Raw genomic sequence first — 70,152 nt, forward strand, 5'->3', positions numbered from 1 at the left:
ACTGCAGGATCTATCTGTGTGAGAGGCTGGGACAGAGCCTGAAAGACAGATGTGACAATCAGAGTTCTCTCACCTCCGGGGGAGAACAGAGATTCCGAACCCCAAAAAATAAGCAATTGAATCAACTGATTCAATGAAGAATTATTGTGCCGTACAGGTACATCATTAGGTCCTCTCATGGATTGGTAACTGGTTAAACACCACTCTGCACTGACTGCCCTGACCACGGGTGGCCCAATGGCCCACTGCACCCCAACTTAGCAGCTCCAGCTACCAAGAGAGCAAGAACCAGAGGCCTTCCTGCTCCTGGGACAGAGGGGTAGGTTGATGATCTACCTGGAGGTGAGTGTTGTCCTTCCCCATGCCATGGTCTAGACTCCATTCAGGCCAGCGCACAGGAACTGCTATTCCTACTCTGGATCTAGGGGCGATTTCAGTTTGCTGGCAGGAGACTGTACATGAGACCTTGCAGTTGTGGGGCGACCCAGGCACTAACATGGGCATGGAAGTTTGAGGAACAGGGTGGAGGCCTGTGTGGGGCAAGGAGGGCAGGGATTTGGGAAGCAAGAGAAGAGGATCAAACTTTCTTCATGTGGGACAGGATGATCCCCATTGCAAAGATAGAGAAAGTGAGGCACCAGGTGGGAGAGTGACCTGGCCAGGATCACGTTACCACTCAGTGGCAGGGCTTCAGGATAATCTGTTCCCTGCTCTCATCACTGGACCCTACTGCCCCTTCTGTATGACCACTCCAGCCACCCTCTCCCATAGGCCATCTCCATCCCTCTTCAATACCAGGCTGTTTCCATAATGGAAGCAGGCTTGTAACAGAGTTCACTCACCGATAGGTGCCCCTTCCTGGCAAGGCCTGGGGTCACAGCTTTCTTGAAGGGCTAGCACCCCTGCCAAGAGTCACTAGGGCACCCTGACAGTTTTTTGCTGGGAACTCAGCCCTTCAGCCAGGTGATTGTCTTTTAGTACACTCCTTCCTGGGTCGCGCTCATCCCAAACGAAAAGTCCAAACATGTCTTTAACTGATGGCCTGGGTGAACAGAACCTCAGGCTGGCAATGGGCTCAGCGGCAGCCAGGACCTGCAGCCTGCCATTAAAAAAAAAAAATTGGCTCGTGTGCCACCTTTGGCACATGTGCCATAGGTTGAGGACTCCTGTTCTAGTGTATATGGTGTGTATTGTACTTTATAGTAATTTTCACTATACGCATGTAAGCAGAGTCAGGATGAGCTCTACCCTGACATCTGATGGTGAATTGTGGCAAGTTGTGGAAAAGAACTTCAGGGGCTGATCTTGTTTTCATAGGCACACCCACCCCACCTAGCATGAGCCCACAGCAGCTCAAATGGTCACTTGGGCTGCTGTGGGATCCCCAGTTTCTCTGTTATTGGGGCAGGAAGAATAAAGTGTTGTTACCCTGATTATGCGAATCAAGGACAATGGAACTGTTTTATGACAAAGGGACTCGCCATCAACTAAGTAGCACTCGCTAGACAAGGGACATGGGTTCCAAAACCCAGTGAATTGAGAGAGGCTGGGGAGAGGTGTTTGTATGGATGCTTTTTTTGAAGGCCTGAAGTATGAATGGCATGCTCTACTGTGGAATATCAGAGCTAATTTTAATTCTATTAGGAGTCCAATTACAAGCTGCTGAGTTGAATTTGCTTTGAGTCAGTGGTACACCTGCACTGAGAATCCCTTACTACAACCTGAAGTCACTAAAGAGCTAAAATTACTAAGAGCTGAAATCACTGATTGCTGTGGGGGGTCCTGAAGCTATGTTGTTGAGCTTCTGGCAGAGGAGTTTGTGGGATGACTGGAGTGGCTTGTGGGACAGCTCGTGGAATGGTGGAGCAGAGCAGCTGCTGGAGTGGCTTGTGGTGAAGGCTGCAGCAGAACCCCATGCAGATGTGGGGCAGTCAGCCTCGGACCACGTAAGGTGCCCCTTAACACCACTGCGTGCCCCCACCCCCTCCAAGCAGGGAGGTAAAACTCTGCAGATAAACTTTTGAACTCTGGGGCTGCACTGATCAGGAACAGAGACTTTTGGGGTGTTGGACTTTTGGGACTTTGAGTGATTTTTGGGGGTTGCTGGACTTAAGACCCTGAGGGGAAAAGGACTCTGCCAAACTTACTTGGGGTGGGTCTTTTGCTCATGGTTTGTGTTATGAATCCTGTTTGTGATGTTTCCCCAACATAATGCCACATTGTTTCCCTCCTTTATTAAAAGGATTTTGCTACACTCAGACTCCGTGCTTGCGAGAGGGGAAGTATTGCCTCTTAGAGACGCCCGGGGGGTGGTATATAATTGTCCCAGGTCACTGGGTGGGGGCTTGAGCTGGTTTTGCATTGTGTTTTGAAATGAAACCCCAGATACTGAACCCGGCCCTTGTTGCTGCCAACTCAGATGGGCAGAAGGGTTACACACCATTTTCCTCTTATGCGCTGACCTTAGTACCTAACCCCCATGTAATATGTGACTCCACTGTATTCATTTTTGAAAGTTTACAATAAGCGATGCTCTGGCGGGAGGGGGCCTCTCCTTTTGCCTCTCAGTTAGGGCTCATTCTATAATCAGCTTGGCTAGGCCCCAGGCTGTGCAGCCCAGGGGAAAGCACCTTGGTACAGGCCTGCTCTTCCCACTCCCACTGTTACTGGGCTGGGGTCCTTGCTCCCCATTTCAGACCTTGTTTCCAGAGGGTCTGACTATACACAGGCCCCACTGCCCAGAACTGGAGTTTGCTTGTTCTGGTGACTCTGACATTCAGGCTCTTCATCATTCAGAGGCTGACAGGTGTGGTGAGGGGGCTGGTAAAACCCCACTGCTGAGCGGAAGGAAGTCAAAAAGTTGGGATTCTGGAAGCTGATGGGTTCATTTGCCCTGCTGTGGGAAGTGGAGATGGAGACCGGAGATGCCATGTGATCAAGACTACCTGATGTTCTCTTCATGCCCGAGAGGCTAGAGCCTTCTGCCAGAAACGCTCTCAGGAGTCCAGGTTTGAGGACATCTCTGGGGACCCCCTTCCTAGGAACAAAACCAGGGTGGTACGATGATGGAGACGTCTCTGTCCCAGAGGCGGGAGCCAGGGACAGGGGAAGCTCCCTGCCAGGCTATGCATCAGGGTTGCCATTTCTCCCCCAAGAGACCCACATGCCCCAAGGAGTAAATGGCTCTTACCTCTATGAGGGAGCGGGGTCTTCCATCTAAGCCTCTTTGAGAGCCAGCGATGCTCACTTGGATGGGACGAGGTGACCTGTCCCCACTACTCCCTGACGTGGCTTATCTACAGGATGCGCCCGTCTGAGAGGCTGTGCCAGATCCCAGGGCCTGGAAGACAGAGGGGAAGGAGGCTCCTATTCCTTTCACACCTAGAGACCCCATAGAAGGGCCAAGGGGAGAATAAAGGGCAGGAGATGAAGCTAGCCCTCAGCCCCTGTCGCGCCCCCACCTCCTCAAAATTGGAGCTTCCAAGTTTCAGTGGGGCTGGGGCCCTGACACAAGGGCCTTTCTGCACCATATAGGGCAGGGAGAGCTCTGCCTGGGTGCAGGGGGAATGGAATCGGGGTAAACCAAGGAAAGGGAGTAGGAGATTGGGTGTGAGGGAAAGAACTCCTGCCCTAGATGAAGGAATTTGGGGGGCAGAGGGAAGGACCCTGCTCCACAGAGAGAGGGAGAGAGTTTCTGTGAGTGCCAGGGGGCTCCATTTCCCCTTCCATAGCTCCCTGCAGGGGCACCTCACTCTCCCGCTCGGAGGGAGGCCACTCCGACTGGCCCAGTCAGGTCTGGATCAGAGTCTGCAGGGTAGCCGGGGGTGCACAATAGGGCTGGGTGATTGTGACGGGGTTGGGACTCACCACCGCGGCGCCTCCTGCTGGTCGCTCCGGGAATTAGCTCAGTCCATGGGGAGCGACCTCTGATGGCAGTGTCCAGTCCCTCTCTTGTCCTCTGTTGGCATCTGGACCCATGTTGTTCCCCGCTTGACAATGTCCTTCTTCAGGCCACTGCCCTCCAGCACAATTCCCCCTAGTCCAGCCTCACCCCATTCCAGCGGTCAGAGAGGGGTGTTAGCAACAGTCCTTGCACCTGCCTCAGTGACCAACCATAACCCCTAAAGTCTAGCCCCTTGTCTCAAGGGCTGGTTGCAATTTGTCTCAGCCACTGCATGGCCAGGTGCAGTACTGCTCAGCACTGCTCTGTCCAAGGTGCTGGTCTTCGGCCTCATGGATTGTCAGGTCTGGGAAAGAGACACACACATTTGTCATTCTGTCTGCAGGGCTTGTGTCCTTGCAATCCCACTGGTGGCTGCACAGTGGGCAGAGCCCTCACTGTGTGCCCGGCCCAACAGAATGGCAGGGGGTGGTGTAGAACACAGAAAGAGAGAGAGAGAGACGCATCCTCCAGCGGGGTCAGTCTGAGAGAAATTGGCTGAGGGCCCAGTCTCACTGGTCTATCGGGTGCCATTTCCCAGCTGGGTTCCTTACCCCTCTGGTGTAGCAGCAGCTGGTAGAGCCGGTAAACCCCCTCCCTGGCCTGCCGGCTGATGTCCTTGGCTGGATCACCGACGAACAGAGCCAGCTGTGCCACGTGGTGACCCATTCTGGGGAATTTGGCTGAGTTCTAATGGAAGGGAGAGGGAGAGGGGACTCCATCAGCATTTTCCTGTCAGCTCCCAGTCCCTGCCTGGGCCAGGACTCTCCTTCCCCTCGGCCCCTCTGCAGGAGATGTTAGAGGATAGGAGCTAGAGCTAGATCCATAATTATCTCTGCCCGCAAGGGAGCCTGGAGCACAGGGATGCGGGCAGGGCCCTCCACGAGGATTTGCTTCCTCAGCTGCTCCAGGATGATAGGAAGGGATGAATCTGGAGCACGGTCCCCTTAAAAGCAAGAGTCACCACTTAACCTGGACAAGAAGACCTTGACTCAAGACAGGCTCATTCTCTGCTCTGACTCTGCATCCCCGAGAGGAACACTTCTAACCCACAGACCCTGCAGCAGCAGATCCTACAGCCCATAGGAGCCAGCCCACTCCCGCCTGGAGCCAGGAAACTGGGGTCAGAGGCTACTTATGTGGAACTCAGGGAGGGTGATGACGGATAGGAGGAGGGCCGTGCTGCTCCTGATGGCCCTGGCTCTCTCTCGTGACACCCTGGGGATCAGTTCCTGGACACTATTTCAGCCCCACATTTTTGGGTGGACCTCCCGCAGTGGGAGCTGCAGAGCACTCCCCCGCGACAAACCCACCCACACACACACACCCCTCCTGGTGTTGGGAGGGGAACAGGAGAAAGAACAAAAGAAGCAAGAGAAGAAAAGAAAGGAGGGAGAGATGGAGGAAAAGGTGAAACAAAAAGGACAAACCCTAATGTCCCCAGTGATTCTAAGTGACAAAATTCTAAGTGCGGAATAAAATTCTGCCTCCTTAAGCTCATGGTTTCCATGCCTAGAATTCAACTGTCACCAGATAGATCAGACTGAATAGGTTTCAAACCTCGAGGAGGCTCTTACCTTCCAAACAGGAATGGCTGTTTTCTTGTAAAATCAGGCAAAGGGAAGGAGAAAACTCGAAAGAGGTTCCTCCTGGCGCTCACGTGCGCGAACCCTAATACTCTCTCAGTCCTCAAAGAGAGACCTCGAGAAGGAGACTTGCTGAAGCAAAGCCACAGAGGTCTCTGAGGTTTCCCTGGCCCCTCGCCCCTGTCCTGCCTGGCTGATGTCAGCATCTCTGTGAGGTCACCACCTCCCCACCACCTTTGACCAATAGTCTGAGGTCCTGCAAAAGGCCTTTGTGATGTCACTGCCACACCCCTCCCTTGCTGTGCCAATATCCTGCCCCTGGCCAGGCACTTTGGAGGTTTGAGCTACTCCCTGTGGATCACCCCACTCAAGGAGCGTTCGTTCTAGGCAGCAAGCCAGCTAGACAATAAAACATCAGACACTGCTCCCAATGCTACACTCAGTTTTTCAGAAATTAGTAGACTTTATGGCCAGAAGAGACCCTCAGAGCATCTAATCTGACCCCCTGCATATCACAGGCCTACTTTATGACACAATAGCTACTTTTGGGGCAAACACATTCCAGAAAGGCATCTAGTCTTCATTAAAGGACATCAAGAGATGGAGAATCCACCACTTTCCTTGGTAGCTTGTTCCTGTGGTGGATTCTCCATCCTCGCTGTTGAATATTTGTGCCTTAGTTGTAATACGAATTTGTCTCTTTTCACCTTCCAGCCACTGGGTCTTGTTATGCCTTTCTCTGCTAGATTAAAGAGCCGTTTAATAGCCAATATTTTCTCTCCATTAAGGCACTTCAACACTTCAATGAAGTCACCTTTCAATCGTCTTTTGATAAGCTAAGCAGGTTGAGCTCTTTCAATAGCCCACCAGGAGGCATTTTTCTCCAGCCCTGGACATTTGGTGGCTCTTTGCTGCCCCAGCTCCAATTTCACAACATCTTTTTCAAATGAGAACACCAAAGCTGGAGGCAGTATTCCAATATCAGTCTCACTGATGCCGTGTCACCTCCTGTGACGTTATTGACAATCTGTAACTGTATAGATCACCGTTGCGACCACTCTTCTATATTTGCAGCCAATATTGTAGAAAGGTTGTGGTGTAAGGGGTCAAAGGAGAGATTCTGATTGGCTGATTATAATTATGCTATCTCTAGATGTGTATCATTTTTGTAGTTGATGTTATGAATATTGGATCTATACTGTCTGTATTTCAAACTTGTGCTCTGCTTCTGGGGACATCCCAGACAAGTAGAAGAAGGCTCTGCCTAGCCTGCTTGATGGCCCATTAAGGACCATCAGCTATACGATTGACCCATTGAGAGAAGGCAGATCCACCTTGTGACTCAGCAACGTATGCAGGGACCTGCCTACGGACAGAACTCTAAGGTTTTTCTATGCCACGTGCTGGATAGAGTGTCCTTGAGACAATGAAAGCAAAGACCACATGGCAAGAGACTATAAAAGGCTGATGCCTTGTCTCCCTCTTGTCTTCAGTCCTGCTTCATAACTCTGGAGAGACTTTGCTACAAACTGAAGCTCTATACAAAGAATTGAATGACCCATCCCAGCTGTGGATGGACTCCAGAGACTTGATTTGAACCTGCAGTTTATTCCATCACTGCTACAAGCCTGAACTAAGAACTTTGCCATTACTGTATGTAATTGATTCCTTTAACAATTTTAACTCTCATCTATATTTCTTTCTTTTTATGAATAAACCTTTAGATTTTAGATGCTAAAAGATTTGCAACAGTGTGATTTGTGGGTAAAATCTGACTTGTCTATTGACCTGGATGTGGGGCTTGGTCCTGTGGGAGAACCTTTCTTCTTCTACTGGGGTATTGGGTTTTGTACCCATTCATCCTCATAAGGAGTGGTGCTGGTGGTGATACAAGGGAACTGGAATATCTGAGGGAATTGCTTGTATGACTCCCGATTAGCCAGTGGAGTAAAACCAACATCCTCTCTGTATGGCTGGTTTGGCGTGCTTTAATAGTAAAGGACACCCAGCCTTGGGCTGTGACTGCCCTGCTCCAAGCAATTGGTCCTGAATTGATACTCTCAGTAATGTCCCACCAGAGGCCGCATTGTTACAGGGGTTGTCTGGGATTACAACTGGGAATTCTCTGAAACTCAGGACGTGCTTCCTCAGCTAGGGGAAGTATGTAACCCACACACCTTCTGGGTGTGGTGGTCTGTCCCAGCCAGTGGCACCAAGATCACTTAGAGGGAGAGCTAAAATTAGTCTTCTCTATAGCTTTAGCTAACAGCCAGATAGCTTTTAGTTCACGCTGTAGAGGCCCACACACTAAGCTCCAGATGTCCCCTGTTCGATCCCGCCCACCGACGAGTCGGCGACCGGGATCTGTCAGCATTACAGAGGCAGCTGCCACCCCAAGACGGAGAGAGCTGCCATGCCATGCCTAGCTGCAAAAAGGTACCAAGCAGTGAGGTGACACTCTTCAGCGCTTCCTGTGATAAACTACAAACTTTGGACAATAGCGGGTGGTAGGCAGTGTCACCCCCTTGTGTTGCCCTCAGAGTGGCCTGGGTCAGAGCCCATGGGAGGCCCTGGGTTCCCCCACCATCTGCCGCACCCTTCCCCCCACAAAGGGCCGAAACCCTGACCACTGGGCAACATCCCCATGAGTGAAGGCCATCACGAGGCATCTGTCTTCGAAAGTTTGCAGAGGATGTGGGAGCAGAAAGAGGAGAGACAATGAGGGTGGCTCTTGGGAAGAGGGAGGGAGGGAACCTTATGGGAATTTCTTGTTTACCACCAGCAACCCAATGATCAGATCATTGATGCCTAGAATCTTCCCTGAAGTGTTGTATTTGACTAGATCTAGATTTTGAAATGGGTACCACATTTGCAGACAGAGAAATGTCAGCCAGTTGAGTGGAAGGCCATTGCGAGCTCAGCTAATTATGCAATGTGCTTTATGCACCATTTAACACGCTGATTAAACAATAGCTCCCAATTTTCAGTTACATTGTTCTGTTTAGTGTTTTTCTCCAAAACACTTTCACTAATCATTTTGGGCAGCTTTGGAAAGTTAGCACATTCAGTGCACCAAGTATAAATATTGCTTGTTGGGACTGCCCTCTATTGGTAATAAGAACAGCTATACTGGATCAGACCAATGGTCCAGCCAGCCCAGAATCCTATCCTAATAGCCAATGATGGACTTGTCCTCCAGGAACTTATCTAGTTCTTTATTGGACCCTCTTATAGTTTTGGCCCTCACAAGATCCTCTGGCAGAGTTTCCCCAGGTTGACTGCGTGTTGGGTGAAGAAATACTTCCTCTTGTTTGTTTTAAAACTGGTGCCTTTCCATTTCATTGGGTGACCCCTAGTTCTTGTGTTATGAGGAGGAGTAAATTACACGTCCTTATTTACTTTCTCCACACACGTCATCATTTTATAGAGCTCTATCCTAGCCCCCCTTAGTCGTCTCTTTTCCAAGCTGGAAACTCCCCATAGTCTTATTAATCTCACCTCATACGGAAGCTGTTCCATACCCCTAATCATTCTGGTTGCCCTTTTCTGTACCTTTTCCAATGCCAATATATCTTTTTGAGGTGGGGGGGACCAGCTCCAGTATTCAAGGTGTGGGCATACCATGGATTTATAGAGAGGCAATATTACATTTCTGTCTTGCTATTGTGACAAAGTTCCTCTTCTACCTTGGTGGGTCCTGTGTATATTGGCGGATTTGCTCACCTCACAGATTCACCTTGTGGGTCAGGAAACAGCCCAGAGACCTTCCCCTCTGGTAGAAGCCACAGTCCAGGGCAAGTCCTCCTGTGTCTGATCAGGAGTTGGGAGGTTTGGGGGGAACCCGGGCCTGCCCCCTACTCCGGGTTCCAGCACAGGGTCCTGTGGATTGCAGCTGTCTATAGTTCCTTCTGTAACAGCTGCGTGACAGCTACAATTCCCTGGGCTACTTCCCCATGGCCTCCTCCAAACACCTTCTTTATCCTCACCACAGGACCTTCCTCTTGGTGTCTGATAACACTTGTACTCCTTAGTCCTCCAGCAGTATACCTACTCACTCTCAGCTCCTTGCACGCCTCTTGCTCCCAGTTCCTCGCACGCACACACTTCCTCTCCTCTGGGTCCCTGGCTCCCTCTGGCCTGACTGGAGTGAGCCCTTTTATAGCATCAGAGGGGCCTTAATTAGAGTCAGGTGCTTAACAGCCTCACTTGACTCTTAGCAGATTAATTGGAGTCAGAGGTTCTCATTAGCCTGGAGCAGCCCTTGCTCTGGTCACTCAAGGAACAGAAAACTGCTTATCCAGTGGCCAGTATATCTCCCTTCGACCACTCTGCTGTTCCCAACTGGACTGGGTCTATCCCACTATCTATCCCAGGGGTAGGCAACCTATGGCACGTGTGCCGAAGGCGGCATGCAAGTTGATTTTCAGTGGCACTCACACTGCCCAGGTCCTGGCCACCAGTCTGGGGGCTCTGCATTTTAACTTAATTTTAAATGAAGCTTCATAAACATTTTAAAAATGTTATTTACTTTACATACAACAATAGTTTAGTTCTATAGTATAGACATAGAAAAAGACCTTCTAAAAACGTAAAAATGTATTAGTGGCACGCAAAACCTTAAATTAGAGTGATTAAATGAAGACTCAGCACAGCACTTCTGAAAGTTTGCCGACCTCTGATCTATCCCTTTCCTAATGACTTCCCAACATTTTGTTCGCTTTTTTGACTGCCGATGCACACTGAGTGGATATTTTCAGAGAACTATTCACAATGACTCCAAGATCTCTTTCTTATGTTGTAAGAGCTAATTTAGACTTTGAATGACAGAGATTGGTCCTAAGCTGGGAAAAAAAATCCAGCCTGTGTATTGAGGAGTGTGAGCTGCCTGTAACATCTATGAGAGACAGACAGGCTGCTTGTTTCAAATCGTGTTTAGTCTGTAAAATTTAGACTGAATTTTTTTTCTACATAACTACCCCGATCTCTATGCCTGCTACTTATAATCTCTTAACATCTGTCTCAGTTAATAAATCTGTCTTGGTTGAAGTGCTCAGGGCATCTTAGCTCAGTTTACAAAGGCTGGTGCATGTCCATTTTCCTTGCTAAAATGGTGATCCACTCAACAAGTTTGTGCTGTCCAAGAGAAGCTTGGGTTGTGTAAGATGGTATAGTGCAGAGGTGCAAGGCTGGGAGCTGGGGTGATTGGCTGGTGCCTCTTGCCGTAAGCTTCGTGAGTGGCTCATGGATCAGTCATGCTGATGGCTGAGTGATCACAGCGTCTGGAAGGGTTTGCTGCCTCTCACTGGCATAGCAGTGTGAGAAACAGCCCAGGCTGGAGAGTTAGGGGGGCACAGCCGTCTATCAGTTCCAGGTTGTACCCTGGGGATCATGGGGCTCTGGCTGTCCCCTTTATCCCCATCTCCGGGGTGTGCATGGCCCTTCTGCACAAGTACCAGCCACCCAGGGCTGACAGCCAGAGCTCTTAAAAAAAAAGCATCTAACTCACACCTCCCTTGACACATTCCTGCACCTCCGTTGAGAGGCCTGCCCCATAGTTTGAGAACGAGTGGAGTTGCCACTTGCAACAGTCCCTTCTGCCTTAGACTCTATGAACTGCAGAGTGACACAATCTAACGCTACTTTGCATACCATGTCTAATACGCACTCTATCCCCTGCAAGAACAGCAGGCGAAATCGTATAGTCCAGAGGTTTTCAACAGTTTTCCATTGACAGACCCCTAAAAATTTCAAAGGGAGGAGGGGAGCCCTTTGGAAATCTTAAACATAGTCTGTGGCTCCCCAAGGGCCCACGGACCACAGGTTGAAAACCACTGGTATAGTCACTGATTGACCAATCTTTGGTTTGTTATTTCGTTATGAAATATGCTCAAGAGACAAAATAACCAGCGTCAGTCAGGTTTATTAATATGCTACAGGAGAGGGGATACCAGTTGCCAAAGAGCCGTCCTGTGCAATCCCTTTAAAGTCGCCCTATGCAGAAGATTTGATCCCCTAGTTACACATTTCGGCAGGTATCGGTGATATGATTTTACAAGTTGCGAATTTCTTCCCACGTCACTGGAACCCAACCCCTCACTTTGTCCCCATTCTCTAACCTGTTCTGTTCCTCCCTTACTTGTGGGTTGAGACCAGCCTTCCAGGGCCTGCGCTGTGAAGATCCTTCCCAGCTTGTACTAGGCCATGGAACGACTGTATCTTGCCTTTGACACGTTTCCCTGTTGGCTTCTGCCAAATCCTTATTTCAGCAAAGGCAAGGAGTTCTGGGATACTTGGCATCAGGGAACAGGGTTCTGGTCCAGGCCAGCTTAGCCTACAGCAAAGTTACAGCATTTGTGCTTCGTGCTAGTGGTGCTTAATGCTTACTAGCATATAGAAACGGTGCCGCTAATGCACGCTATTAATACGACACAGGCTGGCTAAATGTATTAATCAACACAGGCCATCGTGTGTGTGTTCTGTAGCCTGTTGTGGTAAATGTCTTAGCTTGTGTTCATAATTATAGTGTCCACTCCTCTCCCAGGCCCTTTTTGTAGTCAGGGGCAGACTATTGATCCGGCTGGTCAAATATTTCTGTACTAGCTGTTTTATTGTGGCGGGAAATGGAGACAACTGGAGCTCGTGAGAACAGCCGGCCAGTTCTTGCTGCTCATAAATTCTGGGCGGTTTTTGAAACCAAAGAGAAGGTGAGAAACCAGTCGGGATTTCAGCTGTTTGTTTTTTTCTGGGGGTTCCACTTCACTGTGTGTTGAGGTTTTTTTTCTTCCCTGTATGGCCCATGAGATTGTATCGCGCTGTCCCAGGGGAGAAGCAGGAGGAAGTTGAGGTGTCAGGGGCAGGAGGGGGATGGGGTGAGTCCAGGGCAGAGGGGATGGGACAGGAAGGTTTTACGCACTTGATCACTCTGGTTCCTAACGGCACCTCGGCAGGCGCTCCGGTCCTACTCTCTTCTGCGCCCCCGGCAGCTGGGGAGGGGGTTGTGGAGCGGAGCCCCCTGTGTAGTAAGGGGAATTCTGAGGTATTTTCATTCCACCCCCAAACCCTTCCCTGCCGCCCTGCATCAGATTCATGGGCCCAGCCAGCCTGATATTCTGTTCCCTCCCTGCTGCCCTGGATCAGACCCACGGGCCCAGCTGGCCCGGTATCCCTATCGCGCTCTGCGTCAGACCAGGATGTTTCCACTCTCAAAAATCTCCTTCCCAGGGCCATGTTGATAGACCAGAATCAAGTTGCCTCTTTGCTGAGCTAAAAAGGGCAATCTCCTTACATTCCTGCATGACACATGTTCATGAACTTAAGGACATCTTTGGAAGGACAGATTTAATAATACAAATAATAAATAACAAACACTCACTTAAAACAACAGCAACTCTCACGGCATGTTACAAAGAACAGCAGTAGTGTTATCCCCATTTTATAGATGGGAAACTGACGCACAGGCAGGGATGGCAGCAGGGCGATGGGCCCAGGCGGAAAGCCTCCTCAGCTGCCATGAGCACATCCCACCTCTGCTCCGCTCCCTACGCTGGCTTCCCGCAGGATAGTGACCGGTCATTATCTTCACAGCGCTTCATGGCCTAGGCCCAGCCTATTCAACAGCCCATGTAAAGCTCGAGGGAACAGACTGTGATTGACAGCTCTCTGGCCAGTGAAATTCTCAACCATAGGAGTCAAGCTCATCGGTGCAGGAGCAAGAACCTTCTCCAAGCATGGTTGAAGACTGCGGAACTACCTGCCACAGGAGCCAAGGCTCATTAGAAATCTCACAGCTGTCTGCTCCAAAGGCTCTTGGGCCTGCCTTCTCCAACATAAACATATAGCAACAGGTCTATTTCTAGTAACCAAAAAGGACATCCAACCAAAACAAGAGCCTCCAGTGCACTCACTTCTCCGTCTGGGGAGAGGCTGAGAGAACAAACAGCACCTGACAGATGCACAATCGTGGTGCTTAGTGCCCGACTTGGCAGGTGCTCAGCTATGCAGCGATGAGGACAGTATAAGAACTGCACATGATGCAGACAAGAGGACTGCGGGCTGATCCCATCTCAGGATGAGAATGCAGCACGGGGTAGGACAGCTGATGAAGAAGGCACAGTCTGAGCAGGGGAGGGGGCCAAAGAGGGACAGCTGGAGAAGAGAGTGCACCGGTGCTGGCTGCAGCTAGCCTGGAGATTAACACCCAGTGTCAGGGGCAAGACATGGGCCATCTGACTTAGTGGTTAGAGCCAGGTCCAAGCCAGAGCCATAGGCCAAAGCTGCAACTAGGAATCCACCAACATTAAAAGCCAAAGCCAAGCCAATAACTGGAGACAGGGATCAGAAGCCGGGCATGAGAGCAGGGCGGAAGCTGGACAGGACCAAGGCAAGCAGAGGAGAGATCACAGCTGAAGGCACAAGCATTGGGCAGCCAGGGACCTGCCACTGGGCTGACATGCAGAACCCTGGCCCCTTTGTGCCAACCCGCGGGCTGCCTAGTCCAGCAGTTCTGCCGATCACATCGGGGGCCCTGGATGGAAAACAAAGGCCGTGGATGGAGTGTGATTCTTAGGGTGGAAGGTGAAGGCCGGAGACTCTGCGGTGATGCCGCTAGGGGATGATGTGGGTCTCCCAGATCTTGGCCAAGGGCACCAGGCGGAGGGGCATGGCCGGATGGTAGAGCGGGGGCAGTGGGGTTGTCCTTGCTCCCCTGGGGCTCGGTTGCCGGGAGATGATGGAGCCCGAGTGATGCTAGATCTTGCCCATGGTGGTTCCAGCTCTGCCCCAGCCGATCCCTAGGACTTGTCCCCGGCTGGCTGCTCGTGGCCAGTGGGGCTGGCTGGGATTGGGCAGGAGATCTCTTTCTGCTCCTCCTCCTCCTCAACCTTCCTCCCGGAGCGGGATCCAGCCGGGGCCTGGCGGAGATGGTAGAGAAACGCAACAGCCAGCAGGACAATGAAGAGGCAGGCGGCACAGATGACAGCCAGACGGACCCCAAGGCAGGAGGCTGGGGGACCCAGGAGTCCTACAACAGAGAGAGAGGAAGGGGCTGTGATTGAGTGCAGGGGTCATGCCCTGACGACAGCTGTGGTGAAAGCTCAGAGAAAGGGACGGGAGCCCAATCGCATCAGCAGGGCGGATTTATCATTGGGGGGAATAGACTGGGGGGGAATAGATGGGGATCCCCCACCCCCATTGGGCTTCCTGCCCCCACTCTCTCTCAGGGTTCCCAGGGCTGAGCTGCCCCTGGGGGCTGAAATCCAGATCTCCCCTCCCTGCCTCACCTGGGCTCAGCTCCAGCCTCAGTGGTCGGGTGATTGGTGCCCCCAGCACACGAGGGGTTAATATGAAGGTCAGCCTGGCGCTGTGGGTCGCAGCTGGCACCGTGACCCAGCTGGTGACGTGGTAAAGCCCCTGTTCATCCACCTGCTGCTCCGTGGCACCTTCTGCTGTGACATCCCTGCCCGCCTTGTCCAGCCACTGCACCGTGGCCGCGGGGTACCCACCCCCTGTGTGGACGGTCAGCGTGACCCCGGCGCTGGAGAGGCTGAAGGTCAGCTGGGGTTCGCTGAACGGGGCTGGAGGGAAGAAACATGGGAGCAGATTTAGGGAGGGGGCTCAGAATTGGGCCACATAAGCTGGGTCCTGCCCTGAGTTGTGAATCTGGATTGAGTCTGCTCTGGAGCAGGGCTCACACTGGGGTCACCGAAGGAGCTCTCAGCAATTCACAGCTGGGACATACAGGGCAGCCTCAGCGCAGAGATATTCCAGCCAGGCTCTGAGGGCTCCAGCTCCAGGATTCACCCTCCTAGCACGTAGGATTAACCCGACACTGCAGTGGTTCTCAAACTGTGGGTCGGGACCCCAAAGTGGGTTGTGACCCTGTTTTAATGGGGTCGCCAGGGCTGGCTTAGACTTGCTGGGGCCAAAGCTGAAGCCCTAGGGGTGGGGATCAGGTTACAGGCCCCTTACCTGGGGCTGAAGCCCTTGGGCTTCGGTTTTGGCCCCCACACTGGGAGCAGTGGGGCTCGAGCGGGCTCAGGATTGGGTCCCCGCTCCTGGGGTCATGTGGCAATTTTTGTTGTCAGAAGGGGGTCGCGGTGCAATGAAGTGTGAGAACCCCTGCGATAGAGTCAGCTGCAGGAAATAACAGATTAGCACCAAGGAAGACATTTTAAAGAGAACAACGTCAGGTTGTCTCTGGGGCTTGAACCAATGACCTAACCAACGTCTCACCCCCTGAGCGGCAGCTGCCTGAGCTAAAGAACCAGCCACAGTAACACAACAGTGTGCGTGTAGCTGAGACCTGACCTGACGTAAGGCCTCCTCCTTTGGAAGACAGGATTGGGGGGCAAATGACTCAGCAGGCTGGAAGCACGACATTTGTGCTACAGAATATGAGTCAAGAGGTCAGCAGGCTGAAAAGACAGAATGTCTGAGCCAGCTAAGAGAAGAGGGAGAACACTTCAGGACCTATTTACTGTGAGCCAGCTAACAAGGGACAGGATACGTTAGGAATAGAGAGATGAGGGAAAGAGGAAGTCGAAAGGGGGACAGAGCGTGTGGCTCAGGGACTGGTTCCTGCTAAGTAACCAGCCAATCGTAAAATGTCAGATGCTGTGTAGAGTAAATGTGATGTGATGTGTAAATGTGCATAACGAGAATGAGTTTCTGTGGGACTCTGGAGCTGTGATGGACCCATGCCCACCCCCCTGCATTTGAAGCAGATCAGCTCAGCGTAGGGTTGCTGCGAGCCAGCTAAAAACACCTGAGCAACGAAGTGTGGCGTGGAACTGCGTTCTCGGGAAGCTGGGTACAAAGAGGCCTTGGAGGGAATTCTGACAGCAAGGAGGCTAATGAAGCGCCAGGTAGCCCGCAACCACTAAAGAGGGACACAGAATCATGCAGCCTGCAGCCACTAGAGGGAAAAAGGGAGCCACACAGGTGGCAGCGACTAGGGCAGGGACACAGAGCCACACAGGCTGCAGCGACTGGGGCAGGGACACGGAGCCACACAGGCTGCAGCGACTGGGGCAGGGACACGGAGCCACACAGGCTGCAGCGACTGGGGCAGGGACACGGTGCCACACAGGCTGCAGTCACTACCAGGTCCAAGGAGCCGCTGTGCATTAGTCAGGCCCATCCTGGGATGCAGCAGCCCCAGCACTCACCTCCCACTCTCAGCTCCCTGCGTTCAGACGTCTTGCCCAGCTCCGAGGTGATGTGGCAGAGGTAGACACCCTCATCCTGGGTGCGGACGCCCCTCAGTGTCAGGGACGCATCGCCCCGAGCCAGCCCCTCTGGATCCAGCCGGGTCCGGCTCCTATAAGCCTCGTCCTGTTTCTCCAGTTGCTCCCTCCCATAATAATAACTATGAACCACCAAGGCCTCTGCCCCCGCCCGCTCCTTCTGCCAGGTGAGGGTCAGACGCTGGAGGTTCATCCCAGGCTGGGATGGGAAGAGGCAGCTCAGGGTGACGTCCCCCCCGAAATGAGCTACCACGTCTGGTGCTGACTGCACTGCAGGGGGGAAAAAACACAGGGGTTAGTGAGATTTAGGGTGTGAGAGCCTCGCCTCTCCCAGCAGGGGGTGCTGTGGGCAGCCGGGTGGGACTGTCAGCCTCACGGGAGCTCCCGACTACTCCAGCCCCAGCCTGGCCCTGTGGGGGGAACTGTGGGGAAGGGGGTGGGAATGCCGGCGGGGAGAGGAGCTCACTCCGGCTGTGATGCGCAAAGATTTGCCATTATCCCAGTACGATGCCATGAGTGACATTCCCAGTTACCTTTTCCTATGAACAGAATGGGAAAGTGCAGCCAAGGGACGAGGAAAGTCTTCATGGCTGTCCCAGGCAGCAGAGAACGGTGCGTAGTGATTAATGGCTAGGACTCAGGAGTCCTGGGTTTGAATCCTTGTTCTTCCACATACCCTCTGTGCACCTCGGATGCAGCATGTCCACCTCTGTGCCTCAGTTTCCCCATCTGTAACAGGAGAACACCAAGCCATCCTGTGTCTTGGTCACTGCCAGATTCCTACTGGCCCACCCAGTGCATGAGATTTCAATACATTCCGAGAGTCATTCCTGTCAGATTGTTTCATGCCAGGGGCAAAATTTCTTAATGAGCCCCGTTTGTAAAGTCAGAAAATTGATTAGGGAATTTACAGGAGGTCGTGGAGTCAGGCCTGGGCCTTCAAACAGCCTCTTTAACCAGTATCCCCATTGCTGTGCCAGCCCTAGAGATTCTCCCCCGCAACCCTGCTGACTCAGTGCCTTCAGGACTAGGTCTTCGGGCCCCAGACATGTCCCTCCCCTCCGCCTGTTTCCTGCAGTGAGCTCCTCGAGCAAGACCCCTTAGACCGGATGCCTGGAGATCCGGAAGGGAACGATGTGAATGGGGAGGTTCTGCCAGGAATCGGGGCAGCCTCTTCAAACCACCACAGCGATTATTACTGGACTGAAATCCAGCATCTCCAGAACTTGGCCTGGGGAAGCCAACGCTCAAGCCTGAGGCCAGAGCAGGGGACACGATGGCCTCAAAAGGCCGTGCTCAGCTGAGACCCACCTTGCTCCCGATTGCTCTGTGAGAGCCCCTCTGTGGTCACAGCAGCCTCAGGCCAGCGGGGTCAGAGGGCAATGTGCCACCAAGACTGGCCTTTGGGAACAGTGCGAGTGCAGCGGATTCACCGGGGAGAAGCTGATGGAAATTCCCCAGCTCTGGCTCTGCAGCCTTGGGGAGCTGTGCCCTGTGGAGAGGGGCCTGGGTGGCTGCTGACCTGCGCCGGAGACGAGCAAGCATAGGCCCAGCCTGGGTTCTGGTTCTGTGCCGGGAGCCACAGGGAAACCCTGGCTGTGGGGTTGGAAGGACCAGGGATTTCCCTAGACAACCCTCGAAGGGGAACTGTACACACACCCCCGAATTTCCCCAGCACGCCCCCCACCCCAGTTACATGCAGTGCTGCCAATTTAGTCATTGGTTGGAAATTTGAATTGAAAGTGAAACATTAATACACGCTTTAAAAGTAAACACAGAATACGAGAAAATACTTGTTCCTGAGAAAGCAGAATGGGTTAGAAAAGTCTGACCAAAGACTGGCTTCTTCATGCAGCTGTTATTTATGGCAATGTCGGCACGTTTGTTTCGTATTGGCCTAGCGAATCATTGCAAATGATGGTTTGTAAGCAAGGGCCGACTGAGCTCTCCCCTGACAGCTAGTGCTGAGCCGGGGCGGGTGGAAAGGCTTCAGGACCAGACTGTGTTTGCATGAACTCACCTGCTCTGCCTAGGTATCCAGCAGCCAGAGCCGTGCTGCCCAAGTGATTAGTTTTGGCCAGCGTTGGGTTACAAATCACTGAAGTATTAAATGTAGGGGCATGAAATGTTGTCCTCATTGTCTGAGTAAGGGGCAGCAGAACTATTCTTAGCCTAACTGAATAAGGGGGTCTCCCTCAGGGCTTAGTTTGTGCCAGGGCTTGTCAGGACTGAGTCCTGGCATCTCTAGGCTCGGCAGTTCCTAGCCCTGGGACCTCGGGGCTTGTCATGTCAGTTATGAAAGTAACAAACTTGCTTGAGCCCCGGCACCTCTTTCATTACAAATTAAGCACCGGTCACCCGCAACTGACCCACACTCCCTACGCAGGAGGTTTGGATGCCAGATCCTGGTGCAGAGAGAGAGTGGGGCAAAGGTGTTTTGCTTAGTGGTGTGGGCTCTGCCCAAGAGTCAGAGGCACTATTTGACCTGTCCTGAGGTGAAAATAAGACAGTACAGGCCAGTACGGAGTGCTGTCAAGAGCCGGTGCACCATACCGGACCCGCTTCCCCAGGCCGGTGATTTAAAGGTCCCGGAGCTCCCGGCAGTGGCTGGAACCCCGAGCCCTTTAAATCACTGCCAGAGCCCCACTGCTGGAGCCCCGAGGTAGCAGGAGCAGCCGGGGGCCCCGATGGAGATTTTTCAGCAAGAGTCCAAAAGGACTGAACATCTTGGAAACAAATAGAAGATACACTGAGACTGAAGTTCAAATTAGTCCAACCTGGGAAAACCTGCCAGCTTTCTCATGAGCGATCCTTGGCTGTTGCCTTAAAATTACTGCAGCCGTTATTACTGGCTTTGGAAAGTGTCCACCAAGATAGGACAGATCTAAGTAGTGAGGCTGGTGGATTACTTTTGTTACTGAGTTCAGAGAAGACTATTGCCATTCTCTCTCTTGTAAGTCTACGGTTGAAACCACTTGGATCGTTAAACAATGCCATCCAGGCATCTGCTACAACAGTATTAGATCTTTGTCCAGCAATAGAAGCTACTTTTGGATCAATCAGAGAACTAGCCATTGAAAAAGTACTGGAAGAAGCAAAGACTTCATCCAGAAGTTGACTAATGAAGGTACTTATATTGACTCCTTAAGTGAGGACAAGCTGTGTTTGTTAAGCCAGCTGAAAAAGTACACAGACTTGATTCTTACAAATCTACAATAGCGATTTCTGGATTCTACTCAACCTCTACGTAGCTTTAACAGGTGCCTGTTTATAAAACACCCTCCTAATTTCAATTCCCCTCGCCCCGCAATTTCAATTCCAGAGCCCCAGGCTGGAGTGGGGCTGAGCTCCAGGGAGCTTTTCCCAAGCATGTGGGTCCGTGGGGTATTTTATGGGTTGTCAGGTTATCTCTGCACAGGGCTTACTCACAAGCAGCTGGCTGGGCACTTGGCGCTGTGGCAATTTCTCCAGCGGTAGCCTCTGGAGAGGAAGCAAAGCGTGGGCGCTGGGTCGGGGAGGCCGTCTGGGCTTAGCCCTGGTAGCCAGGGGACTGTGTAGCTGGGAGAGAGAGAGAGACGTGGCCCACAGAGAGGGAAGGCAGGTGCAGTTACCTTGAACTGCAACGCTCCCTTCCCAGGGGCTGATTCTTCTCCCCTGGCAACGTCTCCTTTGTTACCAGCTCTCGGCCGCCCCTCGGTCCACTCTCACGCTCGATGATGTGGGAGCCACTAGAAAGCAGCTATAGCAATCATGTAAGCCTGATGTGGACTCTGCATAATAGTAACTATGGTTACCTGGGCACCAGATGGCTTCTTCAGGCTAAGAGCTAACGCCAATATTGGCCCATCTGTCGCTGCTCTCAGAAATCCAGGCTCCCATGTGTTGCGAGGCAGCCGTGCTGGGGAAGCTGAGGCAGGAGCCCCCCTTAAAGACAAAGTGATACGGTGACTCAGGGACAGTTCCCTCCATCCACTCCACAGAGCTCCGCTCTGCAACACATCCCCCTAAACCAGAGAGTCAACTGCGCATTGAGGGCCAGATTCGGCAGCTGGAGACGCAAAGCAGCTATAAACCCAGCTGTATCCGGCCGGGGGGCTCTGGTGGCTTTCTGCTGTGCTGGGGCACTGGGGAACAGCCCTTTAAATGTTTAATTTTTAAAAACTGTTTGAAGTTAATCCTGCCGATCTTCAGATCAGTCGACATGTCGCCCGGGAATGGCCTCGCGCTTGGTGGGATTTTTTTAATAATGAAAAGAAAAAACCCTAGGAAATTCCCAGACAAAAAACTACGTGAAGGTTGGGAGCACGGCTCAGTGCCTGAAGGGTTAAAACACCCAACACTTCACAGACCAGTGCACAGAGGGGCTCACTTGGAGGATGGGCCCCCCGGTGATGGACCCCAGCTGGGGAGAGGATTATAATCCGAGGAAGATAGGATGGCAAAGGGGCTCTGCGGTCGCTGGCCGGGATTAGAGTGCAGGGAGGGCGTTGGCTCTGGATTGAGAGTTACATGTTGGTGGAGATTTACTGGGGGATTCCCGGCCCTGAAAGAAGTGGGAGACTCGTGAGGACGTGGGGAGAAGGGCTGAGGGCAGTTGGGTGGGAGGAAGTCCAGGGAGATCACAGCAAAAGGTCTGGTGGACTGAACTCTGCTGCCCAGCCTTAGGGTCCTTGGCCTGGTGCCCAGTGTAGCCAGCGGGTTCCCCTGCCAGCCACGGGGGAGGTGGTGTGAAACTGGAGAAGGGCCAGGACCATGGGGCCTAGAGTCGGGGCTGAAAATCTTTTCCTAAGGCCAAGGGGACTAAAGAGAGTGGGACGAAATCGTGACCTGACTAAGGGCTGGGTCACAAAAAGAGGTGGGAACGGGCTGCTTTGCCACACCCAGGTGATCCATGCCACAGAGGAGGGGGAAAACCCTTCCCAGTCGCGGCCAATCTACCCTAGAGGTGATTCGTTCCAGACCCTGAATGCTACCAATGCGGCTGGGTAAGCTGCTCACCTGCAGAAATACACCAGAGGTTTCTTCTTGGGGCTGGTCCAGGAGCTGCCAATTCTCCGGCACCAGGGCCTGGGTGGGAAGCAGAGTTGATTGTGGTGCAGCGCTCAGCCAGACAGCTGGGAACCGGGCGGGGGGAGCATGGAAATTAGCTCTTTCTTCTGAGCTGCTGGTAAAACATGGGGATGGGCGAGAACAGAAGGGAGATTCTTCCAGAAGCTGCAAGCGAGAGAGACAGAGAATGTCTGTTACTGCTGCCTTCTGCTGGAGAGAAATAATCCTGTGTCTCTGTCTGTGTCTGTCCCAATCCGGCCGTCCAGCCTTCCGCTCCTGCTGCCCCACACTGGAGAGAATCACCCCACCTGTGTGCTGCCCCCTCCTGGATCCAGTGCACCAGCCCTGCCCACGAGGGCCCCGTGTCCAAAGGGTTCATGCCCGTTAGCGCTGGCCCGGCACTAACAAACCGCAATGGGCCCCCCAGCCTGCGGGCCCGGCTGTCCCCAGAGTTCCGGGGGCCACACTGCCTTTACCCCGAGGTGTTGTTTGGATCCTGGGGACTGGTTATTTCCAGCCCTTTTCCCGGAGATTCTGAGAGGTGTTTTACTGCCCAAACCAGAAGTGCTCACATGGAAATTGTTCTCTCTTGCCACAAAGGGCAGGACGAGAGACAGTGGGGTCAAACTACAGCAGAGCAGACTTAGATTAATCCACAGGAACTGTGAGAGCATCGAGCAATGGACCAGACGCCCAGGGAGGTCGTGGAAGCTCCTTCACTGAAGGGTTTTGAGAGGAGGCTGGACAGCATCTGTCTGAGTCGGATTGGTCACAACTAATCCTGCATCTTCACATGGGGTTAGACTAGATGACCTTTACGGTCCCTTCTAACCCTTTAATCCCACTCACACCCAGTGGCAGGGAGTTCCACAGGTTAGGGCCACTCACACCCAGTAGCAGGGAGTTCCACAGGTTAGGGCCACTCACACCCAGTGGCAGGGAGTCCCATGGGTTTGTCCTATGGTTCTAGGATTCTATTCCTGCTCTGTCATAAAGGGCCAGCCTGCAGAGATGCATGTCACACCTATGCAAAGCGGGATGCAAATCCCTTCCCCCGTCAGGGTCAGAGCTGCAAACCTGTCTGCGTTCTCTATCCCTCACTTTGCATGGATGTAAATGATGATGGAAGGTGCCTGGCTCTGGGGGCTGAATCTGGCACTGTCCAGTGGCCCCTTTGCACCTGCATCTGGGAGAGGGGTCTGTGCCAGGCTCAGGGCTGGTCCTGCCAGCTGTGCGCTGCCCCCTGGAACACCCCAGTCCAGGGGTATCCTGGAGTGGGGCAGGCACACAGAGAGCAGGGATGTGAGAGTCTAGGATTAGGTGACTCCCCACTGCTGAGCCCCGTAGGCAGGGGCGACTCTAGACATTTCGCCTCCCCAAGCATGGCATCATGCTGCGGGGGGCGCTCTGCCAATCGCCGGTCCTGCGGCTCCAATGGACCTCCCGCAGGCCTGCTTCAGAGCGGGACCAGCGGACCCGCCGCAGGCATGCTGCCGAAGGCACCCTGCCTGCCACCCTCCCGGCGACCGGCAGAGCGCCCCCCACGGCATGCTGCCCCAAGCACGTGCTTGGCGTGCTGGGGCCTGGAGCCGCCCCAGCCCATAGGAGCTGGGGAGGGGGCCACAGTGAGGGAGAAAATATGCCGCTTGCCCCCTGTCCCTGCACCACCTGGGAGGATGTGCCCCTCGCAGCCCTGAATGCTGGGAGCAGAGCTCCCCTTCCGAGGCAGTGACTCGAGCCTGGCTTGCCTGGTATCCAGGCTGGGGGGGTTGCCAGAGCAGATCAGAGCCCAAGGCCCATCTGGCCAGGGACCAGCCCTCTACCTCTCCTCCATCCTCCCAGCTGCCCTGGATCAGACCCGGGGCCCACTCAGCCTGGTACCCACCGCAATGGCACGAGGGCCGATTCACACCAGCTGGGGGCCTGCCCGGCGGTGCGGACTCACGCCGGGTGGAACTGAGCATCTGGCAATGAAGTCAGTCTGGGGGCGAGGTTTTCCAGTTAGCCGACAGCTGATGAACAGCAGAGGGTAGCAGGAGCGGCGCCATGGTTTTTGGCACCCTAGGCGCAGGGCCGGCTCTAGGCATTTCGTCGCCCCAAGCACGGCGGCACGCTGCGGGGGGCGCTCTGCCACTCGCCAGTCCCACGGCTCCGGTGGACCTGCCGCAGGCATGCCTGCGGATGATCCACCGGAGCCGCGGCGGGACCAGCGGACCCTCCGCAGGCACGCCTGTGGCAGGTCCACCGGAGCAGCCTGCCGCCCTACCGGCAAAATGCCCCCCCCCAAATCCTGGCGCCCTTGGCGACGGCCTAGGTCACCTAAATGGAAGCGCCTGCCCTGGAGGGTAGCGGGGGAGGAGCTTGGGGGCTACACTGTTACCCAGCCCTGGGCTGATTTTCCCTGGACTTTTCCAGCTCTGGAGCCCCCCAGCCCTGGTATCCTCCCCCTCACCCACCAGCTTCCTGTCTCCTTCCTTCTTTCCCAGCCGCAGGGACGGGGAATAAACTTCCCACTGTTATACCGGGCTGGGGGAGCGGAGGGGGAGTCCTAACCTGACGCCAAGGGGTTAATTCTCGTACCTGCCCCGGGGCGATTCCCAACCCCACTGCATTTCACACCTGACTGTCTCTCTGCTCTGCTCGGGATGTTATTTTAATAGATTCCAAGGCCATCAGGGACCATTGTGCTCATCCGATCTGACCTCCTGCATCACACAGGCCAAAGACCCGTCCTGAAATATTTCCCAAAGCGATGGTTTGAAAAACACCCTGTCACAGTATAAATCCCCACTCTGAACCTTAGCATCCAAAAGATGGGGTACCAGCATGAATTTCTCTAAGCTCAATTACCAGATTAGAACCTGTAGCGCTGCCACCAACCAGGAATTCCAGTGCCTGGTACACTCAGGTCCCCCCAAAACCTTGCCCAGGGACCCCCAAGGCCCAGACCCTCTGGATCTTAACACAAGGAAAGTAAACCCTTTCCCTCGCCGTTGCCTCTCCCAGGCTTCTCCTCCCTGGGTTACCCTGGAAGATCACTGTGATTCAAACTCCTTGAATCTTAAAACAGAGAGGAAAATTCACCTTCCCCCCTTCTTCTCTCCCCCCCCCCCCCAGACTCTCCCTGAGAGAGACAGTAATCCTAACACAGAGAGAAATTAGCCTCTCTCTCCCCCTTCCCTCCTTTCTCCCCACCAATTCCCTGGTGGATCCAGACCCCGTCCCCTGGGGTCTCACCAGAATAAAAAACAAATAATCAGGTTCTTAAACAAGAAACTTTTAACTAAAGAGAGAAAAACAGTAAACATTATCTTTGTAAATTTAAGATGGAATAGGTACAGGGTCTCTTAGCTATAGACACTGGGAACACCCTCCCAGCCTAAGTATACAAGTACAAATTAAAATCCTTCCAGCCAAATACACATTTGCAAATAAAACAAGCATAAGCCTAACTCGCTTTATCTACCTAGTACTCACTATTTTGAATCTATAAGAGCCTGTATCAGGGAGATTGGAGAGAAACCTGGTTGCATGTCTGGTCCCTCTGAGCCCCCAGAGTGAACAAACAAAAACTAACAGCGCACACAAAAACTTCCCTCCCTCAAGATTTGAAAGTATCCTGTCCCCTGATTGGTCCTCTGAGCAAGTGACAGCCAGGCTCGCTGAACTTAACCCTTTACAGGCAAAAGAGACATGAAGTACTTCTGTTTTATTAACCTTTGACTATCTGTTTATGACACACCCAGTCTCCTTGTTGATGGGTTCGATACAGGAAGGAAGGGCTTCACCTAAACCACAGGTGAAAAAGAGGAGTTTTAAGATGCGCAGTGTAGCCATAGCCTCAGAGCTGTGGAAGCCAACAGGTGCTGAGATCCTCAGGTTTGGACAGAGACACCCCTTAAGGGAGGATCTATTCGTGGTGATTCCCTATATCCTAGTAAAGAGGAGAGGATGGAAGATTATAACATATAGGTAGGTTCTGATGAGAAACAATCAAATGATAGAGTCCCATTCAATTAGGTTACATAATCACAGACAGCTAAAAAGGGACACATTTGATAAGTGCTTAAATACAAATGCTAGATGTCTAAATACTAAAATAGGTGAACCTGAGTGCCTGGTATTACACAATAGGTATCACAGACACTTGATGGAATGGTGATAATCAGAATGGTTATACCAAAGTACGAGATATATAGGAATGACCAAGTAGGTTGTACGGGTGGGGGAGTGGCACCATATGTGAAAGAAAGCACAGAGACAAATATAGTAAAATTCTTAAATGAACCAAACTGTACCATAGAATCTCTATGGATAGTAATCCAATGCTTGAATAATAAGAATTAGGGCTGTCAGTTAATTACAGTTAACTCATGCAATTCACTAAAAAAAATTAATCTCGATTACAAAAATTAATCATGATTAATCGCACTTTTAACAATAGAATACCAATGGAAATTTATTAAATATTTTGGGGTGTTTTTCTATATTTTCAATATTGATTTCAATTACAACACAAAATACAAAGTGCACAGTGCTCATTTTATATTATTATTTATTACAAATATAGGCACTGTAAAAATGGTAAACAAAAGAAATAGTATTTTTCAATTCACCTCTTACAGGTACTGAAGTGCAATCTCTTATTGTGAGAGTGTAACTTACAAATGCAGCTTTTTTTTTTTTTGGTTACATAACTGCACTCAAAAGCAAAACAGTGTAAAACTTTAGAGCCTACAGGTCCACTCAGTCCTACTTCTTATTCTGCCAATCGCTAAGGCAAACAAGTTTGTTTACATTGATGGGAGATACTGCTGCCTGCTTCTTATTTAAAATTGTCTTATTTAAAATGTCACCTGAAATGGCACTTTTGTAGCTGGTGCTGCAAGGTATTTATGTGCCAGATATGCTAAACATTCGTATGCCCCTTCATGCTTCGGCCACCATTGGGCACCGGACTATCGAGGTGCTAAAGGAGCATTCAAGAAAGACAAAGCCATTCACAAGCTCGGAAGTGCATGAGCATCTGAATGTATTGATGAATCTCACCCCCACTATGTACTGTACACATTTCAAGCTGTTAGCAGATAATGGTTTAAAGATCTGACACACCAAAATGGGAAGAAAACAAAAATCTGTATCAGAATATGGTTCGGAACACAAAAAAATATTCAAAAGTTTAAAAAAAAACAGGAGAAAAGGATGAAATTAAGCGTATGCGCTGCAAATGGTGGGGCCCAGTTATTAAATGTAAATAATTATAGGCTCAGAGTTCTAAGTCTGCAACAGTAAACTGCTTATTTAAATGGAAAGTTTTATTTGGAGATTAGAGATATATTGTTTTCTTAAACTCAGAAGTGGCCTTGTGTTTGGAATTCTGTGCTAGTTCTCCAGTGACCAGATGGTAAGGGGAAAATATCGGGACCGCCTGGGGGGGGGGGGATTTTTACACTCGCACGTCCGGGTCTTCAGCAGAGAATCCTTGAGTCGCTGACGGTCTTTGGCAGTATTTCAGCGGCGGGTAATAAACCTTGCCACCAAAGACAGAAGCACCTGCCGCTGAAATGCCACCGAAGACCATCAGTGACTGAAGGACTCTTTGCCGAATTACTGCCGAAGACCAGGACAGGTGAGTGTAAAAAATATACAGGACAAATGGTGTCCTGGCCGTACTTCGGTCAGGATGCAGGACAAACTCCTCAAAATTGGAACAGTCCCAATTTTATTGGGACTTCTGCTCACTCTAAATTCAAAGCATTAATTTACTGGATAAACCTCAATATTTATCCCAAAAAATCATAGAATCATAGGACTGGAAGGGACCTCGAGAGATCATCTAGTTCAGTCCCCTGCACTCATGGCAAAAGTGAGTATTATCTAGACGATCCCTGACAGGTGTTTCCTTGCTCTTAAAAATCTCCAATAATGGAGATTCCACAACCTCCCTAGGCAATTTATTCCAGTGCTTAACTATTATTAACAGTTTTTGCACTGATTTTCACTTGCTTTTGTTGTTGTGGTAATAAACACTGATAAATTCCCAGGAAAAAATAAATAAAATAAAAACTGAAAATAAAGGGCCCTAACTATAGTAAAGAACAGAATTATCAGACACATAGATGGACATGATTTGTTGGGGAAGATTCAACATGCCTTTTATAAAGGGAAATCATGCCTCACCAATCTATTAGAATTCTTTGAGGGGGTCAACAAACGTGGACAAGGGTGATTCTGTTGATAGAATGTACATGGAGTTACAGAAAGACTTTGACAAGGTCCCTCACTAAAGGCTCTTATGCAAAGTAGATGTCATGGGATAAGAGAGAAGGTCCTCTCAAAGATCAGTAACTGGTTAAAAGACAGGAAGCAAAGGGTAGGGATCAGTGCTATTCAACGTAGTCATAAATGATCTGGAAAAAGGGTGAGGTGGAAAATTTGCAGATGATACAAAACTACTCAAGATAATTAAATTCAAACCAGCCTGCAAAGAGCTACAAAGAGATCTCACAAAACTGGGTGACTCGGCAACAAAGTGACAGATGAAATTCATTTGTTGATAAATGCAGAGTTGGCTCCAGGCACCAGCAAAGGAAGCAGGTGCGTGGGGCAGCCAATAGAAAGGGGCGGCACTCCGTCCATTATTGGGCTGGCATGTCCAGGTCTTCGGCGGGCAATTTGGCGGCGTGTCCTTCACTCCCTCTCTTCCTCTTCGGCGGCACTTTGCAGCAGCTCAATCGGGTTTTTCTTTCTTTTTTTTTCTTCGCCGCTTGGGGCGGCAAAAAAGCTTGAAGCAGCCCTGGGTAAATGCAAAGTAATGCACACTGGAAAACATAATCCCAACTATATATACAGAGTGACCAGGTCTGAATTAGCTGTAGCCACTCAAGAAAGAGATCTTGGAGTCATTGTGGATAGGTCTCTGAAAAATATCCAATCAACGTGCAGCAGCCGTCAAAAAAGCAAACAGAATGTTAGGAACCATGGGATAGAAAATAAGACAGAAAATACAGTAACTTCTTGCTTAACATTGTAGTTATGTTCCTGAAAAATGCTACTTTAAGAGAAACAATGTTAAGTGAATCCAATTTCCCCATAAGAATTAATGTAAAATATATATATATATATATATATATATATATATACATACCCAGGGTCGGTGCAAGGATGTTTTGCGCCCTAGGTGAAACTTACACCTTGCACCCCCAGCCCCCCTGTGGCAGCTCCCCCTCTCCACCCTGAGCCCCCCCTGGCAGTTACCCCCCTCCGCCCTGAGGTGCCCCCCTTGTGGCAGCTCCCCACTCTCTGCCCTGAGGCACCCCCACTGCCCCAGCTCACCCCTGCTCCGCGCACAAGCACCCCAAGCATGCTGTGGCCGCTTCACTTCTCCCTCCTCCCAGGCTTGCGGTGCCAATCAGCTTAGGTGCCGCAAGCCTGGGAGGCGGGAGAAGTGAAGCAGCCATGGCATGCTCGGGGAGGAGGCGGGGCAGGGGTGAGCTGGGGCAAGGAGTTCCCCTGCGTGCCGCCCCCTGCCCCACTTGCTGCAGGCAGCCCTCCCTGCGCTCCCCTGCCCCAGCTCTCTCTGCCTAAATGCCGGCGGCGACCGGGGCGGCTGAAGATCCGGCCACCGCTTTGCTGCTGAAGAAAATGGCACCCCCCAAATCCCAGCGCCCTAGGCAACTGCCTAGGTCGCCTAAATGGTTGCACTGGCCCTGTATATACCCACACACACAGTATAAGTTTTAAACAAACAATTTAATACTGTACACAGCAATGACCATCATGAAGCTTGGTTGAGGTGGTGGAATCAGAGGGTGCTAAAGGATGAACTAGCACTCGGCTGAGCCCTCAAGGGTTAACACGTTGTTAATGCAGCCTTACAGTCTACAAGGCAGCAGGAACGGAGGGAGGGGAGACAGCATGGCAGAGAGAGACAGAGACACACACCATGTGTGTGAGAGAGAGACACGCATTGCCCCTTTAAGTATGCTGAGCCCTCTCTAAGTACACTGCTTTCCCTCGAGGGTCCCCGCATAAAACTCCCTCCTGCTGTAGGCAAATACTTTAACCTGAGCTACATGGAAAAAATCAAGTATCAGAGGGGTAGCCGTGTTAGTTTGGATCTGTAAAAGCAGCAAAGAATCCTGTGGCTCCTTATAGACTAACAGACATTTTGGAGCATGAGCTTTCGTGAGTGAATACATGAATTGCATCTGACGAAGTGGGTATTCACCCATGAAAGCTCATGCTCCAAAACATCTGTTAGTCTATAAGGTGCCACAGGATTATTTGCTGCTTTTACGGAAAAAATCATTACAAGGAGCCAGTTGACTAGGAGGTGTTTCATTACCCCCACAGTCAAAACACTTTCCAAACCTTCCCACACCACATGGATTTTAGCTACTGGTACAAGGAATCTGCTTTCGCCCACCCCTACAATTTCTGCCATTTGGCCAGGCAACATACTGGCCTTTGGATCCATGCTCTGCTTAACCAGAGAGATCTGGGGCCCTGTATCCCTCTGCCCCAAGCATTCCCTGCCCTCAGTTTGGACAGCCTTAACATGCTTCATATCAGGTTCTGCAGAGGATAGCCTCACAGAACCAATGTGATAAGTTTCAATTGCTTGGGGGGGGGGGGGCGGCGGTTGTGTGCTGAGGACAGCAGAACTAACAAGAGCAATTGGTTGCCTGCTTCCTCCTACCACAGGGCATTTATGCCTCAGGCAGGGGTGACAGTAAGTCCAGTGACTTACCAGTATGCTGGGGCCAGCTCTGGCCCCCGGAAGGTGTGGGGCCTAGGATGGAAGGGGCGTGGCTGAGGGAGTCAGAGCCAGCTCCAGCCCACCCTGTCAGGTAAGTGCTCCCCCCCACCAGGGTAGCAGCAGCAGCCCGGGACTCCGGGGGCTATTGAAAGAACTGGGACAGCAGAGGCAGCTGGAGCCCCGGGCCCTTTAAATAGCCCCTGGAGCCCCCCACTACCCCAGGGCTCCGGGGGCTATTTAAAGGGCCTGGGGCTCCCCTGCTTCTACTGCCCCAGCTCTGTAAATAGCTGCCGGAGCCCTGGAGTAGTGGTGGTGGAGCTCTGGTGGCTATTTAAAGGGCCAGGGCAGTAGAAGCAGCAGGAGCCCCGAACTTTTTAAATAGCCCTCAGAGCCCCCCGCCCTACCCCAGGGCTCCAGTAGTGGGGCTCTGGTGGCAATTTAAAGGGCCTGGGGCTTTAAATTGCCCCCTGGGGAAGCTGGGCCACCCTGATACAGCACACCGGCTCTTGCTGATATGCTGAACCGGGGCATACCGGCTTACTTTCACCTCTGGCCTCAGGCGATCAGTGGAATTACACTGGTAGCATCTTTTGGGCTCTTCTGCTTTTACAGAGATTTGGGATGAGTTACCAGTAGAGGAATGTTTTGGGGTAAAGTATCAGAGGAGTAGCCGTGTTAGTCTGGATCTGTGAAAGCAGCAAAGAGTCTTGTGGCACCTTATAGACTAACAGACGTTTTGGAGCATGAGCTTCCGTGCATCCGACCCATGCATCCGACGAAGTGGGTATTCACCCACGAAAGCAATTGCTCCAAAACGTCTGTTAGTCTGTAAGGTGCCACAGGATTCTTTGCTGCTTTTACAGATCCAGACTAACACGGCTACCCTCTGATACTAAGCTACACATACACTCTGTGAGGTTCCTCTGGTGTTATCTGGACTGGTGATCTGCTAGGTTACTCCAATCCTTAACTCTGGGAGCCAGTCTTACTCTGCTCTGCTGTGAGAACCCCACTCCTGGGCTGTTCACACACAGCCTCTGCCATGTAAGCTGCTCCTTGGATTGTGCAACCAAATGACACTAGCCAATATCTCCAGTCCCAGACACAACCACAGGAACCTCCATCTTGCAGTGTCCAGTTATGCCCGCTGGACGGTGCAAGCTTATATGAGTTTGTCAATTTAACAAAGAAATTGATATGTCCCAGGTATGTTATCCCAAGGGGAGTCTCTGACATGCTTCAAACCAAACGCACTGCTTCAGGTAGAATACACAAACAAATTTATTAACTATAAAATATTTTTAAATGATTATAAGTCAAAGCATAACAAGTTGGATTTGTTCAAATGAAATAAAAGTAAAACACATTCTAAGCTGATGTTAACACTTTCAGTGCCCTTGCAAACTTAGATGCTTCTCACCACAGACTGCCTGGTTGCCCTTCAGCCAGGTTCTCCCCTTTAATCAGCACTTCAGTCACTTGGTGGTGATGTCTGTAGGTGGAGGTGGAAGAGAGAGAGCATGGCAAATGTCTCTCCCTTTTATTATGTCCTTTCTCCCCTCTTGGCTTTGCCTCCCCCCCGACTTCAGAGTCAGATGAGCATTGCCTCATCGCAGTCCCAAACTGACCAAAGGAAGGGGAATGACTCACTGGAGAGTCCAACAGATCCTTTGTTGTTGCCTAGGCCAGTGTCCTTTGTTCCGGTGAGGCTGGGCTGGGTTTGTCCCATACCTGCCCTGATGAGGTGAGAACTGCCCCTCTGCTCTTGGGGAGTTTTTGCCTGTGCTTGCTCTAAGCCATAAGGGCATACAAGGGGAGGGATAGCTCAGTGGCTTGAACAGTGGCCTGCTAAACTCAGGGTTGGGAGTTCAATCCTTGAGGGGGCCGTTTAGAGATCTGGGACAAAAATCTGTGTGGGAATTAGTCCTGCTTTGAGCATGGGGTTGGACTACATGATCTCCTGAGGTCCTTTCCAACTCTGATATTCTATGATTTTCAGCCTCATAACTATATGCATGAAATTACAACCTATAACCTCACTATAACAATGCTCAGTGCATCATGAGCCTTCTGAAGATGCCCAACCTGACGAACTTTGCATTAGATACCACATAATCATATTACAATGATGAACATGGGGGTGTAGGGTGTTCCCACAAGGTTCAGAATGTCAGAATACTTAAACTCAAAGAAAAGGCAGCAAAATACAAGCTTGCCCAGGACACCTTTTTCCCCCTAAGGCTGGCCCTGACCATTCCAACCGTGGAGACAGGTGGATGCTGTCAGAGACAAGCAGCCCGAGCCACTGACGTACTCACTGGAGCAGCCCAGCAGAACCCGGCAGACAGCACCCAGCGAGAGTCACAGTCAGGAAATGGGGGACCCGCACAGGCAGTGTGGCCTCCTGAAGCCTGCTCTGAATCTCAGTTGCTCCTTTAGACCCACACGCACAGGCAGCCTGTGAGGGAACTGCTGGCTTCTCACCATGGGCTGTCACACCCATCAACGGTAAAGATGGTGGTTAAACGGCTTGTGACCACAGCATATCCTGTGGCAATGGAACCCTTCCTCCAGGTGGAGTCAGCAGCAACAAGGGCCGGGTTCCATATCCAGGGGTCCCTCTTAACAACACAGGGCAGAGCCAGCTCAAGCCCCCACGCTGGGGCAGGTTGTGCAGAAGGTGACGTTGGTCTCTCCATAGATAATACTAGTGGTTAAAGCTGGTGGGGCTGAAAGCCAGGACTTCTGGGTTCAGTCCCCAGCTCTGGGATGGGAGTGGGATCTAGTGGTTAGAGCTGGTGGGGCTGAAAGCCAGGACTCCTGGGTTCTCTTCCTGACTGTTGGGGTGACTTTGAGTCACTCAGTTCACAGCTTTTGTGCCTCCATTTTTCCATCTGTAAAATAAATTGTGATGCTTGTTTATAACCGCAGCTAGGATCTCGGGGGTCCCAGGGGAAGGGCGGCTGCAGCCAGGAGCAGGGGCTGGGGCTGCAGCTGGGATCTCTGGGGTCACTGGGTAGCCAGGGATGAGAGCCTGGGCAGCAGCCAGGATCTGTACCCCAACTCTGTTTTCCTTTCACGACTCATCACAGCTGACTTACCCGTCACCACTCGGTTTTGGGGGGCATCACCCTGAGCTGCCTCTTCCCGTGATGTAATTTCTAAGTATCTGTCTGGTATCTCAGAAGTGAATCTGGCATTAGAGAAGGCTCACGAGAATGTTTCACTAGAGCAGTTTAAAGTTGAGGGTCCGGTTAAAGCCCTAACTGAAGGAAAGGGGTCAGTCTTGGTAAGTGATGGATTGTTAGCAAGTGAAGTTTGGGAAAGTGAGCCTGAAAAGGGGAAAAACGATTGGTTTAAAACAGCTCAGTGCAATGAGACTCTATCTGTGGAGAATAGCAGTTTATCTGTCAGGAGTGGCAACTTGCCTGTTAAAGAATCTGTCTCACTTTGCAGGTACGTGTCTGAAATCAGCTATGGGTGCTGGGACAAAGGAAAGGATATTTCCCATCATTTGTCTGTGTCACCCAGACTTGGTTCTGGATACAACTAAAGCCCAGAAAGGAAGTGGTCCTAAATTTGTGTCTGCTAGGAACAATGACATTGTAACTAGGTTGCATCCAGTTAATGTCATAAATAAATCCCAGGGACCGAGCGAGTCTGGTGCTTCTATTTTGTCTTTTGCTAGTGTGTTGCTGGGTAAAGATATGACAACTATGTCTGGTCAGCGTAATATCATAGCCAGGACACAAGGAAAGCATAAAGGTAATTTGACTGTTACCCACTGACAGTGTGGAAACGTAACCAGGAGGAGAATGCTTCTAAACTTTTGACTATGAAGTCTAACAGCTTACCTGAAAGGGGCTTGTGTAAAAATCCTCCTGATGGGCCAGATGTAATTATGGATGTAAGTGAAACTCAGGAGTTTGGTGATTTGTCTGTTGTGCCAAGGTCGGTTCTGGACATGAATAAAGCTCAGAAAGAATCAGTTGCAGTGCATGATATGGCAGAAGGAAAGGAATATCTGTGTGAAGACTTTGAAGTCTGTAAAAAGTCAATAGCTGTGCGAAGGAGGGGCAGAAAGGAGTTGTTTCCACTGGGCCACTGTTGATAGTAAACAGTCTCTCTTCTGAGGAAAGTGTGTTAGTGCTTAATGGCCCAAGTCTTTCAGATGTGTATGGATCCACTGGCCTTGCTTCAGAAAGACCCAGTGTGGGGAGCTTTGAGGAGATTTCAGATGGAATAAAAATTATTAGGGAGTTTAAACAGCCCTATAAGCTTGACCAGCTTGTTGGGGAGACAGTGTTGTTGGAACACGAATGTCTCCATGCTGATTGAGTAAACAGTCTGTATCTCAGATTCAGAGGGACGACCGGACAGCTGAATCTGCAGAGCAGGAGGACACTTGTGCAGTTAATCTCTCGAGAATACAGGGGATGGCAGGTAAACTCTCATCTCTAGATATTTTGGATATGTCTTGTAGTCTCTTAGTGGACTTGACATTTAATGATTCCATGTGGAAGAAGAGGTTGGTAAGGGGAGGACAAAAGAAACTTCAGTCTAACGTGCTAGTGAAAATGGACGATATCTCTTTAGTGGCAGAGTCCAGCCTTGGAATTGGTGAAGGCTGAGGATCTGATGGGCTAGTATCTGTGTTAATGCTAATTACCTGACTGACTGGAGGGAGAAAGATTTGCCTGTAGCTGTTCACAAAAAGGACACATCCACCCAGCTAATGGATTCTGTTAAGCAAAAGAGCTCAGACTGTGACCCTCCGGAACAGGGAGAAAGGGGAAAAGATTATTATGCTAATGGCAGCCACAGGTTAACCCTAAAATACCAAACGACCAAGGAAGAGTTTAAACTAAAAACCTACCTTAAGGAAAACCCTGGGGTCAAGAAAAAGCTACAAAGGTTCAAAAGGGGCATTGAACAAGCCGACCTACCAAAGGATTTGTCTGAACAGAAGGCTTGGCATGACACAAATAACTGTAAATGTGCACGTGATAGAACTGATGTTCATATTATTGCTAATAATTGTAACTAGCTTGTTGCTGATACCAAAAACTGTAAACGTGTACAATGATTATAACGTGGGCCAAAGCATGCATCAGTAATTTGGCCTTACAAAGAATTCAGTGTAAACACAGCTCATATCAACGTTGGAAGGTCCTTAAGGTGTATCCAGGAGCTCTAATTTTGCCCTTCCACACCAGCCTCATGTTGTGGGTGTGACACATGGCTAGAAAGGGTTAAACATCCTGCAGAATAAACGACTCAGATTTGACCCTTTAAGACATGTGGGTTGTGTTCTTGGGTATTTGCATGTATATGGGTAATGGTCAACAATGTAATCAACGGTGCCTGTCTATGCTGTATTCTGATAACTCAGAGATCAAAAAAACATCCTAGCATTTAAATGAATTGTAAACACGGGATACCTCTGTATTCATCTGTCTTTGAAATGTATAGCAAATCATCTGTGAATAGTGGAGGAACAAGCAAATGGCCTTATGATAATTTGTATAGCTAAATACAAGGACCTCCTTCAAAGTCTTCCTAATTACCTTTTGTTCTCCGAGGAACTCCAACTGACAGGAAATTGTATAAAAGATCCTTGGGTCCTGATCCCATTCATTTCAGATGTACTTGAGGCTTCATACAGGGGAAGCTTAGGCCATAAGCTTGGGGGGAAGGATAGCTCAGTGGTTTGAGCATTGGCCTGCTAAATCGGGGGTTGTGAGCTCAATCCTTGAGGAGACTGTTCAGGGAACTAGGGCAAAAAACCTATTTGGGGATTGGTCCTGCTTTGAGCAGGGGGTTGGACTAGATGACCTTCTAACCCTAATATTCTATGATAAGGACTGAAATCCCAGTTCTAAACTGGAACACCCTGCAGTGACATTGGACTATGAACTATTTCTGAAGGAACTCTTTGAACCTACAAAGCTCAGTATCTCTGCTATGAATCTGAACCTCAATGAATTCAACTCATGTCTGTAGGTATATTGATCTTTTAACTGTACTGTCTCACTTTTGCTTTTTAATAAACTTTAGTTTAGTTAAGAAGATTGACTGTAGCATGTAGTTCGGTAAGATCTGGAATATTCAGTAACCTGGGAGGTAATGTGTCTGATCCTTTGGGATTGGTAGAACCTTTTCTTTTATATGATGAAATAAGATTTTCAGAAATCATCATATTTGACTTAGGTACCTGCATGGAGGCCTGGGGTTGGGTCACTTCAAGGGAACTATGTTTGGATTTTGGAATAAGCAGTGAGGTAATGAAGCTGTTATATGCTGGCTTGGTAAATCTAAGTATTGGAATATCCACCAACTTTTGGGGGATTGTCTTCCCCATTATTTGCAGTTCACCCTAATTGAGTGACCACAGCTGGACCCCACTGGTACCCAGATCACAGCGTCCCTGACTCTGAGGGGCATCTGCATGCAGAATGAGAATGTCTATTGCTGCCATGTCACCTTAGGGCTGGGCAGGACTTTGCAGAAGAGACAACTTAGAGTGAATCAAACCAGCTAGATCCAGGTCCAGGTGGCAGGGGATTCTGGGCATTAAGGAGTACCAGCAAGTTTGAGGGAAAGGGGAGCCCGCAGTTGGCATAACAGGAGCTATGAGTCAGAATGAGGGGAATGGGTCAAGGCAGGGGTGTCTGAGGAGCACAGCACTGGGTTAGTAGGAGATCTGCAGGTGGGAACTGATGGGCACTGGCAGAGCTGTTGGGGCGCAAACACAGGGCTGGAATAACAGTGGGCTTCAGGCCAGGAGGGACCTGGCAAAGCTGGGTAGGAAATTCCTCTGGGCTGTGTAACTATATATACTAAAAAAATAACAAGAGTGCTTGTGGCACCTTAGAGACTAACAAATTTATTTCAGCATGAGCTTTCGTGAGCTACAGCCCACTTCTTCAGATGCATCTGAAGAAGTGAGCTGTAGCTCACGAAAGCTCATGCTGAAATAAATTTGTTAGTCTCTAAGGTGCCACAAGTACTCCTGTCCTTTTTGCGGATACAGACTAACACGGCTGCTACTCTGAAACCTGTTATATATACTAATTTCATGCTGCTCAGCTCCATGCTGTAACCCGCATCTGACCATCCGCCATTCATCCCTGATGGGCCACAGCCTCTTACCCTGCAGTTCTGTGGACAGATAGCCCAGGGCGTGCATGGGATGGGAAGATGGTACAGGGACAAGCATGACAGAGCTCAGCAATATGTCAGAGTCTGTGGACTCTTGGGGCCTTTACACCCTGCACAGCGAGCTGGCCGTGCCCGTGGGGCAGCGCACCAACCTCACCGTGCTCCTGGTGACAGCACCCGGGGGGGACACCCCTGTGCAGCACATCACAGTGGCAGCAGGGCCCGATGAGTGGGAGAAGGGGGATGGGAATTGTCCAGCCAGTGCAGGGCTTTGCCCCACAGCAGGACATGGGGAGGGGATTAGCGGCTGAGCACAATTTAACCCACTGTCACCCCCCAGTGGCAGAGTGGAGTATTGCTGCTCAGCAGCCCTGAGTTTGGGCTTCGTCGCATTGGCCCAGATGGGAGGGTGACACACTGAGCCTGGGGAGCTCGCTTCGGGTCTCAGGCCCTGTTCACAGGAAGCTCTGGGCTCTCCCTTGCAGGGCAGAGATGAAGCTGGAATTGGCTGCTGATGGCCTGTCTGGGCGCCGTGACCCTGTCTGTGATAGTGGCTGTGTGGATCCTTCGCCCTCCCAGCTGTGGGACTTCAAACGCTGCTCAGAGAGTCGCTTCGCTGGGATGAGGAGGATCCTTCACCTTAGGGCTCGGGGTGGTTTTTTGCACACAAAGAAATATAAGATTCTGTGTTAAATGAAAAATACGTTTATTTAAAATAAATTATTTAAAAACAATTGTATTTTGATCCTCAGCACAGTGCTCCTGCTTCATGCACAGCTCAAGACAACCTGCAAACGAGTTGCTTTAATTATCTTTTTTTCTTCCATCTGATGTGGAAAGGCCTGCAAATGGATCTCCCACCCCTCCCTGAGAAGTTAGAACTGGTTTTGATGGAGTCCTGCCAGGGGTTCTCTGGGTTGTGTATTGGCATCTAACACTTGAATTGAAGGCATTGGGATGTCAGCCCTTGACCAAAGTCTCCCCCTCTACCCACCGCCTAACCTGTTTGAATGACCCTGAGAGTGAGAGACAGAGATGGGGGTCAGAGGCAGCTGCTAGGGATCCTGACCACTCAATACCCACTATCAGGACCCAAGCTACAGGGTGCAGGTTGAGGCCGGTGTCTGGGCTGGAGGGGTTTGAGTTTAGTGCGGAAGGCCAAGGCCAGGAGCAGCCATCGGTACCAGCGTCATGCCATAGGGTGAGCACAGAGCTGACGTCGATGGGCCAGGTCAGAGCCAGGTGAGTCAGCCGAAGGGCACTCGTTGAGCAGGGGCAGGGCGAGGCCTCAGAAAATGTGCAGAGGACTAGGAGGAACCCAGAGAAAGGCTGGTTGAGGGTCTCAGGATAGGGCAGCAGGGTCTGTTTGCAGCAGCAAGCCAGTGGATCACCTAGGCCCTAGGGGCGCAGCCAGTCTCCAGCTTGGCCCAGGCCGCTATTTAAGGCTCATTGGGGATGGCAGTAGGCTCCACCAGTCAGGACATCCGTGGGCAGGACATGCAGTGGTGCTTGAAGAGACAGGGCTCCCAGACTGCTGCTCCCTTCTTCACTAGCGGTAGGAGTGTGGATACAGTAGCAGTCCAGAAGCCAGCAGGCCTGGTTCCAGGTCACAGGTAGCATAGACACATGGCGGGGGGTGGGGGGGGCAAAAGCAGGCCTCACCTGGCACATTCCAGTCTGGGAAGTGGGTGGGGGTTCCTGTCCTGCTGAAGTCAGTTTGAGTCAGCTTAAAGCAAGGTGGGGGGGGGTTGTACCTCACTCCATTAGGGAGCAGCCTGCTTTGTCTCTCGCTGGACTGGGTTCTTGCGTGTCAGGGTCCTGGAGTCTAAGCAATAAAGTCATGGGACGTGGTAGCCTCCCAGTAGGAGGATTTCCTGTTTTGATCTAACATCTCTGTGTGCACTCACTGGGAACGTAACGGGCCACAGAAGGAGCCGGATTCTCACGATGGATGTGAGGGAGATTCCCACACCTGAGCCATTCTGTTTAAGTGTCAAACCAAAGGAAATGTCCCAGATTGAGGTGTCAGTAAAAGAGGTTCTGGAACAAACTGATAAATTAAACAGTAATTAGTCACCAGGACCAGATGGGGAAGTATTCACCCAAGTTCTGAAGGAACTCAAATATGAAATTGCAGAACTATGAAGTGTGATTTGTAACCTATCATTTAAATCAAATTCTGTACCAGATGATTGGAGGAGAGCTAATAAGATACTTATTTTTAAAAAAGACTGCAGGGGTGATCCTGGCAATTACAGGCCAGTAAGCCTAACTTCAGTATAGGGCAAATTGGTTAAAACTATAGTTAAGCCCCTTTGTATTCAGTTTAAACTGATTTTTACCAAAAAAATCCCAGGTTTTACAAAAAGCATTATTCTTTTCTTTTTTTTTCTGATTTTCACCCTATTTTTGTATCATTTAAATATATAAAAATAACTTGTTTTAGTAGGAAAATACAATCCATGGCATGAGAGACGTATTACAATTATACATTAGTCTGTGTGTATATGCAAAGACAGGGCAGGAATAAATGGTCAGTTTTCAGAATGGAGAGAGGTAAATAGCAAGAGTACCCCTGGCATGGGCGGTGAGTTATATACCCATGTGGTGCCTGGGCACCAGCAATATTCAGAGTCCAGGGACCCAGCTCCACCAATGTTTGGGGCTGGGTCTCCCCTCCAGCCCCACCTGCCCCCCCGTGCCTCCCTCGAGTGTCCCCCAGCCCCATCTTGCTGGCCTCGTGCATGTCCCGGACCCCAGAGGGAGCAGAGCATCCCTGTCTCTTCTGTGCAGCTCCTCGCTGCCTCCCTGCAGAACTGCTGCTGCAGGGTCCTGGTGCCCCCCTATATCAACCGCCAGGGCAGACTGATTGAGCCTGCACTTCCCCCTCAGACCCTTCCCTTTTCCAGCGGGACTCTCCACCAGCACAGCCCCCACCCCCAGTCACTGCTCCTGCCCCATGCTGGGCAAGGAGGCAGCCCCATCCCCCACCCCCAGTGAGGCTACAGTTGGGGCAACACAGGGGAGGAGGCGCACGCAGCACCCCCTGGCACCCACCACGGGGACGGCGAGGGAGATTCCTGGACCTGAGTGGGGCCCAAGGAGCACACGCAGTGACAGTGGTGGGGGTGAGTGTGCTGCTGGGGGGGAGCTGCACCCCTCACCTCCTCCCCCACCCAAACTTCCTCCCAGTGCCTGCACCCTGCACCCCTCCTGCACCACAGACCTCCTCCCCCACCCAAACTCCCTCCCAGAGCCTTGGGCAGGAGTGGGGCTGGAGTTTGGGCAGGACGGAGTTTGGGCACCACCAAAATTTCTACAAAGCTGCTGCCCATGCCCCCTGGGTTCTGTACTGGGACCAGTGCTGTTCAAGATATTCATGAATGATTTGGATAAAGGGGTAAACAGTGAGGTGGCAAAATTTGCAGATGATATAAAATTACTCAAGATAATTAAATCCAAAGCAGACGCGAAGAGCTACAAAGGGATCTCACAAAACTGGGTGACTGGGCAACAAAGGGACAGATGAAATGCACATTGGAAAACATAATCCCAACTATATATACAAAATGATGGGATCTAAATTAGCTGTTACCTCTCAAGAAAGAGATTTTGTTATCATTGTGGCTAGGTCTCTGAAAAATATCCTCTCAACTTGCAGCGGCAGTCAAAAAAGCCGACAGAATGTTAGGAACCATTTGGAGAGAGAGAGACAATAAGACAGAAAATATCATAATGCTACTATATAAGTCCATGGTACGCCCACACCTTGAATAATGTGTGCAGACCTGGTCGCCCCCATCTCAAAAAAGTGATATTAGAATCGGAAAAGGTATGGAGAAGGGCAACAAAAATGATTAGGGGTATGGAACAGCTTCTATATGAGGAGATTAAAAAGACTGGGACTTTTCAGCTTGAAAAAGACAACCAGGGAAGGATATGATAGAGGTCTATAAAATCTTGACTAGTGGAGAAAGTGAAAAAGGAAGTGTTATTTACTCCTTCACATAACACAATAACCAGGGGTTCCCAATGAAACGAACAGACAGCAAGTTTAAAACAAACTAAAGGAAATACTTCTTCAAACAATATATAGTCAACCTGTTTCAGAGTGGTATCCGTGTTAGTCTGTATCAGCAAAAACAAGGAGGAATCCTTGTGGAACCGTGGAACCTGTGGAACTCCTTGCCAGGTGATGTTGTGTAGGCCAAATGTATAACTGGGTTCAAAAAAGAACTAGAGAACTAGATCAGTTGCTGGAAGATAAGCTCATCAATGGCTATTAGCTAAGATGGACAAGGATGCAACACCATAATCTGAGTGTCCCTAGCCTCCCTTTGCCAGAAGCTGGGACTGGATGACAGGGATGGATCACTTGATGGTTACATGTTCTGTCCATTCCCTCTGGGACACCTGGCATTGGGCTGACCCAGTACGGCCGTTCTTATGTTCTAAGGTTCTGCAGTCTAAGAAATCGAGCTGTATAATGTTGCAACTTTCCAGCTGCATATTTAAAATTTGATCTAACTTCTCCATGTGTGTGTGAGTGTGAGTGCGTGCCTGGAAGAGAGCAGGCTCAGCTGGAATTGGGACATAGGCAAAGCCCGCCCTTCTCTCAGAGGGGAGTTCACCCTCCTTGCAGACCAGATTGCCAGGTCACAGCACCCCCCATTCCCTGTCATACTGACCTCCAGCAAGACTAGCTGGATTCGGCGCCTGCTCCAGGGTCCTCTCCAGAAGCGGGGTGGGAGCCAGCTGGTGAAAGCAGCCAGAGACACAATGTGGGATTCATATAAGCAGGGGCCGCACTGCAGGCAGATAGGGAGGGGATAAAGAGAACAAAACCAACTTATCCTTGGCCTCCTGTGCCAGTTTGAATTAGGGTTGCCAACTTGGTAATTCCTGACAACTGGACTCCCAAGGCCCTACCCCCTTCTCCAAATCTTCCCCCAAGACACTGCCCCCACTTGTTCCTTTACCCCCTCCCCACTGCCCCACAGAGTGCCCCGCTCCCTGGGGAGGGGGAAGAATGGAGCCAATGAAGGTCCCATCAGACTGGGGCTGGTTCTGAGCTGCAGCTGGGATGAACACCAAAGCAGCCCCTGGGGGAAGGGGTGATGTAGGGAGCTCGTTAGCTGGCGGGTGGGTTCTGTCACCATGTTTCCTGTTCATTCTGGGAGGCTTTTACCTGAAGAATCCTGCGGGTGCCAGGGGGCTGCTGGCTCCTCACTGACCCTTGGGGCGGGGGGTTGATTGGCCCTCTCCCAGCACCAAAAGAATGGGACCCTAAGACTAACAGTCCCCGGGGCCAATGGGGAGAGGCCAAGACTCCAGGCCAGCCTGTGAGCCTGAGGTGCCTGACAAGAGGGGCAGAGCTAAGGAGAGCAGCAGCCAGAGGGGCAGAGGATCAGCTCAGCAAGCCAGGCTGGAGGCAGAGCAGCGGCAGCAGCACTGAGGCATTGTGGAGCTGGAGCTGGGGCTGGCGCTGGAGCTGTCCAGAGCCGACTGCGGTGAGCAGCTGGGGAGAGCGAGGGGGACCCTGGGTAGGGGGCCCAGCACAGGGAGATGCCCCCAGCCAAGGGACCTTGCAGGATGGATGTGGAGGGGGATTGTAACCCTGACGGGAAGGGCTGAGACTGGGCAGAAGAGTCCTGCCACCCCAAGCCTGAGAGCATGTGGCCACTGCCAGAGCAAGTGTCTGACCCGCAGCATCTCTGCAGCACTGCCAGGGCCTGGGAAGGGGCCTGGGACGTGTGAGGAACGAGCTGTGAACTTTCCTTACATCTCAGAGACGCTGATTGTGATGTCCCCATGCCACGGAGCAGAGTGACAGGTTTTCCTTTCACCTTCCCATTTTTTCCTTAATTTTTAATTTGTTGCCGTTTAATAAATTGCATTTGCTTTGAACTGTATGAAATGATCAGCGGGTCAGGGAAACATCCAGTGCAGAGAGAGAGCACCCCAGAGTGGGGACACCCTAGCCCCTGCCCTGTGTGACCACAACAAGGTTGGGGATCGAGCCCCAGGAATCCTGGACCCCGGCTTGTTGGGTTACGAGGACTCTGCCACACAGGAGATGGAAGGTGAGTCCCAAGGTCAGGCAGGCCTCTGGGTAAAGGGAGAGGGAGCCAATCGCACCCGGGTAGTGTATAAACCTAGAAAGTGCCCCACAATTGCAGGGCCATTTCCCCACTTACACAGGCTTGCGTAGGATGGGCTGGGGAGTGGCTTAAAACTGCCACGATCCCTGCAGACTACAGCTGCAGACTACAGCAATCGCAAAGGCTGCTCAAAGTTACCCTCCCTACTTCAGGAAGTCCTATGAGGCTTTGCAGGGGAGCAGAATCACCCTGGTCATTCCCCTTCCCGCCTCTGTCCTGCCGTGCAAATCCCCTCATATCCCCTTGCTCCCTACACAGGGGAAGGGTGCCCGTCTGGTGCAGATCAGGGCAGTTCCCCAGGGGAGCAGACACAGGTACCAGCTCAGCTGGCATAAAATGGCTGCAGAGCAACTGCACACGGGACCCATGCAATCTCTTGCCTAACAGACAGCCCTGCTCCATTGCTAAGAAAGATCGAGAGCTCAGCACAGGGCCAGCTGGCTTCCGGTCCTCAGTGCAGCTTACCAGGGCCGGGTACAATATTCCCCACTGCTCTAAGGGTTAAGTGGCCCATATAGAGGCAGAGCTGGGCCAATAACGGGTTTTTTGGTTCACTGGCAATTTCGACAAGTTTTTGGGGGAACCGAACGGTTTTCAAATTTTCTGCAAAAAGTTCAAAAAAATTAATTTTGGGTCTAAATCCTTCAGACAAACTCAAAGTGTTTCCTTGGGGCTGGTTTTGGACCTGGGTTTTCTACAAGGAAGATTTGAAAGGGAAAGTTGTTGTGAACCAAAAAGACAGGGACATTTCCATGGTTTTATTTTTCTTCCTGAAACAAACAAGTCAGGAAAACCAGCTGGAGTTCACAAAACTTGGGACAGCTGCTGAAGCCACGGGTTTCACTGGAAAAAAAGATTTGGCTGAAAAGTTTTGTGTGTGTGCGTGTGTGACCCTTGTTACATGGGAGGCATCGTACCCGCCTTGCTGGGGGTTAGGAAGCCATGACTATCCTGGAAGATGTCCGATATGAACAGGACACTTGCCAAAGGACTGTGGCCGCTGGGACATGTACAGGCTAATCAAGTCATACGGCTGCCCAACACGCAGAGCAAAACCTGAGCGCTCATGGTAGGTGGATTTTGGCAGCTCTGGATTTATCTGAACAGAAAGAAAATGCATCTTTCAAAGAGACAAAGGCACCCAGGACTTCAGAGGGGCTTATCGACGTCGAGCTAGCACACTTCTATTCTAGGTGGAGCTAAAGGAGTCACTCCACTAACTGGCAATGGTAGAAGGCTGTTTTCCTGTGTATGGAGCTAAAGCAGTCAGTCTAATTAGAACTTCACTCTATGTAAGAAAATAAGGGAGTCATGTTGCATTTGTAGTAGATTATTATAGGGACCATCAGTAGATGACACTTAACACACACTGAACCAGAGCCTCGGTCTCTATTAGGAACTGTTGTTTCTCTACAGCCTCGCACGAGCGTCCTGTTACGAGAGACAGGCCCTGCCTCCAAGGACGTACACCCGGACAAAGGGGGGACAGAGACACAGAGAAGCAGCTCATGTTACGTGTGTCACAGTCCGCTTGCAGCCAAACACCATGAGAACCGATGCCTCAGGAAGCACCAGGGAATTCCCAGAACACCCAGCAGCACCATCAGGGCCAGGGTGATAGGCAGGCACAGGTTATTAGTACAGTTATCTGTAGAAAGAGAACATGGGGATGAGCTGGGAGATCTGTGGCTTGTGCTCCCCCCCACCTCTGCCTTGGGCCCACCCACTGATCCCCACCTCTGCCTGCTGCCCTGGTTCAAACAGGAATTAATTCAGGGCAGTCCCAGGGCCAGGGCCGGCACTTCCATTAGGCGACCCTAGGTGGTCGCCTAGGGTGCCAGGATTTGGGGGGCGGCATTTTGTGTGCTCCCCACAGGGCGCACGGGAGCTTCAGGTTCTGCTCCCGTCGCGCCGCCCAACAAGGACCTTCTGCCGACGTGCTGCGGAAAACAGCGGCAGGCAATTGAGCAGCTCAGTGACTGCCACGGTCACCTGCAGCATCTCGGCGGAGGGTCCTTCTTCGGGGGTGTGACGGGAGTGGAACTGGAAGCTCCCATGCGCCCCGTGGGGAGCACACAAAATGCCACGCCCCCCAAATTCTGCCTAGGGCGCCAGAAACCCTGGCGCCGCTCCTGCCCGTGGCTGGGGGACTGCAGACGTTGCACTAGGTGCTCACAGGATCCCTTCTGGCCTAAGAATATGTGGAGGGATCAGGCAGCTCCAATTGGCTGCCCTTTCCTCCAAGGGGAGGGAGGAGTGAGGAAGGCAACCAATCAGATGGGGATTTCATCACTGGGGGGGGAAATTAAACTAGCCCTATTAGTCTAAGCCTTTCTGCTTGGCCTCGGCCCACCCTGCGGCTAACAGGCCACAAGCCTGAACCAACCTAAGTGTTGTGCTCCCTGACAGTGGCGGCCAAAGGTTGAGACACAGGGAGGGAACAGGGGCTAAAGAGGAGGAGGGTAAAAAAGCCCCAGCAACAAGAATAATTTGCAATATGTGCCTACTGCTTTTGAAATGTAGTAACTACTTGTGTAAAGCAATCATCTAAAATGAGTAACCATGCCTCCCCCTACCCCATTTGTATGACCACCCCCACTGAGTAACTGTGCCCTGTAAGGGGCAATTGTGTAATTAGCACCTCATAAAAGGCAAAACTGTAACAGCGTTGGAAACCATCAAAAAGCCCTTAACTCAAATCGCACCCATCCACGGCAAAATTGCAAAAGAATAATGAAAAGTACCAAAAGACCTTGACTCCCTTTTTCCTAATAAGGTTACTGCTACTCAGGGGTGTGCAATTTAATTCCTAATATGGTCAATCGTTACTTAACGATGTGTAATTTGTTTGCGGTTTTAAACTTTAAAAGCTTCTGGTATACTCTGCTTCAGGGGGGCAGTTCCTAATAGCTGCTACCCCCAACGCATTGGTGTGTGTTCAGTAAAGGGGCGGCGGGCCTCAGGCTTGAGTCTCTGAACCAAAATCGATACGTGGGTGACTTTTTCCATGACACCATAGAGCACGGAGGGTGGGGGTGTGTTTCCCCTGGAGGAGGGGCTAAAAAGCCAAACACGACAAGCACAGGACGGGTGGTCAGCAGGTCTGAGCGAGCCACTAAGTCGGCTGCTGGCGCGTGCGCTGGGACCCTTTCCAGCCCGGGTACCTGGGCTGCAGGAGACGCTCAGGTGTCGGACGACGCGGGGCTGCCTGGGGCTCTCCAGGGCGCAGGTGTAGTTGCCACACCCTGTCCTGGCCAGGAGGATTTGGCTGCTCACATCACAGAGCCCGCTGAGGTCTCTCTGCAGGCTGGTGTTGCTCTCCGCCGTCACGTTGTTCCTGGCTCCGTCCAGCCACAGCACGGAGGCCTCGGGGTACCCGCCCTCCGCACGGCAGGTCAGGGTCACCTGGCTGCTCACGCTAACCTCCAGTCGGACCTCCGAATACGGGGCTGGGACACAAAGCAATGGAAGGTCTGCGGTGCTGGCTGCCAGGGCCCAGAGAAGTCATAGGCAGTTTGGTCACTGATTTCAATGGGGCCAGGTTGGCACCTCACGCTCTCCAGGAGGTGCCTGCTTACCCATCACTGCAACCTGCCTCCTCACTGAAATCTTGCCCTGCTCCGAGGTGATGTGGCAGAGATAGATGCCCTCGTCCTGGATGCGGACGCCCCTCAGTGTCAGGGACGCATTCCCCCGGGCCAGCCCCTCTGGATCCAGCTGGGTCCGGTTCCTATAAATCTGGTCTTGTCTCTCCAGCTGCTCCTTCCCGTAATAGTAACTATGAAGCACCAGGGCCTCTGCCCCTGCCTGCTCTTTCTGCCAGGTGAGGGTCAGACGCTGGAGGTTCATCCCGGGCTGGGACGGGAAGAGGCAGTTCAGAGTGATGTCCCCCTCAAACTGAGCTACAACGTCTGGTGCCAAGGTTGCTGTGCAGAGCAAAAGGCACAGGACTCAGTGGGTTCCTTATGTGTGTGTATGACGAATACAAGCTACTCCAATCCTAGCCTCTTCCAGCAGGGGGCACTGCATGATGAGAAGGCTGGATTGGTGAAGACCCACGGGCCATATAGACTGGCATCCCATCCCCATGCTTCAGAGAAAGGCATAAGACCCTGCAGTGGACAGTTATTACTTGCTCAGAGGAGGAATTTCCAATCTGTGAGTAGCTGGTGAGATGCTGTGAAGTTGAAGCACTAGACCAGTGGTCCCCAACACGGTACCTGCGGGAGCCATGGGCGCCCGCGGGGGCATCTTAATGCGCCCACGTCCTGGCCCCCAAGAGAGCACCCGCCAGCATTTTGGCAGGGACGCCTCTTGATGACACCGCTTGCCGTCGACAAGTGATGTCATCGAGAGGCATCGCCGCCGAAATTCGGGAGTGATGCCTCTCGGTGACATCACTTGTCGACAGCAAGTGGCGTCATCAAGAGGCATCGCTGCCGAAATTCGGCAGCATTTTGGTGGGCGCTCCACTGCCGTAGTGGTCCTTCAGCTAGCGCCCGCCAGCCAAAAAGGTTGGGGACCACTGCGCTAGACCCCTTCCAAACCTCCTTGAGCTTTTTTCGCCAGTGACTATTATTACACACAAAACAGCTACGTTCAAAGATGTTACAGATGCAAAGTTCAGCACTCAGAAGTTAGGAAATGCCTGTATTAAGGTTGCCTGTGTAACCTTAACTCTGTCCTTTTATTAGATAATCTTTAATCACATGCTGTTTTTTCCCTAGGGCCACAGGTGTAGTTATTGCCCCCTGCCCTGGGCGGGAGGATTTGGCTGCTCACATCACAGAGCCTGCTGGGGTCTCTCCGCAGGCTGGTGTCGCTCTCCTCTGCCACTGAGTTCCTCTGTGATGCTGGGCATGTCACTTATAGCAAACTTTTCAGAGCTGGACAGTAACTGCATGTTCCTGATTTTCTGCATGCCTGGCTTGAGAGCCTGGGGCCTGATCTGTAGAAGGACTGAGAGCTCACAGCGACAATTGAAGTCAACAGGACCTGTACTTTGAACATATTGTTACGTGGAACGTGCTGACAGCTGCTCTCAGTGGAGTATTTAATCCAAAGATAATCACTGGTTAAAGCCAGTAGCTGCCCCAAGCTCCCTACTTCAGGCTCTATTGAGGGAGCAATCAAACCCTATTATGGTTACTCCTGGGAGAATTCTGCACATGCACAGAATTTCTCCCTCCCCGCACCACACAAAATATCTTCTGCTTGAGAAGTGCTGCAGTTCTGCCTTTTGCCCACCAGAAGCTGCTGTGGCACCAGAGCAGCCATCTGCGTTCATGCTACTGGCTTTTCTGGCACCACAGTGGCTTCTGGTGGGTGAAAGGTGGGAGTGCAGCACTTCTCAAGCAGAATGTATTTTCTGGATGAAAAAAATATTCTGTGCCAGACATGAATTCTGCGTGTGCACAGTGGCGCAGAATTCCTCCAGGAGTATTTCATGCAGAGAGAGTTACATGCAAAGGACGTTACTGCACAAGGCCCGTGGAGGCTCAGAGCGAAGTGGTGTGGGCTGAGACGTTTCCCTGGGGGCAAACACAGGGGTGAGGAGATTGGGTGCATGGCCATGTGCATGGTAGGCAGGAAGCCAGGAGTTGCCAGCAGGACCGTGGGAGGAAGCAGAGAGACAGCTGTGTGACCACAGGGCTCACTGGAGGGGCAGGTGTGGGGATTTCAGAGCCAGGGAACAGCCTCCTGCTGTTTGTTCCTTCTGTGCTCTGGGAAACAGGGCCGGGGGGGGGGACACTACCTGGGAAGGAATGAGAGTCCACCGAGAACAAAGCTCACTCACGCTATCACTTCCCCTCGATAGGAATGACCCTGCCAGGCCCTGGAGCTTGGCGAGACACTCAGGCCAAAATGACAATGTTAAGTACCCTGCAAACTCAGCTCCCAGGCATCTCACATGAGGGCCGCCAAAGTGGTGCACCTTGATCTCCCAGGGCCTCAGCTGTATAATGCGGATAACACCACCACCCCCGCACCTTGCTGGGGTGTTGGGAAGATGCAGTGAATGAAGGAATGAGATGCTACAGTGAGGAAATGCCACAGAAAAGCCCACGAGGAAGTAAACAGTCCTGTCTCCAGAGCAGGGTTTGACTAACCTGCAGTGGAACAGGCCTGGGGCCACACCTGGCCCAGGGAGGATTAAACCAAGTATTGAATAGCTGCCCATTAAGTGAGCATGTCACCGTGTGCATGGAATGAGGCAGGAGGCCAGTGGCAGTGCTTTATCCTGCCATTAAAGGCTGTGTCATGATTCAGATGCACAAAGGGGCAGAGATACGGCTGCATGGGGTGACCTTAACACTGGCATTTCATACCTCTTGAGTGCGACTTTGCAAACTTAACAATGTAGCATTATGGATGTAATTTATTATTTATGTCACAGGAGCAACTTGAGTCCAAGTGACATCAGGGCCCCATCTTACCAGGCACTGCACAGACACAGTGAGCGAGAGTCCCTGCCCCAGCTGAGATCACGACCCCGTCGTGCCAGGTGCATAGACACACAGCAAGAGACAGTCCCTGCCCCTAGAGCATCCCATTCCCTAAGCTCCACAATCTCTCTCTGTATAAACATTCCGCTCTTCCCCCCACTACTGAGGCCCCGAAATCACTCACCCGCCACGGCAAAGTGGAGAATCAAGAAGGGAAGCAGCATGGACTGGGAAGAGGAGCGAACCGACATTCACCTGCAAGACAGACACCAGACTCGTGGGCTAGACCTGGGCATGAATGAAACCAGACAGTGCACCGACACCAGCTGGCCTAACCGTTCTGAGAGCTCCCAGCATCTGTGGGTGGAAGATGGGCTCCCATATCTCCCCCCAATTTCACTGGTGGTGCTCTGCTTTGCCTGGGGTGAGCCCTGCAGTACGATTCAAGCCTCATAGGGGTCCCCTTGTTGTCTGGCCAGATTAAAAGCTATGGAGCCTGTTTCCTGACTTTCATATTGGAAGCTCCCCATTGACCCCAATGGAGCTACGGCCGATTAACCCCAGCTGGATCTGGCCCCATTGACTCCAATGGAGCTACGGCCCATTGACCCCAGCTGGGATCTGGCCCCATTGACTCCAATGGAGCTACGGCCCATTGACCCCAGCTGGGATCTGGCCCCATTGACTCCATTGGAGCTACGGCCAATTGACCCCAGCTAGGATCTGGCCCCATTAACCCCAATGGAGTGACGGCCGATTGACCCCAGCTGGGATCTGACCAGAGCACTGAAGCTTTGCTAAAAAACTGCAGAGATACGATTTAGGCTGCTGGGGCTCGTTGTCTGAGGTGGAGCAGCAGCAATGTGTCCATGACAGCAGGGTGTATATTATTGTAACCCTTCTGCCCGACAGAGTTGGCAGCAACAAGGGCCAGGTTCAGTATCTAGGGGTTATGTTTCAGTAACACAATGTAAAACCGGGTTAAGCCCCCAGACAGTGACCGGGGACAATTACATACTCCTCCCCCCCAGGCACCTCTGGAGGCAATACTTCCCCTCTCGCAAGCACGGAGTCTGAGAGTAGCAAAATCCTTTTAATAAAGAGGGAAACAATGTGGCATTATGTGGGGAAACACCATAAACAGGATTCATAACACAAACCATAAGCAAAAGACCCACCTCCAAGTAAGTTTGGCAGTGTCTTTTTCCCCTCAGGGTCTCAAGTCCAGCAACCCAACAGTCACCCCCACCCACAGTTTGTCCTTGGTCAGTGCAGCCTCAGAGTTCAGAAGTTAAGCTGCAGAGTTTACCTCCCAGCCTGGGTGGAAGTGGAGGGAGGTATGGGGGCAGTTTACTTGCTCCAGTCAACAGCCAATCGCCACGCCTCTCCACGGGATTCTGCTGCAGTCTTCACCACCAGCCGTCCTGCTAGCTTTACCTCTCCGCTAGCCGTCCTGCTAGCCGCTTACAAATGTGTCTCCAGGCCCCACACACACTTACCACAGCTCTCAGTGATTTCAGCTCTTAGGAAGGTAGCTCTTTAGTGATTTCAGCTGTTAGCAGGGGGGCCCTAATGTTGGTGCACTCAGAACCACTCACCCAAAGTAAGTCTAATGCTTACACCTCATAATCAGTGATTTGAGCTTTGCAAGATGTAATAAGACTCCTAATAGAGAGTCAAAATTAGCTCCGCTATTATACAATTGAGAAAAGAAAGATCAAAGTGATATTTAGAACCTTCATGGCCAACCCACACTACTCACAATACCTCTCCCCATTCACTAGCTCTTGGAACCCATGTCCCTTGACTACAGAGAGCTACTTAGTTGAGGGCAAGTCTCTCCATCATAAAATGCCAAGTACAGTTCTACTGTCCTTGATTCACATAACCAGGATAACAAAACTTTATTACTCCTGCCCTGAAAACAAAGAGACTGAGGGTCCCACAGCAGCCAGAGTGACCATTTTGGAATGCCCATGCAACCAAGATCAGCCCCGAAGTCCTTTTCCACAGCTCACCACCAACAAATGTTGGGGTAGAGCTCATTCTGACTCTGCTTATATTATTATTCCTTATAATAATTATTATCTATTAGGTGTATTACGATAGTGCTCAGGAGCCAAAGTCATGGACTAGGATCCCACTGAACAAAACAACTGTCCTGACTGTGAGCTGACAACCTACGTCTAAGACAAGAGATAGCAGGTAAGGAGACACTATTGGGCAGCGTGATTGGCAGCGGGCTCAGGGGGCCTGTCAGGGGACGGGAATGTGGCTAGGGGTCGGGAGGGCAGTCAGGGGACAGGGAGGGTTGGATAAGGGAGTGGGATCCTGGGGGGGAGTTAGGGGTGGAGGGTCCCAGGAGGGGGTGGTCAGGGGATGAGGAGCAGGGGGGTTGGATAGGTTGGGGGTTCTGAGGGGGGCAGTCAGGGGATGGGAAGTGGGAGAGGGCGGAGAGGGGGCAGGGGCCAGGAGGCACAGCCCTCAGGCCAAAAGGTTTGCCCACCCCTGTCTTAAGTGCTCATGAGGGCACTTGTGAAGGAAATGCAAGAACTATGGACTACGGAAAGAAAAGGACAAAGGGTCTGTGATGGGGTGTGAGTGACCCACCACTGCTGCCTCCTGCTGGTCATCTTGGGGATTAGCTCCGCAGGTCAGTGTACCCTCTCCCAATGGTGCTTCACCCACCATCATGTCTGCTCCCAGACCCGCATCACTCCAGGGACCGTGGTGTCCTCTTCATGTCACGGCCCTCTGGCTGTCATCTATTCCGCCCCCTTTCAGGGTATAGTGTGGCCAACTGTCCAACCACTTCCCCAGTGGCAAGTGGAGGGGACCCAGGCCTGCTGTGCACCCAGTCCTCCATCCTTGAGCTCAGAGGAATGTCGCCCCTTGAAAAGTGCTGCTTGGAACGCTGGTGTGTAGAGCCAGCCCTGCTCTCCACCATCTCCTTGGGCTTTGCCGCTTAATTCATACAATTGCACTTACCTCTCCTTTCTCTGTAGCACAGTTCCTAGTTCCGTCCTATATTACTCCCTGTTGGAAACAAGAGAGAGACAAGCGCTGGCAACTAAAACAGCCTGGATGTCATTAAATAGACCACAGTGTTGCTAAAAACCACCCTGGTTCCATAAAGAGATCGGGCTAGTAACTTTGGGCTATTGATACAATGTTAGCTGGCAACCCTTTGAGTCATGCGTCTTGCTCTTTGCGCCACCCCCAATGCCACCCTTCTTCTGACAACTCAGTTCTCTATTAACCTCCCAGTCCTGAGCTCAAAGCTCAGTCTGCCAGAGCCATGCTCTGGGAGCAGAGAGGTCGTGTGGAGGGAACCCAGGAGAATGAGCCCGGGGATCCTAGCCCTGAAAGAAGAGTCAGCCCAGAGACATTATGGGGAAGTATCAGAGAGGTAGCCGTGTTAGTCTGGATCTGTAAAAGCAGCAAAGAGTCCTGTGGCACCTTATAGACTAATAGACGTATTAGAGCAGGAGCTTTCATGGGTGAATACCCACTTCGTCGGATGCATGCTCCAAAAAAGCTCATGCTCCAATAAGTCTGTTAGTCTATAAGGAGCCACAGGACGTTATGGGGAAGAAAACGCAAGAGAGACTGCTAGGTAGGTAGGAAGTAGTCCAGGGAAACAGCAGCAAGGGATGTAACCGTGCTGACCTTGGCTGCTGGGTACAGGGTCTCTGGGCTTCTAGCAGTGTAGAGGGAGGGCCTGGGTTCCCCATCTGGCACCGGCAAAGCAGCCTGAGTCATGAAGAGGAAGCACCCTGAGTCAGAGAGAGAGGGACTCCTGCATAAGCAACCGACGGAAAGGGGAGGCCGGCCAAAAGCCAGTTCCCAGACCCAGCCGCAAGGAAGCACTGCTGTGGTGAGTGGACCCCTGTACAGGCAGGTTTGTGGATTTTTACAGGGAGCTCCTCCCACGAGGGAGGATGTCACAGGGGGGCCCACTAAGGGATCCCCTGTGACTCATTAGCTGCCTCCAGTGGGGCCTGAGAGCGGGCCCCTGGGCTCTGCCAAGAGCCAGGCAGCAACTGGGAAGGACGAGGAATGGGAAGCAGGAACAGGGCATTCCTGCGGGTGTCACACGAGGCTGGAGAAAGGGCAGGAATTGGGAGCTGCTTGGAGAAGAGCAGAGGCAGAGAATGAAGTGATGAGAGTTGATGGGATGGGGCTGGCCAGAGGCAGGGAACCCCGCCGGGGAAAGACTCAGGCAGGGGCCCCTAGGTAAAGGGGAAGAATCAGCTCAGCCCAGGGGCAGTCCAAACCCCAGGAGCTCAGTGTTACATTCCTGGCATACACACAGACCGGTCAGATCTCACCGGGAGACTGCAACATCCTTAAGTTTAATTCTTAGACTCCAGAACTTTAACATGCAAGAACCAAAGCCAAGGAGAGAGAACATAAGAACGGCCAGACTGGGTCAGACCAAAGGGCCCATCTAGCCCAGTATCCTGTCTTCCGACAGTGGCCAATGCCAGGTACCCAGGAGGGAAGGAACAGAACAGACCAATTACTGAGGAATCCATCCTGTCGCCCATTCCCAGCTTCTGGCAAACAGAGGCCAGGGAACCATCCCTGCCCAGCCTGGCTAATGGACTTATCTAGTTCTTTTTGAACCATATTATAGTCTTGGCCTTCACCACATCCCCTGGCAATGGGTTCCACAGGTTGACTGTGCGTTGTGGGAAGAAATCCTTCCTTTTGTTTGTTTTAAATCTGCTACCTATTAATTTCATTTAATGCCTCCTAGTTTTTGTGTTATGGGAAGGAGTAAATAACACTTCCTTATTTACTTTCTCCACACCAGTCATGATCTTATAGACCTCTATCCTATCCCACCTTGGTTGTCTTTTCCAAGCTGAAAAGTCCCAGTCTTTTTAATCTCCTCATATAGAAGTTGTTCCACACCCCTGATCATTTTTGTTGCCCTTCTCTGTACCTTTTCCAATTCTAGTATATCTTTTTTGAGATGGGCAACCACATCTTCACACAGTATTGAAAATGTGGGTGTACTATGGATTTACAGAGGCAATATGATATTTTCTGCCTTATGATTCCCACCATTCTGTTCGCTTTTTTGGCTGCCGTTGCACATTGAATGGACATTTTCAGAGAACTCTCCACAACACCAAAATCTCTTTCTTGAGCAGTAACAGCTAATTTAGACCCTATCATTTTATATGTACAGTTGGGATTATGTTTTCCAATGTGCATTACTTTACATTAATCAACATTTAATTTTATCTGCCATTTTGAATTTCATTTGCCATTTTGTTGCCCAGTCACCTAGTTTTGTGAGATCCCTTTGTAGCTCTTTGTAGTTCTGCTTTGGATTTAACTATCCTGAGTAGTTTTATAACATCTGCAAATTTTGCCACCTCACTGTTTTATCCCTTTTTCCAGATCATTTATTACTATGTTGAACTGCACCGATCCAGTACAGACCTCTGGAGAACACCACTTTTGACCCCTCTCCATTCTGAAAACTGAGCGTTTTTTCCTACCCTTCGTTTCCTATCTTTTAACCAGTTACCAGTCCATGAGAGGACCTTCTCTCGTATCCCATGACAGCTTACTTTGCGTAATAGCCTTTGGTGAGAGAACTTGTCAAAGGCTTTCTGAAAATCTAAGTACACTATATCCACTGGATCACCCTTGTCCACATGCTTGTTGATCCCCCTCAAAGAATTCTAGTAGATTGGTGAGGCATGATTTCCTTTTAGAAAAACCATTTTGACTCTTCCGCAATAAATCATGTTCATCTATGTGTCTGATCATTCTGTTAGTTTCAACCAATTTGTCCAGTACTGAAGTCAGGCTTACCGGCCTGTAATTGCCAGGATCGCCTCTGGAGCCTTTTAAAAAAAATGGTGTCACATTATCCAGTCATCTTGTACAGAAGCTGATTTAAATGATAGGTTACAGACTGCAGTTAGTAGTTTTTGCAATTTCACATTTGAGTTCCTTCAGAACTCTTGGGTGATACCATCTGGTCCTGGTGATTTATTGCTGTTTAATTTATAAATTTGTTCCAAAACCTCCTCTAACAACACCTCAATCTGGGACATCCTCAGATTTCTCACCTAAAAAGAACAGCTCAAGTTTTGGAATTTCCCTCATATCCTCAGTCATGAAGACCAATGCAAAGAATTCATTGAGTTTCTCCGCAATGGCCTTATCGTCCTTGAGTGCTCTCTTATCATCTTGATCATCCAGTGGCTTCACTGGTTGTTTAGCAGGCTTCCTACTTCTGGTGTACTCAAAAAAATTTTTTTTGCTATTACTTTTTGAGTCTTTGGCTAGCGGTTCTTCAAATTCTTTTTTGGCCTTCCTAATTATATTTTTACACTTCACTTGCCAGAGTTTATGCTCCTTTCTATTTTCCTCAATAGGATTTAACGTCCACTTTTTAAAGGCCTTTTTGCCTCTAACTCCCTCTTTTACTTTGTTCTCTAGCCACGGTGGCACTTGTTTGGTTCTCTTACTATGTTTTTTTATTTGGGGCACACATTTAAAGTGAGCCTCTATTATGATGTTCTGTGCAGTTTGTCTTTTAATTTCTAACTAACTTCTGCATTTCTGAGTAGCTCCACTTTCTGAAATGAAATGCTACCGTGGTGGGCTGCTGTGGTTTGTGTCCTCCCCCCACCCAGATGTTAAATTTTATTATGTTATTGTCATTATTACCAAGTAGTTCAGCTCTATTCACCTCTTGGAGCAGATCCTGTGCTCCACTTAGGACTAAATCAAGAATTGCCTCCACCCTTGTGGGATCCAGAACTAGCTGCTCCAAGAAGCTTCATTTAAGGTGTCAAGAAACTTCATCTCTTCACCCCATCCTGAGGTGACATGTACCCAGTCGCTATGGAGATAGTTGAAATCCCCCATTATAACTGAATTTTTTATTTTTATAGCCTCTCTAATCTCCCTGAGCATTTCACAGTCACTGTCTCCATCCTAGTCAGGTGGTCGGTAATATATCCCTACTGCTATATTCTTATCATTCAAGCATGGAATTTCTATCCATAGAGATTTTATGGTGCAGTTTGGTTCATTTAAGATTTTTACTTTATTTCACTCTACACTTTCTTTCACATACAGTGACACTCTCCCACCAGCACGACCTGTTCTGTCCCTCCAATATATTTTGTACCCTGGTATTACTGTCCCACTGATTATCCTCATTCCACCAAGTTTCTGTGGTGCCTATTACATCAATATCCTCATTTAATACGAGGCACTCAAATTCACCCGTCCTATTATTTAGACTTCTAGCATTTGTATATAAGCACTTTAAAATTGTCCCTTTTTAGCTGTCTGCCATTACATGATGTAATTGAATGGATCTTTTTCATCTGACTGTTTCTCAACAGACAAAACAGGCTGCACCCCCAGCCCAGGGGCTCAATTCACCCACCTTGTTCTAGGCTGGCTCTCTGCAGACTCTGATCAAACCCTTCCCAGCAGAGCCCCCAGCCTGCCCATACGGCCAGGAACACCTCATAGAATTTAAAGTGATAGATCCCAGTTTTAACACAGTTTTCAATACACCACACTCCACAGGGGTAGGGCTCCCAGGTGACTGGGGAGGGCAACACTGTGGGAAGACCCTTGTCGAATGCCTGTGTGACAGTCCCCGGAGTGGGGATGGAGAACTGCTGCCTTTTCATTTGTCTTAGTCTGGGGATTGTGAATTGCCTTATTTCAAGGGACCAACCAAAGCCTGGAATTATATTAGTAAATTATGCCCAGAAGAGGCTTGAATGAGCCAACAGCCCTCTTCTGGGCAGAGTGGACCATCAGTATGACCCATGGTAGAAAGGGTGGGCAACTCAGTCATCCCTGGGAACAGCAGGGGAAACTGAGGCAGGACTTGCCTGTTGTGCTATAGTTGGCCATGTGGTGGTGAGCTCTGTAACAGAGGGTAAGAAGTTTATACAGGTGGAAGCACCATCACTGGTTCATTCATTCAACAAGGGAAGTGACCTTTCCTGGCTAGAGGGGACCTGGCTGCAGCAAGGAGCATGTTCTGGTGGGGAATAGAAGAGGAAGGTGCTACAATAAAAAGAAATTGTCTAGGGAAATGCACACTGGTGTGGATGTAGCATAACACGGGCGCACACACACACACAGGCTTGTGTTTTACTTTTCACTAGGCTTGGCGGGATTGTTTTTATAATTTCGATGCGTAATAGAGATGTATTTTTAAGCAGTTTGTTAGATTTGTATCCAGGGAGATGCTCACAGCTGTGTGAAATTGAGGGGAGGGAGCCCAACAAGAATGATGTCATGACAGCAGAAGCTGAGATTCAGAGTTAAAGCGATTGGAACAAACACCCCCTTGCTCTAGCTCCGCTAACACCCGCGATGTGTTTTATCTCCAGCAGCAAGTTCTCAAGCAGCATTTTCCTTACTTGACTCCTCTGCAAACATTGATTGTTATCACTGGAATTGGAAATATTTTGTCCCCAGTTCACACTGGGATGGTGAAATCAGACATTTACTGATGAAAATTCATACTTCCCCTGCCTGCTTCTCAGAGGGGCTTGAACGCACCCCCTCCCCCCAGCACCAGGGCTGGCTCTAGGTTTTTTGCTGTCCCAAGGAAAAAAAAATTTGGCCGCCTCCATCCTTTTTCTTTGGTTTTTGCACGTTTGCACTTTGCAACGTTGTTGTTGTTCTGGTTTTTTTGTTTGTTTTTGTTTTGTTTTTTACTGGGTGCGGTACTGATGCTGCACTGGGCAACGACTGCATCTGAATCTGCTTGAGCGAGGTGTATCTGCCTGAATTTCTCATTGAGACAGAGGAGCTGAAAAGCCCCGTGGGCCGCTAGAGCGCCTGAGGAACTCTTGTCGCCTGTAATGTGTGCGGCAGGAAATACAGAATAGAGAGGGACATTTCAAGAGGCTTAAATCACCACATGTTTTGCTGCCCCAGTGTCACATCTGGGTCTCTTGAAGTAAGGCTACGGGCTTGTGCAGCCGCGATTGGAGGCTGAGAGCCCTCCAAAGGGGACAGTTATCTCTTGAGATAGTCCATGGCTTTCCTGGGCACGTTCCATATTTCAGTCTTACTAGGAGCTGGGCTGCTGCTTCTGAGAGCTTTCTGCTACTTGTGCTCATTTAAAATGAGCCTGACCTTCCCCAAATCATTAACTGACATGGGTAAGGAGCGCGCTGGAGAATTGCCCGCTGTCCAACGGGTGCTAGTTCCGACACTGCCGTTCAGGGCCAGCTCCAGGGTTTTTGCCGCGTCAAGGGGGTCATGGGGGTGGGGGAAAAAAAGCCACAAGCGCGATTGGTGGCACTTCGGCGGCAGATCCACTGCACCACTTTCTTCTTCGGTAGCAATTCTGCGGCAGGTCCTTCCCTCTGAGAGGGACCGTGGGACCCACCGCTGAAGAGCCCGATGTGCCGTCCCTTCCTTTTGGCCACCAAGCACCTGCTTGCTGAGCTGGTGCCTGGAACCGGTCCTGCCCAGCACTGCTTAGAGCCACAGCTCAGCCCCTAGTGCCCAGCACTGGGCCCCTCTCCGACCTGGGCGCTGTGACCCCAGCCCTGGGAGCCCAGGAAAGCCCCGGCTCTGGACTTTGCCCCGGGGCGGGAGCAGGGGTCCAGGGGAGCGGTTACAGCCCGGGGCAGCGGGGGCAGAGCAGAAGCAAGGAAGGAAGGAATCTGACTGTACCTCCTTAGCCGGGCTGCGATCACACGTGTCCCCAGCATGAAGCCACTTACAGAAAGGAAATTGAAAGTGGGTGAAGTCTATTTATACCCCTACCCCCACTCCAACCTGCAGGCAGCTGCAGTCACATCTCTCTCCCAATCGGAGCGAGGTGACTCCGGTCCTGCAGGGGGCGCTCAGGGTCCAGCTCTCCCCCCAGCTCCCCAAATTCCAGTGAATTCTGCACTCCCAGCCCCACGTCTGCCCTTCCCCAGCCCCACAATTGCCCAGCCAGGGGCGGGTTGCCAGATTTGTACTGTATTAATAGCCCAAAGTCACTTAAAAACTAGCCCAAAAGTAGTCACACCAATTTATTGAAGCAAAGTATTGATATTAACACATTGGTCTATACATCACATAACCAATGAAAGCTTCCCTTAGATATCTAGTGCAGAACTGATGGTTTTAAAAGCAGTAATAAAAACACTAAACAATCACATTGGTATCTATGTATTTCTAATTGCATTCAGCGATGGGAGTCAATGTCCATAGTTTGTGTTGAATTAATTCAACGCGGTCTTCACTGGAAGTCGAATGCTTCTGTGGCTGGTCAGACATTTCAGCAGTGATCGGTGCAAGCAATTCTTTGTCCAAACTAGTCACAACAGATTTGGTGCCATTACAGATACGCCCTGGCCCTGCTTTCTAACCGTTCCTCTTGCATCTTGTTTCACAGTTTGGTTTATATTGTTATCTGAGAAAATAATCTTTCAGCTGCAGCGTTGCTAAAAGGCAGCGAAAGAAATGAAAGAGCAAACGCATCAAGTTCACTAAAGTCTTTGTCCCTAGTGGCAGCCGTGTGTTCGAGAACTTCAGCCCCAAACTGCTCTACTTGGTTGTCCCGAGTATGATGCTCCAGCTGTCCGAGGTGTCCACTCATTTTTGCCAGTCTAGGTGTGCAGTGTTGTAGAAGGACTTAGTACTGGCACTGACTCACTCACCTGGACAGCTGGGGGAAATCTCTGTCCCATCTGTTTCACAGACTCCAACATGAAATCTTGGCACCTACTTCTGATGTCTTGGACAAAGGGAACAGCTAGTGAGTGTTTTGAAAGTTCCAGCTGCAAAGCGACTGCACAAAGCGGTAAGTAATTTGACTCCCAGGTGATGTGGTAGTTTATCAAAGCAGTCCCGTTCTCCAAAACACCCAGTTACGGTTCCACAGCTCTCACCAGCAGGCTGTGGGAGAACGTCATCAATTCCTGCAGCAGCTTTCCTGTATTAGCACTTTCCAGCTGAAACATTTGGTTTATCCTCCAGGCTTCCTGAAGGGTTGGACGTAGGAAAATCAGGTAAACGTTGTTCACCGGATCACTGTACATAAGTGTGACGACGTGCGGGGGGGGGTTCCGTGTGTTCCAATGGTTTGCATGCAGAGGGAGGGGGACTCAGTGTCCCTGGGTGTTACTGGTTTAACGAGGTGAGAGGAGAGGGAGTTTGTTGTTACAGAGGACCGGAGAGGGAACTTGGGACCCCAGCTGATGGCCTGGAGGATGGAGACCCCAGCAACTGGTGACCCGGAGACCCAGCTCAGGAGTCACAGCCAGTTCTGGCCAGTGGAAGGACAATGGGCTGCGAAGAGAGGACCCCATGACCTGACCAGCCGGTTCCAGCCAGTGGGGGCCAGAGGAGGGCTGAGAGGAGAGAAGGCCCAGGCCACCCTGTTTACGACCCTGTTTCCCTGGAGAGAAGACAATGGACAGAGGCGGGGCTTGGGGCCAGGGATATTGGATGCCCAGCTGGGAAACAGGGGGGCTCGGGGCTGGAGAGGGGGAGCAGGCAGAGCCCACCAGGATGCAGGGGCACAGAGATGTGCTGTTCTGAGGGAGGCCAGGCTTGAGGCCCTGAAAGTTTCCTGCACTGTGTTCAACCCTCAATAAACCCTCCTGTTTTATGCTGGCTGAAAGTCTCCAGTCTAGAGAATAAGGCTGCATCAACCCCTTCGGGGGTGGAGGCCCGGGGGGTCCAGAGCGAGTGGATTCTCTAAGGGGGCCCACGGCAGAGTAGGGATGCCCAGAGAAGGGGGCAAGTGAGGCAATTTGCCCCAGGCTCCCCCCCACGAGAATGTCGGAGGCTCCCCCCCACCTTCGCCTCCCCCCTCTCCTGGAGCCTCAGTGCGTCGCATCCAGAAGTGGCCCTGGACAGAGCTAAAGCAGCGTGGCTCGGGCGGGACCTGAGCTCCTCCCGCTCAGAGCCGCACGGTAAGGGGGTGGATTCTGAGCACCTCCCGCTCAGAGCCACATGGTAAGGGGGCGGAGCCTGAGCACCTCCCGCTCAGAGCCACATGGTAAGGGGCGGAGCCTGAGCACCTCCCGCTCAGAGCCACATGGTAAGGGGCGGAGCCTGAGCACCTCCCGCTCAGAGCCACATGGTAAGGGGGCGGAGCCTGAGCACCTCCCGCTCAGAGCCACATGGTAAGGGGCGGAGCCTGAGCACCTCCCGCTCAGAGCCACATGGTAAGGGGGCGGGGCTGCGAGCTCCCATCCCGCCAGAGACAGGCCACAGCAGCGCTGTCCACAGGCCAGGGCAGCTCCTGGACATGGCGCGCTGAGGCTCCGGGAAAGGCAGGAGTAAGCAGCATGGTAAGCCCCTCTGAGATGGACACCCCCTTGACCCCCAGCTCTGAGCCCAGCCCCTCTGAGATGGACACCCCCTTGACCCCCAGCTCTGAGCCCAGCCCCTCTGAGCTGGACACCCGCCTGGCCCCCAACTCTGAGCCCAGCCCCTCTGAGCTGGACACCCCCCTGGCTCCCAACTCTGAGCCCAGCCCCTCTGAGATGGACACCCCCCTGACCCCCAGCTCTGAGCTCAGCCCCTCTGAGCTGGACATCCCCCTGGCCCCCAGGTCTGAGCCCAGCCCCTCTGAGCCGGACACCCCCTTGGCCCCCAGCTCTGAGCCCAGCCCCTCTGAGATGGACACCCCCTTGACCCCCAGCTCTAAGCCCAGCCCCTCTGAGCTGGACAACCCCCTGGCCCCCAACTCTGAGCCTAGCCCCTCTGAGACGGACACCCGCCTGACCCCCAGCTCTGAGCCCAGCCTCTCTGAGACAGACACCCCCCTGGCCCCCAACTCTGAGCCTAGCCCCTCTGAGACGGACACCCGCCTGACCCCCAGCTCTGAGCCCAGCCCCTCTGAGACGGACACCCCCCTGACCCCAGCTCTGAGCCCAGCCGATCTGATCCAGACACCCCCCTGACTCCCAGCTCTGAGCCCAGCCCCTCTGAGCCAGACACCCCCCTGTAATAACCTTAGTCCCAGATTTGGACCTTAGCGTCCAAAATCTGGGGGTTAGCATGAAAACCTCCAAGCTTAGTTACCAGCTTGGACCTGGTACCTGCTGCCACCACCCAAAAATTTAGAGTGTTTTGGGGCACTCTGGTCCCCCTGAAAAACCTTTCCTGGGGACCCCAAGACCCAAATCCCTTGAGTCTCACAACAAAGGGAAATAATCCTTTTTCCCTTCCCCCCTCCAGGTGCTCCTGGAGAGATACACAGACACAAGCTCTGTGAATCCAAACAGAGTGAATCTCCCTCTCTGTTCCCAATCCTGGAAACAAAAAGTACTTTCCTATTCCCCCAGAGGGAATGCAAAGTCAGGCTAGCAATCCAACACACAAATCTCCCCTTGATTTCTTCCTCCCACCAATTCCCTGGTGAGTACAGACTCAATTTCCCTGAAGTAAAGAAAAACTCCAACAGGTCTTAAAAGAAAGCTTTATATAAAAAGAAAGAAAAATAAGTACAAATGTTCTCTCTGTATTAGATGATACAACACAGGGTCAATTGCTTAAAAGAATATTGAATAAACAGCCTTATTCAAAAAGAATACAAATCAAAGCACTCCAGCACTTATATTTATGCAAATACCAAAGAAAAGAAACCATATAACTTACTATCTGATCTCTTTGTCCTTACACTTGGAAACAGAAGACTAGAAAATAGAACTACTTCTCCAAAGCTCAGAGAAAGCAGGCAGCCAGAAAACAAAGACCTTAGACACTCAATTCCCTCCACCCAAAGTTGAAAAAATCCGGTTTCCTGATTGGTCCTCTGGTCAGGTGCTTCAGGTGAAAGAGACATTAACCCTTAGCTATCTGTTTATGACACGCCCCCCAAATTGCAGACAGTGGGGAAGCTCACTGGCGGCGATTTCCTTCTAGAACTTGAAAATAAACAGATTAATACAACACATACACCTTTACATATACTCCTAAGTATATAACTAACAGACTTCTACATTTTAAGAACACTTTTTAAGTACTGAATTCTGGGAAACTCTCACGGGAGAGTGCATCAGCAACTTTATTAGAAGCTCCTGTGATGTGTTGAATTTCAAAATCAAAATCTTGGAGAGCTAAACTCCAACGAAGAAGTTTCTTGTTGTTCCCCTTGGCAGTATGAAGCCACTTTAGTGCAGCATGGTCAGTTTGTAGTTGGAACCGCCGTCCCCAAACATATGGGCGTAGCTTTTCCAGGGCGTACACAATGGCATAGCATTCCTTTTCACTGACTGACCAGTGACTTTCCCTCTCAGACAGTTTCTTGCTGAGAAACACGACAGGATGGAAGTTGTGATCTGTTGCTTCCTGCATGAGCACTGCTCCTATACCACGCTCAGATGCATCTGTGGTTACTAGGAATGGCTTGTCAAAGTCCGGGGCCCTGAGCACAGGGTCAGACATGAGCATCGCCTTAAGCTGGGTAAAGGCCTTTTGACACTCATCAGTCCACTTAACTGCATTTGGCTGGGTCTTTTTGGTCAGGTCGGTCAGTGGGGCAGCGATTTGGCTGTAGTGTGGTACAAATCGCCTGTAGTATCCGGCCAAGCCTAAGAAGGATTGGACCTGTTTCTTTGACCTTGGGACAGGCCACTTTTGGATAGCATCCACCTTGGCCTGTAGGGGGTTTATGGTTCCTCGACCCACCTGGTGCCCCAGGTAAGTCACTCTGTTTTGGCCTATTTGACACTTTTTGGCCTTAACAGTTAGTCCTGCCTGCCTGATGCGCTCAAAGACCTTTTCCAGGTGTAGTAGGTGTTCGGGCCAGGAGTCAGAAAAAATGGCCACATCATCGAGGTAGGCAACTGCAAATTCTCCCAGTCCAGCTAGTAGACCATCTACCAGCCTTTGGAAGGTGGCGGGTGCATTACGAAGGCCAAAAGGAAGGACATTGAATTCATACACCCCCGCATGGGTGACGAATGCTGACCTCTCCTTGGCAGGTTCATCTAGCGGTACTTGCCAGTACCCCTTGGTTAAGTCTATTGTAGAGATGAACTGGGCCCGTCCCAACTTCTCCAATAGCTCATTGGTGCGTGGCATTGGATAGTTGTCCGGACGAGTTACAGCATTTAGCTTACGGTAGTCCACGCAAAAGCGTATTTCCCCATCGGGTTTGGGTACCAGAACCACTGGAGATGCCCATGCACTGGTAGATGAGCGGATTATACCCATCTGTAGCATGTTCTGGATCTCCCGTTCTATAGCAGCTTGGGCATGAGGAGACACTCGGTAGGGTGGGGTTCTGATTGGGTGAGCATTACCTGTATCAATGGAGTGGTATGCCCGTTCAGTCCGTCCTGGGGTGGCTGAGAACAATGGGGCGAAGCTAGTGCACAGCTCCTTGATTTGTTGCCGCTGCAGACGTTCCAGGGTGGTTGAGAGGTTCACCTCTTCCACGCCACCGTCTTTTTTCCCGTCGTAGTAGACACCGTCAGGCCACTCAGCATCATCTCCCTGGACTGTAAACTGACAAACCTGTAAGTCTCTGGAATAGAAAGGCTTGAGAGAATTAACATGGTACACTTTAGGCTTTAGTGAGGAATTGGGAAATGCTATGAGGTAGTTTACAGCTCCCAGGCGCTCTTGGACCGTGAATGGCCCTTCCCATGATGCTTCCATCTTATGGGCCTGTTGCGCCTTCAAGACCATAACCTGGTCTCCTACCTTGAAGGAACGTTCTCTGGCATGTCTGTCATACCAGGCCTTTTGCTCTTCTTGAGCATCCTTTAGGTTCTCTCTAGCAAGGGCTAAAGAGTGTCGGAGGGTGCTTTGTAGGTTGCTTACAAAGTCCAGAATGTTAGTTCCTGGAGAAGGCGTAAACCCCTCCCATTGCTGCTTCACCAACTGTAATGGCCCCTTAACCTCGTGACCATACACAAGTTCAAATGGTGAAAACCCTAAACTGGGATGTGGTACAGCCCTGTAGGCAAACAGCAACTGCTGCAACACTAGGTCCCAATTATTGGAGAATTCGTTGATGAATTTTCGTATCATGGCCCCCAAAGTTCCATTGAACCTTTCAACCAGGCCATTGGTTTGATGGTGGTACGGGGTGGCAACCAAGTGATTCACCCCATGAGTTTCCCACAGTTTTTCCATGGTCCCTGCCAGGAAATTAGACCCTGAATCTGTAAGGATGTCAGAGGGCCAACCTACCCTGGCAAAGATGTCTGTTAGGGCCAGGCACACAGTGTTAGCCCTGGTGTTGCCTAGAGCTACTGCTTCCGGCCATCGGGTAGCAAAGTCCACTAAAGTCAGTACGTACTGCTTTCCTCTGGGCGTCTTTTTTGGGAAAGGGCCCAGAATATCCACAGCTACTCGCTGAAATGGGACCTCAATTATGGGGAGTGGCTGGAGAGGGGCCTTGACCTGGTCTTGAGGCTTTCCCACTCTTTGGCATACCTCACAAGACCGGACATACTTGGCAACATCCTTGCCCATCCCCTCCCAGTGGAAGGACTTCCCCAACCGGTCCTTTGTTCTGTTCACCCCAGCATGGCCACTGGGATGATCATGGGCTAAGCTTAAGAGCTTCTCCCGGTACTTAGTTGGAACCACCAACTGTTTTTGCGGCTGCCATTCTTCCCGGTGTCCACCAGAAAGAATTTCCTTGTATAAAAGTCCTTGGTCTATAACAAACCGGGATCGATTAGAAGAGCTGAGAGGCGGTGGGGTGCTCCGTGCCGCTGCCCAAGCTTTCTGAAGGCTGTCATCCGCTTCCTGCTCAGCCTGGAACTGTTCCCTTGAGGCTGGGGTCACCAGTTCTTCCTCAGACTGTGGACTTGGGCTTGGTCCCTCTGGAAGCGATGTAGGTGATGGGGTTGTTTCCGTTGCTGGTGTACCGCTCTCCGCTGGTGCACCTGAGGGTATTTCAGGCTCTGGCTGAGCCTTTTGGGTATGGCTGTCTTGTGCTTCTGCCAGTTCTGGCTAGCTGGCGCCCTCTGGCGTTGAGTTTGAAGATGGGGTTGCACTTGCTGGTGCTGGTTGCTGTTCCAGTTCCGGGCCTGGGACTGGAGATGCTGTGGCTGTTTCAGTGGTAGGCATGGAATCCGGGTCCTCTACCTCTGTCTGGGTCTCTGTGGACGGTTCAGGAACAGGAATGGGTCTGGAAGCTTGCCTGGTTTGGCTACGTGTAACCATTCCCACTCTCTTGGCCCGCCTCACCTGGTTGGCCAAGTCTTCCCCCAGTAGCATGGGGATAGGATAATTGTCATAGACTGCAAAAGTCCACATTCCTGACCAGCCTTTGTACTGGACAGGCAGTTGAGCTGTAGGCAAGTCTACAGCTTGTGACATGAAGGGGTAAATTGTAACTTTGGCCTTTGGGTTGATGAATTTGGGGTCAACGAAGGATTGGTGGATAGCTGACACTTGTGCCCCCGTGTCTCTCCACGCAGTAACCTTCTTTCCGCCCACTCTCAAATTTTCCCTTCGCTCCAAGGGTATTTGAGAGGCATCCGGGCCTGGGGATCTTGGGTGTGATGGTGGTGTAATGAATTGCACTCGCATGGTGTTCTTGGGACACTTGGCCTTGATATGTCCCAGTTCATTACACTTAAAGCATCTTCCATCTGATGGGTCACTGGGCCGAGGTGAGTTACTGGAGACTGGTGAGGTTGAAGGGTAGGGTATCTGTGGCTTTACTTGGGTGGTATGTGGGGTCTTTGGCTGTCCTCGGTTGTAGGGTTTATGGTCTGTGTGCCCCCTGGGGTAATCGTTCCCCTTGACAGTAGCTTTCTTGCTTTCTGCCAGTTCCATCCATTTGGCTCCAATCTCCCCCGCCTCAGCGATATTCTTGGGGTTTCCATCTTGTATGTACCGTGTGATGTCTTCAGGAACACCATCCAAGAACTGCTCCATTTGTATGAGGAGGTTCAGTTCTTCCAAGGTTTGAATGTTGTTTCCTGTTAGCCAGGCCTCATAGTTTTTTGCAATGTAGTAGGCGTGTTTGGGAAATGACACCTCTGGTTTCCACTTTTGGGTTCTGAAGCGCCGACGGGCATGATCTGGGGTTATCCCCATCCTGTATCTGGCCTTGGTTAGAAAAAGTTTATAGTCATTCATTTGGTGCTTAGGCATTTCAGCTGCCACCTCTGCTAAAGGTCCACTGAGCTGTGACCTCAATTCTACCATGTACTGGTCTTCGGGGATCTTGTACCCAAGACAGGCTCTTTCAAAATTTTCCAAGAAGGCCTCGGTGTCATCACCTGCCTTGTAGGTGGGAAATTTCCTGTGCTGTGGAGCAATATTTGGCACCGGGTTGTTAGGGTTGGCTGGCACATGCAGCCCAGCTTTTGCCAATTCCAGTTCATGTTTTCTCTGTTTTTCCTTCTCTTCATTCTCTTTTTGTTGTTTTTCCATTTCTTTTTGTTGTTTTTCCATTTCTTTTTGGTGCTTTTCCATTTCTCGGCGGTGCTTTTCCATTTCTCGGCGGTGGGCCACCTCTTCTTCTTCTAGTTTTCTTTTGTGTGCTGCCTCTTGGGCCGCCTGTTCTCTTTGGAAGGCTGCCAGTTTGATGCTTTCTTCCTTTTCTTTCATCTCCATCTGTCGCCTGTGTTCAGCTTCTTTGATTTGTTCTTCGGCGTCAATTTTTGCCTTAGAAGTCATGGTTCCTGTTTTCTTGTGTTGGGGTGCCCTCCGGTGTTTATCTTCTGAACTGCAGGTTCTCTGTTGCCTCCTGAAGTCTGCCTAGCAACAGTGCTTTTTTCTCTTTCTCTCTCTAGCTAATGTTCAATGAAGGGAAACCAGAAAAACCACTTTATTTGCATGCATATAAGTGCCGGTACTTGCCTCCTAATGGGAGGGCTATTGCATGACAAAAGACCCTTAACATGCAAGCCACAAACTGCGAGAGAGAGCAGAAAAAAAATTCTCTCTGGTTCCCTTTTAAAACCAACTGTTTCTCTCTGCTAAAAAGCCCTTAGCAGAGAAAAGAAAAATATAATATTCCTACTGGCTTCTGGATTCTAGTCCCACCAGCTGCCCACCATGACATAACCTTAGTCCCAGATTTGGACCTTAGCGTCCAAAATCTGGGGGTTAGCATGAAAACCTCCAAGCTTAGTTACCAGCTTGGACCTGGTACCTGCTGCCACCACCCAAAAATTTAGAGTGTTTTGGGGCACTCTGGTCCCCCTGAAAAACCTTTCCTGGGGACCCCAAGACCCAAATCCCTTGAGTCTCACAACAAAGGGAAATAATCCTTTTTCCCTTCCCCCCTCCAGGTGCTCCTGGAGAGATACACAGACACAAGCTCTGTGAATCCAAACAGAGTGAATCTCCCTCTCTGTTCCCAATCCTGGAAACAAAAAGTACTTTCCTATTCCCCCAGAGGGAATGCAAAGTCAGGCTAGCAATCCAACACACAAATCTCCCCTTGATTTCTTCCTCCCACCAATTCCCTGGTGAGTACAGACTCAATTTCCCTGAAGTAAAGAAAAACTCCAACAGGTCTTAAAAGAAAGCTTTATATAAAAAGAAAGAAAAATAAGTACAAATGTTCTCTCTGTATTAGATGATACAACACAGGGTCAATTGCTTAAAAGAATATTGAATAAACAGCCTTATTCAAAAAGAATACAAATCAAAGCACTCCAGCACTTATATTTATGCAAATACCAAAGAAAAGAAACCATATAACTTACTATCTGATCTCTTTGTCCTTACACTTGGAAACAGAAGACTAGAAAATAGAACTACTTCTCCAAAGCTCAGAGAAAGCAGGCAGCCAGAAAACAAAGACCTTAGACACTCAATTCCCTCCACCCAAAGTTGAAAAAATCCGGTTTCCT

At 50.9% G+C, this 70,152-nt stretch overlaps 2 protein-coding genes across 6 annotated transcripts; both read right to left on the reverse strand.

The window, feature by feature from the left end:
- Nucleotides 1-12,639: 12,639 nt before the first annotated feature.
- On the reverse strand, nt 12,640-21,997 carry LOC127037977 (CD276 antigen-like). 2 transcript variants are annotated; one of them, XM_050930285.1, is made up of 6 exons: nt 21,768-21,997; nt 20,564-20,693; nt 17,446-17,498; nt 16,692-17,039; nt 14,805-15,098; nt 12,640-14,545 (listed from the first exon to the last, which is right to left on the reverse strand). In XM_050930285.1, the coding sequence occupies exons 3-6, from the start codon at nt 17,468-17,470 to the stop codon at nt 14,316-14,318; spliced, it is 897 nt and encodes a 298-aa protein (XP_050786242.1). In that variant the 5' UTR covers nt 17,471-17,498; nt 20,564-20,693; nt 21,768-21,997; the 3' UTR covers nt 12,640-14,315. The 2 variants fall into 2 exon arrangements, with proteins under 2 accessions (XP_050786242.1, XP_050786241.1); XM_050930284.1 differs by having other exon boundaries at nt 17,303-17,498.
- Nucleotides 21,998-44,645: 22,648 nt separating this feature from the next.
- Nucleotides 44,646-60,098, reverse strand: LOC127037976 (CD276 antigen-like). 4 transcript variants are annotated; one of them, XM_050930281.1, is made up of 5 exons: nt 60,044-60,098; nt 53,336-53,383; nt 50,532-50,635; nt 47,480-47,827; nt 45,994-47,350 (listed from the first exon to the last, which is right to left on the reverse strand). In XM_050930281.1, exons 3-5 carry the CDS (start codon nt 50,596-50,598, stop codon nt 46,815-46,817), a joined length of 951 nt encoding a protein of 316 aa, XP_050786238.1. In that variant the 5' UTR covers nt 50,599-50,635; nt 53,336-53,383; nt 60,044-60,098; the 3' UTR covers nt 45,994-46,814. The 4 variants fall into 4 exon arrangements, with proteins under 4 accessions (XP_050786240.1, XP_050786238.1, XP_050786239.1 ...); XM_050930282.1 differs by having other exon boundaries at nt 50,532-50,602; nt 60,044-60,083; XM_050930283.1 differs by lacking the exons at nt 53,336-53,383; nt 60,044-60,098 and adding an exon at nt 44,646-45,549 and having other exon boundaries at nt 47,066-47,350; nt 50,532-51,370.
- Between the last annotated feature and the right edge of the window lie 10,054 nt (nt 60,099-70,152).

The sequence above is a fragment of the Gopherus flavomarginatus genome, chromosome 20 (genome assembly GCF_025201925.1).
Source record: "Gopherus flavomarginatus isolate rGopFla2 chromosome 20, rGopFla2.mat.asm, whole genome shotgun sequence".
Classification (NCBI taxonomy): domain Eukaryota; kingdom Metazoa; phylum Chordata; order Testudines; family Testudinidae; genus Gopherus; species Gopherus flavomarginatus.

Coding starts and splice junctions, on each gene's coding strand:
- LOC127037977 (XM_050930284.1), bottom strand. CDS start 17,357: ATGAAGACTTTCCTCGTCCCTTGGCTGCACTTTCCCATTCTGTTCATA. Junction 15,099..16,691: donor CAGGGAGCTGAGAGTGGGAG/GTGAGTGCTGGG, acceptor TCTTCCCTCCAG/CCCCGTTCAGCGAACCCCAG. Junction 14,546..14,804: donor GAGGCTGGAGCTGAGCCCAG/GTGAGGCAGGGA, acceptor TCTCTGTTGTAG/GACTCCTGGGTCCCCCAGCC.
- LOC127037976 (XM_050930281.1), bottom strand. CDS start 50,598: ATGTCGGTTCGCTCCTCTTCCCAGTCCATGCTGCTTCCCTTCTTGATT. Junction 47,828..50,531: donor TCTCCACTTTGCCGTGGCGG/GTGAGTGATTTC, acceptor TGCTCTGCACAG/CAACCTTGGCACCAGACGTT. Junction 47,351..47,479: donor GAGGCAGGTTGCAGTGATGG/GTAAGCAGGCAC, acceptor TTTGTGTCCCAG/CCCCGTATTCGGAGGTCCGA.